This window comes from Acipenser ruthenus, unplaced genomic scaffold (genome assembly GCF_902713425.1).
Source record: "Acipenser ruthenus unplaced genomic scaffold, fAciRut3.2 maternal haplotype, whole genome shotgun sequence".
Taxonomy (NCBI): domain Eukaryota; kingdom Metazoa; phylum Chordata; class Actinopteri; order Acipenseriformes; family Acipenseridae; genus Acipenser; species Acipenser ruthenus.
The window spans coordinates 449,448-521,536 of NW_026708854.1; the positions used below are offsets into that span (position 1 = coordinate 449,448).

A 72,089-nucleotide genomic window follows, 5' to 3' on the forward strand; every position below is an offset into this window, starting at 1 on the left:
CTCACTCCTCGCCTCAACCCTCCTGTCACCCCTCGCCCCTCCTCTCACCCCTCGCCTAACCCCTCCTCTCACTTCTCGCCTCACCCCGGGTCAGTGTGGCACAGCCTGCCTGCTCTTCTGAACAAACACTTCAGCCCTGCCGACGCAGTGAGAGTCTGGAGTAGCAACACAAGGTAACCTGAACACAATAAACACACACTGCTATACACACACACACACAGACACACACACAGTGAGAGGCTGGAGCAGCTACACAAGGTAAATTGAACACAATAAACACAGACACTGCTACACACACAGACACACACACACAGTGAGTCTGGAGCAGCTACACAAGATAAATTGAACACAATAAACACTGCTACACACACAATCCTAGCTGCAGCACATGCACAGTGTTATACAGACACACACAGACACAGCTGTACAGTGACACAGAGACGCACACACAATCACAGCTGCAGCACACACACTCTGAAATGCAGGTGTAGTGCAGCGTGTAGTTGTGACTCTGTGTCTCTCCCTCTGCCTCTCTCTCAGGATTACGAACGGAGGCTGCGCTTATTGAGCCTGGATGATATGGAGCGGCTGGCGACCCGCATGCTTCACCCTGAGGCTGGGGAGTGCATGGAGCTGTCCTTCCTGGACTGAGGAATACTGCTGCTGCCCTCTCCACCTCTCCCCTCTCCACCCTCTTCTCCTCCCCCTCTCCCCTCTCTCTCCTCTCCTCTTTACTCTCTGCTCCCCCTCTCCTCTCCTTACTTTGTTTAAAAGAATAGAAGCACACCCAGTGAGCAAGGCATTGAGCAGCCCCACATCCCGCTTCACAATACCGCTACATATTGACTGACTGTTCGCATCGTGTGTGTTTGGTAAGACAAACCACATTTTCTCCTTTCTGCTATTTTAAAAGGAGCCCAGTTTGGTGCAGGAGGCTTGTGGGTAACAGAGTGTGTTTTTGCTGGGGACTGCAGCCCTTCCATTACCATTGCTCGTAGAGGGGAGATTGTTTTACTTTCAAGCCTTTTTCTTTAATAAATCCGGACGTTTGGAAATACATACTGTGTGGACGTTTCCCTTCTTCATGGCTCCATGCAGCATCCTGTCACACAACAAGCCCTGAAAGGGGATCTATACATATTTATTCTCAATCACCAGGCAGTAATCGCAGCTACAATACAGACACACAACGTGTCACTTTTATTGGCTGGAACTTTAAACTACGACTAGAAGCCTCTGAAGCCTTTTCATGGCCCTCCACCTGTCCTTGATCAGAACGCTGTCCTTCCTCTAAGGGGTCGCTTTCCATGCTAATCTTCCGTTTCCTCTGCAGAAAGGACAGGACAGTGTTCACAGAGCTCCCTTCACTCCCGCAAAGCCAAGACATCCAGGCTCTTGTGCTGCTTTGCTCCCCAGCGCCCGAGTGCTTGCTGGCAGTGCTGAGGCACGCTCACCCTGAACAGCAGCGCTAGCTTTGCCTATTGAGGAAGGCTTGGCGCTCCCGTTGGTTCATCAGTAATAATGATTTAGTGGAGACAGTACAGTGCTCGGGGGGGATGAAAGTTTACATCAGAATAGAAACTTTGCACAAAGTCAACCTGCTGGAAGTGGAATCATTTCTGCTGCGCAGCTTCAGATTCCACAGCTTGACGAGGAACACAATATAAAAAACACATGTTCCTCTGGAAGCCACACAGTTATTATATATATGATTAGTGTTAACACTCATAGCATTGACCTGGTATCCCTGGTATTTACCTCCGAGCCCTGCTGTGTAACAGGGGTGTTTCATAATCCCTCCTCTCTTCAGTGGCATGAAAGACTGCAACTGTGCAGTCAGCGCCAGGATTCTCAACTCCTGCAGTGCGACCTCTGACAAGGGAAGTGAACCTCATATACAAGGTTAGACAGCAAGGCAGTCACAAGCAGACAGGTGGTGCAGTGGGCTAGTTCACTAGCATGCTGTGCTGCTTACCTTGGGGGACTGAGTTCAAATCCAGGTGAGTTCCTCCTTTGTTTTCAAAGACTTGGTTAATTTCTTATATAAGACAATGAAAAAGCAGACTACTCCGTGGAAGTAAGATGGACTGGGTTCAAATCCAGGCGAGTTCTTTGCTTGTTTCAAAGAATGTGTTAATTGAGCTTATATATAGTGTGAACCAAAGCATTCCTGTGGGAGCTGGTGGCGCAGTGGCTATGCTGATGGCCTTCTCTCCCTGAAGTCGGTGGTTCGAATCCTGGTCCCGGAGGCGAGTTCCTGAGGTAAGTAATGCTGTTGGTTGTGAGTCATGGTGGTGGTTGTAAATCTGGGTGTTGACTGTAAGTAATGATGCAGGTTGTAACTAACGATGTTGGTTGTGTCTCCACAGACGGAGGAGGGCCGTGTGCCCTGAAGAGGAGCCAGAAGAGGATGAAGAGGGGGCTTGGGCCCCCGGCCGCGGGGGGAGTGGAAGACGGGGGTGTTGGTACCATGGGGGGGAGGAAAAGCAGGGAGGTGTAAACATGGGGGAGCAGGCAGGGATGTTACCTTGCCCTTTTGCCCTGCAATGGGCCTGCAATGATCAGCTGAGCGCTAGAGATGATTCTAGGACATAAGAGATCTTAACGCTCCCTGTCAGATGGCAGGGCAAAAGGAATATCCCTGCCTGCTCCCCCATGTTTACACCACCTCCTTCTTTTCCTCCTCTCTGGTACCAACACCCCCATCTTCCACTCCCCCCACAGCCGGGGGCCCCAGCCCCCTCTTCATCCTCTTCCGGCTCCTCTTCAGGGCACACTGCCCTCCTCCGTCTGTGGAGACACAACCAACATCGTTAGTTACAACCTGCATCATTACTTACAGTCAACACCCAGATTTACAACCACCACCATGACTCACAACCAACAGCATTACTTACCTCAGGAACTCGCCTCTGGGACCAGGATTCGAACCACCGTCTTCAGGGAGAGAAGGCCATCAGCATAGCCACTGCGCCACCAGCTCCCACAGGAATGCTTTGGTTCACACTATATATAAGCTCAATTAACACATTCTTTGAAACAAGCAAAGAACTCGCCTGGATTTGAACCCAGTCCATCTTACTTCCACGGAGTAGTCTGCTTTTTCATTGTCTTATATAAGAAATTAACCAAGTCTTTGAAAACAAACAAGGAACTCACCGGGATTTGATCCCAGTCCCCCAATGTGAACAGCACTGCATGCTAGTGAACAAGCCCACTGCACCACCTGTCTGCTCGTGACAACCCAGCTTTGCACAGAAGCCCTTATATCATCCTCTTTATATTATTTGTATGCTTAGACCACTGACCCCTTGTCCTGTTACGTAAACACAAATCTATCAAAATAGGTAAAGTGTTTGAAAATGAAAAGGAAACACCTGCCCCGGGTTTGAACCCGCTACCCAGGGAATCACGGGTCTCTGCTCTACCAACAGAGCTATCCCGCCGACTGGTGCTGATGTTGTTTGAAACACATTATTACATTGTGTGGTGAGGACCTGGGGGCTAAGAGGTGATTCTTAGCTGTTTAATTTGTGATGAACTGGATTCAAAACCAAACCTTATAAACAGGTAAGTTTAATAATATTTTTGAAATCAATAGATTAACACTTGTGCTTTACACGTGACTTGAACCAACAACCTTGGAAGTCAGAGTCCAGTGCTCTACCAACTGAGCCAGCCAGAGAGCTGCTTTTTCCTTCTGTCAAATGACCTCCAGTACATTAACTAATAATTTGTACAAAATGCAGATCATTGGAAATATCCAATAAAAGAGTCACTTCTATCAATCTGCAGCTTGGATTTGATCCCAGTCTCTCAAGGTAAAGAGCATTTAGGCACAGGGACCGCCCCCACTGCACCACCTAGCAGCTGTCCTTGATGTTAGGTTTACATTGCCTACAAGGCAAATTAACCAACTTGAATAAAAAAACTACCGTGAGCAGGGTTTGAACCACCAGCCCTGGAAATCAGGGCCCTGTACTCTACCAACTGAGCCATTCTGCCAGCTGTACCACTGCACTCATTTGTGACTTGAACTGGCCTAATGATCTGTACAACAGAGTTGATTACTGCCTTGAAAATATCCAATAAAAGGGTCACTTCTGTTGTATCTGACAGATTCAAACAAACAGACGCTGTGGAGAAACAAAACCAGCACACAACACAAGGCTTTAAACACAATTCTGGTGTTCATTTATCATTTCTCTTAATCAAAGGACATCAGTAATGCTGTGCCATTGCATTGTGGGTCTGGTTTCAAACTCAGTTCACATGCCCTGTGAGCTGGCTTTGAACCCAGACCTCCAAGGGGAAAGGCAGGAAGAGCTAGTGAACCAGCCCACTGCACCACCTAACTGCTTGTGACAGTCTAGCACTCTAACCTGGTATATGAGATTCAATTCCCTTGTCAGACCACACACACACACACACACACACACACACACACACACACACACACACACACACACACACACACACACACACACACACACACACACACACACACACACACACACACACACACACACACACACACACACACACACACACACACAGACAGAGTTGCATGCCACTGAAGAGAGGAGGGATTATCAAACCCAACCCTATTATACAGTAGCTCCATAAGCTAAATTAAACAATATTTCTGAGTAAATCGCCCTGGATAAGGAATCTGCTAAGAAATAAATAATAATAAATAGACAAAAAAGACTTAATTTCTTATATTATTTCTTAATCCAGAAGAAACACAATTACAACTTAAAAAAATAAATAAAAATCTGTGTTGAAGTATTTGTGTTGGGGTTGTTCATTTTAAATGCAGTGTGTTTACAATTACCAGTTCTAGATTAAACAGCAGAAATAATTTTACGGGCTTGCCAGACCCAAGAGCCTTTTCATTTCACAGGCTAGCAGCCCCTGGCCTTAAAAAAAGAAATGCTGCTGCTGTTCTCCTAGGTTCTGCTTTTATAAGCTGGCATCTCTGCATTGTTAACGAGCTTATTTTTATCAGAGCGATGTCATTTTTCACAGTTTTGGTCGCTCAGCTTTCACGGGCAGTTTCTCTTCCCAAGCTCCAGAGGTTTACAGTGAAAACTGCGAACGCTATCTTCACAAACAGCGACAGACGGGCCAATCGGGGCAGGGACGTCGCAAACGCGCTCGAGTCATGCGGAGCCGGCGCCACGGAGGCGCTCGGCTCCCTCCAGTGGACACGCAGCGGTACTGCAGTCGGGAGGCGCTGGAAGATTATTTGATGAATTCCTTACCGATGCGGCTATCTCGTGGAGAGAAAGTGGAACGGTTACGTCATGTCCTAAACAATCTGATTGGATAAAAGACAAGTCACATATTAAATGACTTCTGATTGGCGAACGCAGTTAGCGAATCAAAAGTTAGAAATGCGTTACCTAATTTGTATAGACCCTATAGCTGTCCAAGGTGCGCACCTGTTTAAAAATATACATTTATTATTAATAAAACATTTTTTAGTACACGTGTCCACGTCAGTATTTTAATAATATTATATTTTCATGCTTCTAGTGAAGAATTGTTTTACTGTCAGTCATATTTTAAAACGGGAGGTTTCGAAATAACCAAAGAAAACAACGATTCTAAACCGGAACGTGCCTGAAGGAATCAACTGTAGTTCTCTTTTATAGCGGTTTAAAATGTATCTGAAAGTATATACGGGTGTTTGCAATAATTTAATCACAGACGTAGAAATATAACCAAGATTCACGACGACCAATGTATTGATAGAGCAGTTATTTAAATAAAAGAGCAGCGTCAGTTTTGGAAATGTCACATTTTATATTTGTGTCAGTTTTTAGTTAAGTAAATTGGAAAACTACAAGCGGCGTGTATTTCAGTATGCTAACGTGACGTTTTTCAGCAGGTTTCATTTGATTTTATGAAGCAGAATTAGTTAACACTCAATTCAACCCCTCGACAGCAGTTCTACCAAATGTCCACACGAGGGCAGCATTGGCTAGGAAATGAAAGCTAAAGCCTCGTCTGTCTCCCTGAAGTTCGCTACCAATTGTAAAGAGCAGAGGACAGCTCAGCCGGAGGCGTGTGTCTGTGTGAAACGACTGTATTTCATGTGATAAGTTTGTGGAAGAAGGACGCCATGTGAGGAGGCGTTTGCTATTGTTTTACACAGACTACGAGGGACAGCGCTCGTTAAACCAGGTGAGTGCATCTCGTTTACTTTGTTTATTATTCAGTGCAGCGGTTGTTTTTGAATCCCGCATTTTTAATAACAAATGGCCGTCCGGACCCGCTTGTGACTGTTTGCTGAGTGGCTTTTAATAATGTGTTTGTCTTTGTGAGCTCTGATCAGCAGGGTGCGGTTTGACGGGGGTGTGATTCCCCCGGCTATATTGACTGGGGGTCATCTTTATTGTTTATAATCGCACGTTGTCATTGCATTTTAGCTCATGAGCATAATAATCTCAATCCCGTTTGAAATGACACTAAATGCATTTGCATGGTGGCAGATGAGGGATGTCACTTCACTCGAGGCTTGTGTACTGATGAAGATGTAGTTTCAGTGTTTAATGCTCATCCCCTCACTGTGTGTCTGTGTGTTCTTGTCTCTCTCCTGTCCTGTGAGGATGAAGATGTAGTTTCAGTGTTTAATGCTCATCCCCTCAATGTGTGTCTGTGTGTTCTTGTCTCTTGACAGGTCTGTGAGGATGAGAAGGTCTCCACAGTCTGGAGTCTGGTCTCTGACAGGCTCAACATACCTGTCAATCAACAGGGACTCCTCTACAAAGGCAAGGCGCTGGCAGGTAGGCTGAACAGCACAGCACAGCACAGCACAGCTCACCCCTCCTCTTACCCCTCGCCTCACCCCTCCTCTCACTCCTCGCCTCAAACCCGGGTCAGTGTGGCACAGCCTGCCTGCTCTTCTGAACAAACACTTCAGCCCTGCCGACGCAGTGAGAGTCTGGAGCAGCAACACAAGGTAACCTGAACACAATAAACACACACACACACACACACACACAGTGAGAGTCTGGAGCAGCTACACAAGGTAAATTGAACACAATAAACACAGACACTGCTACACACACACACACACACAGACACACACACACAGTGAGTCTGGAGCAGCTACACAAGATAAATTGAACACAATAAACACTGCTACACACACAATCCTAGCTGCAGCACATGCACACTATTATACAAACACACACAGACACAGCTGTACAGTGACACAGAGACGCACACACAATCACAGCTGCAGCACACACACTCTGAAATGCAGGTGTAGAGCAGCGTGTAGTTGTGACTCTGTCTCTCCCTCTGCCTCTCTCTCAGGATTACGAGCGGAGGCTGCGCTTGTTGAGCCTGGATGATATGGAGCGGCTGGCAACCTGCATGCTTCACCCTGAGGCTGTGGAGTGCATGGAGCTGTCCTTCCTGGACTGAGGAATACTGCTCTGCCCTCTCCACCTCTCCCCTCTCTTCTCCCCTCTCCCCTCTCTCCTCTCCTCTGTACTCTCTCCTCCCACTGTCCTCTTCTCTCCTTACTTTGTTTAAAAGAATAGAAGCACACCCAGTGAGCAAGGCATTGAGCAGCCCCACATCCCGCTTCACAATACCGCTACATATTGACTGACTGTTCGCATTGTGTGTGTTTGGTAAGACAAACCACATTTTCTACTTCTACTTTCTACGATTGGGCAAGTCAGCGGTTGTTTGATAACAGAACATAAAACATCACAGAGTGGGTTGAACTGCATTGCTGCAAACCAAGGCCCTTTAAAATGTGTACCTTCCCAGCTCAGGTATTGCTGAGGTAAAGAGACACTTCCTACAGGAGGACAGGACGTTGTCAAGGAGGGGATGTCGTCACGTGTCCTGAGGGCTTTCTTAAAAGCGTACGTTTTTACTGCCTTTTAGCTCTTGAGCATAATAATCTCAATCCCGTTTGAAATGACACTAAGTGCATTTGCATGGTGCAGATGAGGGATGTCGCTTCACTCGAGGCTTGTGTACTGATGAAGATGTAGTTTCAGTGTTTAATGCTTATCCCCTCAGTGTGTGTCTGTATGTTCTTGTCTCTTGACAGGTCTGTGAGGATGAGAAGGTCTCCACAGTCTGGAGTCTGGTCTCTGACAGGCTCAACATACCTGTCAATCAACAGGGACTCCTCTACAAAGGCAAGGCGCTGGCAGGTAGGCTGAACAGCACAGCACAGCACAGCACAGCACAGCACAGCACAGCACAGCTCAGCACTCAGTTAAAAAGGATGCATGTTATTCTACATATATCTATTAACAGTAACACCTGCAAACAAAGTGTTTTCAGTCTTTTATCATCATTGAGTTGCATGAAGTGTTTTAACCCTATGCTGCCTACGGGGAATAAACATATCCGGTCATAAACATGAACACTTTCTGTTTAAACACTTGTAGTTTTGGAACCTTAAATCAGAAATGAAAACCCAATACACCTACAGAAAGGCATTAAGTAGATCTTTCCATTGATGTAATTTATTTTGTTGTGGGGTGATTTTATTTTCATATGAGCTACACCTCCCAAAAAATTATCGAAATATGAAAAATAATAAATAATATTTTTAAAAATGGTCAATTTCAACCTCTTTCCAAGTGTTATATAAAAAAAACAAACTTAAAGAGTATATTGTAGCTGCACAATTTTCCAAGGAATTCAAATCTGAAATCAGAATTGAAGTATCTTGAACAGTTGCAGAGCTAGATAAGGTTTTGCAATGCCTAGTATTTTACAAAAATCAACCTCCGAAATGGCAAAGGCAGACCAGGGTTAAAACTTGGCAAAAAGTGAGACTGGAAACACTATTGCCCTGTTTGAGATACAATTATATTTCAGTACAAAAATAAAGAAACAACACACAAGTTATCAAGTAAAATGTTTAATTTTTTTATTTGAAAAAAAAAGTATATTACAAATAAAACTTTGAAATTAAGAATTTTATTTGGGAGGGAGGGAGACAAAAAAAATAAAACCTTCCACATTGTGCTGTATATATTTATTATCAAAACTACCCTGCAGTTGAAGTGCAGGGCTGGGGCTCCTCCAAACCACTCTCCTCCTCATCCTCCTGCAGCAGCTCTTCATCAAGGAGGTCAGCCTCCATGGTGTACATGCCCTCGATCTCTTCCTCAGTCAGGGCCCTCCTCCTCTTCAGTGACTGAACCACATGCTAGAGCTGATTGTCTCCATCCATTTTCTGGCTTACACACACCCACATAAAACATTAAAATAAATACCAATTAATAATAATAATAATAATAATAATAATAATATTAATACTAATATTAAAATTCTGCTCCATCCTTTTTCACACACATAAAAAAGTAAACAAGTAATAAAATACATGGCTAAATAATAATAGTGACAACAGCTAAATAATGTTTTCTGTTCTTTACACACAGTAAACGAGTAATAAAATACATGGCTAAATAATAACTCCAGCTAAATGTCTTTGTTTTTTACATAGGCTACATACACAACGTAAAAATAAAAACTAAACAAGGTGTTTTCCTCATTCTTTTACACATCGAATAAAAAAAGTTAAAAAATAATAGATGCATAATTAAATAATAATAACGACTACAGAGAAATAACGAATCGACTAGAAAAAGTAAAACACAGACGTACACAAACGCCTAACTTTGCATCACATGCGATAGACCTGTTAGTTTTGCCTTCTCTCCTGAGGAAAAACAAGTCTAAAATAAAAACGTATGTGAAACTAACTATAAGAAAGATGTTTAAAAAAACAAACAAACAAACAAAACGAAACGTGGTGTTGGTACAGTAGCTCCTCTCGTCTACAGCGGTCATGAAGTTAGCCCTGCCCAGCAAGCAAGCGAGCACACGAGAGACACAGAGAAAACAAAACAAAAATAAACACTGCAGATGTACTCGGCACAAAAAAACAATATCAAGTTGAAAAAAAAACCAACAACAATATGGTTAATTAGCCCAAGTACCTCCCGTTTAGATGATATGTAGATTAGCACTCTTGGGATTGTAAAACTGGAGATACAGAGCTTCGACTCTGCTGTGCACTCAGTCACAATGGCGCCAGCAGAGACTCGCCCTTGTAATCAAAATATTATATGTCCCGCCCACCCTAGCCCTAAACCAATGGTATCATGACAAGCCCCGTAGTCATGGCTATGACTCATACTTTAAAAAAACAAAATTGCTGATTGGACGGCAGAGATATGACGTGTTTTGTCATCGTAACAAAAGTTATGAAATTACACCGAGTCAGCAGCTAAGAGTTAATCTACCTGGTCTTGAATCTCTCCTGTTTCTCCCCCTCCCTCTCTCTCTCTCTCTCAGATGAGCACAGACTGTCACACGACTCCATCGCTCCCGATTCCAAGCTGAACTCGTTGTGACGCCCCCAACAGAGAAAGTGTCACCCGAGCAAGAACAGCACTCCGTGTCACCCCTCCTCTCAGACCTCACCCCTCACCCTCGTCACACCCCTCCTCTCACCCCTCGCCTCACCCCTCCTGTCACCCCTCGCCCTTCCTCTCACCCCTCGTCTCGCCCCTCCTCTCACACCTCCTCTCACGCCTCGCCTCACCCCGGGTCAGTGTGGCACAGCCTGTCTGCTCTTCTGAACAAACACTTCAGCCCTGCCGACGCAGTGAGAGTCTGGAGCAGCAACACAAGGTAACCTGAACACAGTAAACACACACACTGCTATATACACACACACACACAGACACACAGTGAGAGTCTGGAGCAGCTACACAAGGTAACCTGAATACAATAAAAACACACACTGCTATATACACACACACACACACACACACACAGTGAGAGTCTGGAGCAGCTACACGAGGTAACCTGAACACAATAAACACACACACACACACACAGTGAGAGTCTGGAGCAGCTACACGAGGTAACCTGAACACAATAAACACACACACACACACACAGTGAGAGTCTGGAGCAGCTACACGAGGTAACCTGAACACAATAAACACACACTGCTATATATACACACACACACAGACACACAGTGAGAGTCTGGAGCAGCTACACAAGGTAACCTGAACACAATAAACACACACACAAACAGACACACGCAGTGAGAGGCTGGAGCAGCTACACAAGATAAATTGAACACAATAAACACTGCTACACACACAATCCTAGCTGCAGCACATGCACAATGTTATACAGACACACACAGACACAGCTGTACAGTGACACAGAGATGCACACACACTCTGAAATGCAGGTGTAGAGCAGCGTGTAGTTGTGACTCTGTGTCTCTCCCTCTGCCTCTCTCTCAGGATTACGAGCGGAGGCTGTGCTTGTTGAGCCTGGATGATATGGAGCGGCTGGCGACCCGCATGCTTCACCCTGAGGCTGGGGAGTGCATGGAGCTGTCCTTCCTGGACTGAGGAATACTGCTGCTGCCCTCTCCACCTCTCCCCTCTCCACCCTCTTCTCCTCCCCCTCTCCCCTCTCTCTCCTCTCCTCTTTACTCTCTGCTCCCCCTCTCCTCTCCTTACTTTGTTTAAAAGAATAGAAGCACACCCAGTGAGCAAGGCATTGAGCAGCCCCACATCCCGCTTCACAATACCGCTACATATTGACTGACTGTTCGCATCGTGTGTGTTTGGTAAGACAAACCACATTTTCTCCTTTCTGCTATTTTAAAAGGAGCCCAGTTTGGTGCAGGAGGCTTGTGGGTAACAGAGTGTGTTTTTGCTGGGGACTGCAGCCCTTCCATTACCATTGCTCGTAGAGGGGAGATTGTTTTACTTTCAAGCCTTTTTCTTTAATAAATCCGGACGTTTGGAAATACATACTGTGTGGACGTTTCCCTTCTTCATGGCTCCATGCAGCATCCTGTCACACAACAAGCCCTGAAAGGGGATCTATACATATTTATTCTCAATCACCAGGCAGTAATCGCAGCTACAATACAGACACACAACGTGTCACTTTTATTGGCTGGAACTTTAAACTACGACTAGAAGCCTCTGAAGCCTTTTCATGGCCCTCCACCTGTCCTTGATCAGAACGCTGTCCTTCCTCTAAGGGGTCGCTTTCCATGCTAATCTTCCGTTTCCTCTGCAGAAAGGACAGGACAGTGTTCACAGAGCTCCCTTCACTCCCGCAAAGCCAAGACATCCAGGCTCTTGTGCTGCTTTGCTCCCCAGCGCCCGAGTGCTTGCTGGCAGTGCTGAGGCACGCTCACCCTGAACAGCAGCGCTAGCTTTGCCTATTGAGGAAGGCTTGGCGCTCCCGTTGGTTCATCAGTAATAATGATTTAGTGGAGACAGTACAGTGCTCGGGGGGGATGAAAGTTTACATCAGAATAGAAACTTTGCACAAAGTCAACCTGCTGGAAGTGGAATCATTTCTGCTGCGCAGCTTCAGATTCCACAGCTTGACGAGGAACACAATATAAAAAACACATGTTCCTCTGGAAGCCACACAGTTATTATATATATGATTAGTGTTAACACTCATAGCATTGACCTGGTATCCCTGGTATTTACCTCCGAGCCCTGCTGTGTAACAGGGGTGTTTCATAATCCCTCCTCTCTTCAGTGGCATGAAAGACTGCAACTGTGCAGTCAGCGCCAGGATTCTCAACTCCTGCAGTGCGACCTCTGACAAGGGAAGTGAACCTCATATACAAGGTTAGACAGCAAGGCAGTCACAAGCAGACAGGTGGTGCAGTGGGCTAGTTCACTAGCATGCTGTGCTGCTTACCTTGGGGGACTGAGTTCAAATCCAGGTGAGTTCCTCCTTTGTTTTCAAAGACTTGGTTAATTTCTTATATAAGACAATGAAAAAGCAGACTACTCCGTGGAAGTAAGATGGACTGGGTTCAAATCCAGGCGAGTTCTTTGCTTGTTTCAAAGAATGTGTTAATTGAGCTTATATATAGTGTGAACCAAAGCATTCCTGTGGGAGCTGGTGGCGCAGTGGCTATGCTGATGGCCTTCTCTCCCTGAAGTCGGTGGTTCGAATCCTGGTCCCGGAGGCGAGTTCCTGAGGTAAGTAATGCTGTTGGTTGTGAGTCATGGTGGTGGTTGTAAATCTGGGTGTTGACTGTAAGTAATGATGCAGGTTGTAACTAACGATGTTGGTTGTGTCTCCACAGACGGAGGAGGGCCGTGTGCCCTGAAGAGGAGCCAGAAGAGGATGAAGAGGGGGCTTGGGCCCCCGGCCGCGGGGGGAGTGGAAGACGGGGGTGTTGGTACCATGGGGGGGAGGAAAAGCAGGGAGGTGTAAACATGGGGGAGCAGGCAGGGATGTTACCTTGCCCTTTTGCCCTGCAATGGGCCTGCAATGATCAGCTGAGCGCTAGAGATGATTCTAGGACATAAGAGATCTTAACGCTCCCTGTCAGATGGCAGGGCAAAAGGAATATCCCTGCCTGCTCCCCCATGTTTACACCACCTCCTTCTTTTCCTCCTCTCTGGTACCAACACCCCCATCTTCCACTCCCCCCACAGCCGGGGGCCCCAGCCCCCTCTTCATCCTCTTCCGGCTCCTCTTCAGGGCACACTGCCCTCCTCCGTCTGTGGAGACACAACCAACATCGTTAGTTACAACCTGCATCATTACTTACAGTCAACACCCAGATTTACAACCACCACCATGACTCACAACCAACAGCATTACTTACCTCAGGAACTCGCCTCCAGGACCAGGATTCGAACCACCGTCTTCAGGGAGAGAAGGCCATCAGCATAGCCACTGCGCCACCAGCTCCCACAGGAATGCTTTGGTTCACACTATATATAAGCTCAATTAACACATTCTTTGAAACAAGCAAAGAACTCGCCTGGATTTGAACCCAGTCCATCTTACTTCCACGGAGTAGTCTGCTTTTTCATTGTCTTATATAAGAAATTAACCAAGTCTTTGAAAACAAACAAGGAACTCACCGGGATTTGATCCCAGTCCCCCAATGTGAACAGCACTGCATGCTAGTGAACAAGCCCACTGCACCACCTGTCTGCTCGTGACAACCCAGCTTTGCACAGAAGCCCTTATATCATCCTCTTTATATTATTTGTATGCTTAGACCACTGACCCCTTGTCCTGTTACGTAAACACAAATCTATCAAAATAGGTAAAGTGTTTGAAAATGAAAAGGAAACACCTGCCCCGGGTTTGAACCCGCTACCCAGGGAATCACGGGTCTCTGCTCTACCAACAGAGCTATCCAGCTGACTGGTGCTGATGTTGTTTGAAACACATTATTACATTGTGTGGTGAGGACCTGGGGGCTAAGAGGTGATTCTTAGCTTTGTTTAATTTGTGATGAACTGGATTCAAAACCAAACCTTATAAACAGGTAAGTTTAATAATATTTTTGAAATCAATAGATTAACACTTGTGCTTTACATGTGACTTGAACCAACAACCTTGGAAGTCAGAGTCCAGTGCTCTACCAACTGAGCCAGCCAGAGAGCTGCTTTTTCCTTCTGTCAAATGACCTCCAGTACATTAACTAATAATTTGTACAAAATGCAGATCATTGGAAATATCCAATAAAAGAGTCACTTCTATCAATCTGCAGCTTGGATTTGATCCCAGTCTCTCAAGGTAAAGAGCATTTAGGCACAGGGACCGCCCCCACTGCACCACCTAGCAGCTGTCCTTGATGTTAGGTTTACATTGCCTACAAGGCAAATTAACCAACTTGAATAAAAAAACTACCGTGAGCAGGGTTTGAACCACCAGCCCTGGAAATCAGGGCCCTGTACTCTACCAACTGAGCCATTCTGCCAGCTGTACCACTGCACTCATTTGTGACTTGAACTGGCCTAATGATCTGTACAACAGAGTTGATTACTGCCTTGAAAATATCCAATAAAAGGGTCACTTCTGTTGTATCTGACAGATTCAAACAAACAGACGCTGTGGAGAAACAAAACCAGCACACAACACAAGGCTTTAAACACAATTCTGGTGTTCATTTATCATTTCTCTTAATCAAAGGACATCAGTAATGCTGTGCCATTGCATTGTGGGTCTGGTTTCAAACTCAGTTCACATGCCCTGTGAGCTGGCTTTGAACCCAGACCTCCAAGGGGAAAGGCAGGAAGAGCTAGTGAACCAGCCCACTGCACCACCTAACTGCTTGTGACAGTCTAGCACTCTAACCTGGTATATGAGATTCAATTCCCTTGTCAGACCACACACACACACACACACACACACACACACACACACACACACACACACACACACACACACACACACACACACACACACACACACACACACACACACACACACACACACACAGACAGAGTTGCATGCCACTGAAGAGAGGAGGGATTATCAAACCCAACCCTATTATACAGTAGCTCCATAAGCTAAATTAAACAATATTTCTGAGTAAATCGCCCTGGATAAGGAATCTGCTAAGAAATAAATAATAATAAATAGACAAAAAAGACTTAATTTCTTATATTATTTCTTAATCCAGAAGAAACACAATTACAACTTAAAAAAATAAATAAAAATCTGTGTTGAAGTATTTGTGTTGGGGTTGTTCATTTTAAATGCAGTGTGTTTACAATTACCAGTTCTAGATTAAACAGCAGAAATAATTTTACGGGCTTGCCAGACCCAAGAGCCTTTTCATTTCACAGGCTAGCAGCCCCTGGCCTTAAAAAAAGAAATGCTGCTGCTGTTCTCCTAGGTTCTGCTTTTATAAGCTGGCATCTCTGCATTGTTAACGAGCTTATTTTTATCAGAGCGATGTCATTTTTCACAGTTTTGGTCGCTCAGCTTTCACGGGCAGTTTCTCTTCCCAAGCTCCAGAGGTTCACAGTGAAAACTGCGAACGCTATCTTCACAAACAGCGACAGACGGGCCAATCGGGGCAGGGACGTCGCAAACGCGCTCGAGTCATGCGGAGCCGGCGCCACGGAGGCGCTCGGCTCCCTCCAGTGGACACGCAGCGGTACTGCAGTCGGGAGGCGCTGGAAGATTATTTGATGAATTCCTTACCGATGCGGCTATCTCGTGGAGAGAAAGTGGAACGGTTACGTCATGTCCTAAACAATCTGATTGGATAAAAGACAAGTCACATATTAAATGACTTCTGATTGGCGAACGCAGTTAGCGAATCAAAAGTTAGAAATGCGTTACCTAATTTGTATAGACCCTATAGCTGTCCAAGGTGCGCACCTGTTTAAAAATATACATTTATTATTAATAAAACATTTTTTAGTACACGTGTCCACGTCAGTATTTTAATAATATTATATTTTCATGCTTCTAGTGAAGAATTGTTTTACTGTCAGTCATATTTTAAAACGGGAGGTTTCGAAATAACCAAAGAAAACAACGATTCTAAACCGGAACGTGCGTGAAGGAATCAACTGTAGTTCTCTTTTATAGCGGTTTAAAATGTATCTGAAAGTATATACGGGTGTTTGCAATAATTTAATCACAGACGTAGAAATATAACCAAGATTCACGACGACCATTGTATTGATAGAGCAGTTGTTTAAATAAAAGAGCAGCGTCAGTTTTGGAAATGTCACATTTTATATTTGTGTCAGTTTTTAGTTAAGTGTATGGAAAACTACAAGCGGCGTGTATTTCAGTATGCTAACGTGACGTTTTTCAGCAGGTTTCATTTGATTTTATGAAGCAGAATTAGTTAACACTCAATTCAACCCCTCGACAGCAGTTCTACCAAATGTCCACACGAGGGCAGCATTGGATAGGAAATGAAAGCTAAAGCCTCGTCTGTCTCCCTGAAGTTCGCTACCAATTGTAAAGAGCAGAGGACAGCTCAGCCGGAGGCGTGTGTCTGTGTGAAACGACTGTATTTCATGTGATAAGTTTGTGGAAGAAGGACGCCATGTGAGGAGGCGTTTGCTATTGTTTTACACAGACTACGAGGGACAGCGCTCGTTAAACCAGGTGAGTGCATCTCGTTTACTTTGTTTATTATTCAGTGCAGCGGTTGTTTTTGAATCCCGCATTTTTAATAACAAATGGCCGTCCGGACCCGCTTGTGACTGTTTGCTGAGTGGCTTTTAATAATGTGTTTGTCTTTGTGAGCTCTGATCAGCAGGGTGCGGTTTGACGGGGGTGTGATTCCCCCGGCTATATTGACTGGGGGTCATCTTTATTGTTTATAATCGCACGTTGTCATTGCATTTTAGCTCATGAGCATAATAATCTCAATCCCGTTTGAAATGACACTAAATGCATTTGCATGGTGGCAGATGAGGGATGTCACTTCACTCGAGGCTTGTGTACTGATGAAGATGTAGTTTCAGTGTTTAATGCTCATCCCCTCACTGTGTGTCTGTGTGTTCTTGTCTCTTGACAGGTCTGTGAGGATGAGAAGGTCTCCACAGTCTGGAGTCTGGTCTCTGACAGGCTCAACATACCTGTCAATCAACAGGGACTCCTCTACAAAGGCAAGGCGCTGGCAGGTAGGCTGAACAGCACAGCACAGCACAGCACAGCTCAGCACTCCGTTAAAAAGGATGCATGTTATTCTACATATATCTATTAACAGTAACACCTGCAAACAAAGTGTTTTCAATCTTTTATCATCATTGAGTTGCATGAAGTGTTTTAACCCTATGCTGCCTACGGGGAATAAACATATCCGGTCATAAACATGAACACTTTCTGTTTAAACACTTGTAGTTTTGGAACCTTAAATCAGAAATGAAAACCCAATACACCTACAGAAAGGCATTAAGTAGATCTTTCCATTGATGTAATTTATTTTGTTGTGGGGTGATTTTATTTTCATATGAGCTACACCTCCCAAAAAATTATCGAAATATGAAAAATAATAAATAATATTTTTAAAAATGGTCAATTTCAACCTCTTTCCAAGTGTTATATAAAAAAAACAAACTTAAAGAGTATATTGTAGCTGCACAATTTTCCAAGGAATTCAAATCTGAAATCAGAATTGAAGTATCTTGAACAGTTGCAGAGCTAGATAAGGTTTTGCAATGCCTAGTATTTTACAAAAATCAACCTCCGAAATGGCAAAGGCAGACCAGGGTTAAAACTTGGCAAAAAGTGAGACTGGAAACACTATTGCCCTGTTTGAGATACAATTATATTTCAGTACAAAAATAAAGAAACAACACACAAGTTATCAAGTAAAATGTTTAATTTTTTTATTTGAAAAAAAAAGTATATTACAAATAAAACTTTGAAATTAAGAATTTTATTTGGGAGGGAGGGAGACAAAAAAAATAAAACCTTCCATATTGTGCTGTATATATTTATTATCAAAACTACCCTGCAGTTGAAGTGCTGGACTGGGGCTCCTCCAGATCACTCTCCTCCTCATCCTCCTGCAGCAGCTCTTCATCAGGGAGGTCCTCCTCCATGGCGTACATGCCCTCGATCTCTTCCTCAGTCAGGGCCCTCCTCCTCTTCAGTGACTGAACCACATGCTAGAGCTGATTGTCTCCATCCATTTTCTGGCTTACACACACCCACATAAAACATTAAAATAAATACCAATTAATAATAATAATAATAATAATAATAATAATAATAATAATAATAATAATAATAATAATATTAATACTAATATTAAAATTCTGCTCCATCCTTTTTCACACACATAAAAAAGTAAACAAGTAATAAAATACATGGCTAAATAATAATAGTGACAACAGCTAAATAATGTTTTCTGTTCTTTACACACAGTAAACGAGTAATAAAATACATGGCTAAATAATAACTCCAGCTAAATGTCTTTGTTTTTTACATAGGCTACATACACAACGTAAAAATAAAAACTAAACAAGGTGTTTTCCTCATTCTTTTACACATCGAATAAAAAAAGTTAAAAAATAATAGATGCATAATTAAATAATAATAACGACTACAGAGAAATAATGAATCGACTAGAAAAAGTAAAACACAGACGTACACAAACGCCTAACTTTGCATCACATGCGATAGACCTGTTAGTTTTGCCTTCTCTCCTGAGGAAAAACAAGTCTAAAATAAAAACGTATGTGAAACTAACTATAAGAAAGATGTTTAAAAAAACAAACAAACAAAACGAAACGTGGTGTTGGTACAGTAGCTCCTCTCGTCTACAGCAGTCATGAAGTTAGCCCTGCCCAGCAAGCAAGCGAGCACACGAGAGACACAGAGAAAACAAAACAAAAATAAACACTGCAGATGTACTCAGCACAAAAAAACAATATCAAGTTGAAAAAAAAAACAACAACAATATGGTTAATTAGCCCAAGTACCTCCCGTTTAGATGATATGTAGATTAGCACTCTTGGGATTGTAAAACTGGAGATACAGAGCTTCGACTCTGCTGTGCACTCAGTCACAATGGCGCCAGCAGAGACTCGCCCTTGTAATCAAAATATTATATGTCCCGCCCACCCTAGCCCTAAACCAATGGTATCATGACAAGCCCCGTAGTCATGGCTATGACTCATACTTTAAAAAAACAAAATTGCTGATTGGACGGCAGAGATATGACGTGTTTTGTCATCGTAACAAAAGTTATGAAATTACACCGAGTCAGCAGCTAAGAGTTAATCTACCTGGTCTTGAATCTCTCCTGTTTCTCCCCCTCCCTCTCTCTCTCTCAGATGAGCACAGACTGTCACATGACTCCATCGCTCCCGATTCCAAGCTGAACTCGTTGTGACGCCCCCAACAGAGAAAGTGTCACCCGAGCAAGAACAGCACTCCGTGTCACCCCTCCTCTCAGACCTCACCCCTCACCCTCGCCTCACCCCTCCTGTCACACCTCACCCCTCGCCACACCCCTCCTCTCACACCTCACCCCTCCTCTCACCCCTCGCCTCAACCCTCCTGTCACCCCTCGCCCCTCCTCTCACCCCTCGCCTAACCCCTCCTCTCATGCCTCGCCTCACCCCGGGTCAGTGTGGCACAGCCTGCCTGCTCTTCTGAACAAACACTTCAGCCCTGCCGACGCAGTGAGAGTCTGGAGCAGCAACACAAGGTAACCTGAACACAATAAACACACACACTGCTATATACACACACACACACAAACAGACACACACACACACAGTGAGAGTCTGGAGCAGCTACACAAGGTAACCTGAACACAATAAACACTGCTACACACACACAATCCTAGCTGCAGCACATGCACAGTGTTATACAGACACACACAGACACAGTTGTACAGTGACACAGAGACGCACACACAATCACAGCTGCAGCACACACACTCTGAAATGCAGGTGTAGTGCAGCGTGTAGTTGTGACTCTGTGTCTCTCCCTCTGCCTCTCTCTCAGGATTACGAGCGGAGGCTGCGCTTATTGAGCCTGGATGATATGGAGCGGCTGGCGACCTGCATGCTTCACCCTGAGGCAATGGGGAGTGCATGGAGCTGTCCTTCCTGGACTGAGCAATACTGCTGCTGCCCTCTCCACCTCTCCCCTCTCTCCTCCCCCTCTCCTTACTTTGTTTAAAAGAATAGAAGCACACCCAGTGAGCAAGGTATTGAGCAGCCCCACATCCCGCTTCACAATACCGCTACATATTGACTGACTGTTCGCATTGTGTGTGTTTGGTAAGACAAACCACATTTTCTCCTTTCTGCTATTTTAAAAGGAGCCCAGTTTGGTGCAGGAGGCTTGTGGGTAACAGAGTGTGTTTTTGCTGGGGACTGCAGCCCTTCCATTACCATTGCTCGTAGAGGGGAGATTGTTTTACTTTCAAGCCTTTTTCTTTAATAAATCCGGACGTTTGGAAATACATACTGTGTGGACGTTTCCCTTCTTCATGGCTCCATGCAGCATCCTGTCACACAACAAGCCCTGAAAGGGGATCTATACATATTTATTCTCAATCACCAGGCAGTAATCGCAGCTACAATACAGACACACAACGTGGCACTTTTATTGGCTGAAACTTTAAACTACGACTAGAAGCCTCTGAAGCCTTTTCATGGCCCTCCACCTGTCCTTTTCCTCTGTAGAAAGGACAGGACAGTGTTCACAGAGCTCCCTTCACTCCAGCAAAGCCAAGACATCCAGGCTCTTGTGCTGCTTTACTCCCCAGCGCCCGAGTGCTTGCTGGCAGTGCTGAGGCACGCTCACCCTGAACAGCAGCGCTAGCTTTGCCTATTGAGGAAGGCTTGGCGCTCCCGTTGGTTCATCAGTAATAATGATTTAGTGGAGACAGTACAGTGCTCGGGGGGGGGATGAAAGTTTACATCAGAATAGAAACTTTGCACAAAGTCAACCTGCTGGAAGTGGAATCATTTCTGCTGCGCAGCTTCAGATTCCACAGCTTGATGAGGAACACAATATAAAAAACACATGTTCCTCTGGAAGCCACACAGTTATTATATATATGATTAGTGTTAACACTCATAGCATTGACCTGGTATCCCTGGTATTTACCTCCGAGCCCTGCTGTGTAACAGGGGTGTTTCATAATCCCTCCTCTCTTCAGTGGCATGAAAGACTGCAACTGTGCAGCCAGCGCCAGGATTCTCAACTCCTGCAGTGTGCGATCTTTGACAAGGTAAGTGAACCTCATATACAAGGTTAGACAGCAAGGCAGTCACAAGCAGACAGGTGGTGCAGTGGGCTAGTTCACTAGCATGCTGTGCTGCTCACCTTGGGGGACTGAGTTCAAATCCCGGTGCGTTCTTCCATTGTTTTCAAAGACTTGGTTAATTTCTTATATAAGGCAATGAAAAAGCAGACTCCTCCGTGGAAGTGAGATGGACTGGGTTCAAATCCAGGCGAGTTCTTTGCTTGTTTCAAAGAATGTGTTAATTGAGCTTATATATAGTGTGAACCAAAGCATTCCTGTGGGAGCTGGTGGCGCAGTGGCTATGCTGATGGCCTTCTCTCCCTGAAGACGGTGGTTCGAATCCTGGTCCCGGAGGCGAGTTCCTGAGGTAAGTAATGCTGTTGTTTGTGAGTCATGGTGGTGGTTGTAAATCTGGGTGTTGACTGTAAGCAATGATGCAGGTTGTAACTAACGATGTTGGTTGTGTCTCCACAGACGGAGGAGGGCCGTGTGCCCTGAAGAGGAGGATGAAGAGGGGGCTTCGGCCCCCGGCCGTGGAGGGAGTGGAAGACGGGGGTGTTGGTACCATGGGGGGAGGAAAAGCAGGAGGTGTAAACATGGGGGAGCAGGCAGGGATGTTACCTTGCCTTTTATGCCCTGCAATGGGCCCGATCAGCTGAGCTCTAGAGATGATTATAGGACATAAAGAGACGCTCCCTGTCAGATGGCAGGGCAAAAGGAATATCCCTCCCCCATGTTTACACCACCTCCTTCTTTTCCTCCTCTCTGGTACCAACACCCCCATCTTCCACTTCCCCCACGGCCGGGGGCCCCAGCCCCCTCTTCATCCTCTTCCGGGCACACGGCCCTCCTCCGTCTGTGGAGACACAACCAACATCGTTAGTTACAACCTGCATCATTACTTACAGTCAACACCCAGATTTACAACCAACCACCATGACTCACAACCAACAGCATTACTTACCTCAGAAACTCGCTTCCAGGACCGGGATTCGAACCACCGTCTTCAGGGAGAGAAGGCCATCAGCATAGCCACTGCGCCACCAGCTCCCACAGGAATGCTTTGGTTCACACTATATATAAGCTCAATTAACACATTCTTTGAAACGAGCAAAGAACTCGCCTGGATTTGAACCCAGTCCATCTTACTTCCACGGAGTAGTCTGCTTTTTCATTGTCTTATATAAGAAATTAACCAAGTCTTTGAAAACAAAGGAGGAACTCACCGGGATTTGATCCCAGTCCCCCAATGTGAACAGCACTGCATGCTAGTGATCAAGCCCACTGCACCACCTGTCTGCTCGTGACATCCCAGCTTTGCACAGAAGCCCTTATATCATCCTCTTTATATTATTTGTATGCTTAGACCACTGACCCCTTGTCCTGTTACGTAAACACAAATCTATCAAAATAGGTAAAGTGTTTGAAAATGAAAAGGAAACACCTGCCCCGGGTTTGAACCCGCTACCCAGGGAATCACGGGTCTCTGCTCTACCAACAGAGCTATCCAGCCGACTGGTGCTGATGTTGTTTGAAACACATTATTACATTGTGTGGTGAGGACCTGGGGGCTAAGAGGTGATTCTTAGCTTTGTTTAATTTGTGATGAACTGGATTCAAAACCAAACCTTATAAACAGGTAAGTTTAATAATATTTTTGAAATCAATAGATTAACACTTGTGCTTTACATGTGACTTGAACCAACAACCTTGGAAGTCAGAGTCCAGTGCTCTACCAACTGAGCCAGCCAGAGAGCTGCGTTTTCCTTCTGTCAAATGACCTCCAGTACATTAACTAATAATTTGTACAAAATGCAGATCATTGGAAATATCCAATAAAAGAGTCACTTCTATCAATCTGCAGCTTGGATTTGATCCCAGTCTCTCAAGGTAAAGAGCATTTAGGCACAGGGACCGCCCCCACTGCACCACCTAGCAGCTGTCCTTGATGTTAGGTTTACATTGCCTACAAGGCAAATTAACCAACTTGAATAAAAAAACTACCGTGAGCAGGGTTTGAACCACCAACCCTGGAAATCAGGGCCCTGTACTCTACCAACTGAGCCATTCTGCCAGCTGTACCACTGTACTCATTTGTGACTTGAACTGGCCTAATGATCTGTACAACAGAGGTGATTACTGCCTTGAAAATATCCAATAAAAGAGTCACTTCTGTTGTATCTGACAGATTCAAACAAACAGACGCTGTGGAGAAACAAAACAAGCACACAACACAAGACTTTAAACACAATTCTGGTGTTCATTTATCATTTCTCTTAATCAAAGGACATCAGTAATGCTGTGCCATTGCATTGTGGGTCTGGTTTCAAACTCAGTTCACATGCCCTGTGAGCTGGCTTTGAACCCAGACCTCCAAGGGGAAAGGCAGGAAGAGCTAGTGAACCAGCCCACTGCACCACCTAACTGCTTGTGACAGTCTAGCACTCTAACCTGGTATATGAGATTCAATTCCCTTGTCAGCACACACACACACACACACACACACACACACACACACACACACACACACACACACACACACACACACACACACACACACACACACACACACACACAGAGTTGCATGCCACTGAAGAGAGGAGGGATTATCAAACCCAACCCTATTATACAGTAGCTCCATAAGCTAAATTAAACAATATTTCTGAGTAAGTCGCCCTGGATAAGGAATCTGCTAAGAAATAAATAATAATAAATAGACACCCCCCCCCCCCCCAGGTGAGGTGATTAATTCAGGACAGTGTTCACAGAGCTCCCTTCACTCCTGCAAAGCCAAGACATCCAGGCTCTTGTGCTGCTTTGCTCCCCAGCGCCCGAGTGCTTGCTGGCAGTGCTGAGGGATGCTCACCCTGAACAGCAGCGCTAGCTTTGCCTATTGAGGAAGGCTTGGCGCTCCCGTTGGTTCATCAGTAATAATGAATTAGTGGAGACAGTACAGGGCTCGGGGGGGATGAAAGTTTACATCAGAATAAAAACTTTGCACAAAGTCAACCTGCTGGAAGTGGAATCATTTCTGCTGCGCAGCTTCAGATTCCACAGCTTGACGAGGAACACAATATAAAAAACACATGTTCCTCTGGAAGCCACACAGTTATTATATATATGATTAGTGTTAACACTCATAGCATTGACCTGGTATCCCTGGTATTTACCTCCGAGCCCTGCTGTGTAACAGGGGTGTTTCATAATCCCTCCTCTCTTCAGTGGCATGAAAGACTGCAACTGTGCAGTCAGCGCCAGGATTCTCAACTCCTGCAGTGCGACCTCTGACAAGGGAAGTGAACCTCATATACAAGGTTAGACAGCAAGGCAGTCACAAGCAGACAGGTGGTGCAGTGGGCTAGTTCACTAGCATGCTGTGCTGCTCACCTTGGGGGTCTGAGCTCAAATCCAGGTGAGTTTTGTTTTCAAAGACTTGGTTAATTTCTTATATTATTTCTTAATCCAGAAGAAACACAATTACAACTTAAAAAAATAAATAAAAATCTGTGTTGAAGTATTTGTGTTGGGGTTGTTCATTTTAAATGCAGTGTGTTTACAATTACCAGTTCTAGATTAAACAGCAGAAATAATTTTACGGGCTTGCCAGACCCAAGAGCCTTTTCATTTCATAGGCTAGCAGCCCCTGGCCTTAAAAAAAGAAATGCTGCTGCTGTTCTCCTAGGTTCTGCTTTTATAAGCTGGCATCTCTGCATTGTTAACGAGCTTATTTTTATCAGAGCGATGTCATTTTTCACAGTTTTGGTCGCTCAGCTTTCACGGGCAGTTTCTCTTCCCAAGCTCCAGAGGTTCACAGTGAAAACTGCGAACGCTATCTTCACAAACAGCGACAGACGGGCCAATCGGGGCAGGGACGTCGCAAACGCGCTCGAGTCATGCGGAGCCGGCGCCACGGAGGCGCTCGGCTCCCTCCAGTGGACACGCACCGGTACTGCAGTCGGGAGGCGCTGGAAGATTATTTGATGAATTCCTTACCGATGCGGCTATCTCGTGGAGAGAAAGTGGAACGGTTACGTCATGTCCTAAACAATCTGATTGGATAAAAGACAAGTCACAAATTAAATGACTTCTGATTGGCGAACGCAGTTAGCGAATCAAAAGTTACAAATGCGTTACCTAATTTGTATAGACCCTATAGCTGTCCAAGGTGCGCACCTGTTTAAAAATATACATTTATTATTAATAAAACATTTTTAGTACACGTGTCCACGTCAGTATTTTAATAATATTATATTTTCATGCTTCTAGTGAAGAATTGTTTTACTATCAGTCATATTTTAAAACGGGAGGTTTCGAAATAACCAAAGAAAACAACGATTCTAAACCGGAACGTGCCTGAAGGAATCAACTGTAGTTCTCTTTTATAGCGGTTTAAAATGTATCTGAAAGTATATACGGGTGTTTGCAATAATTTAATCACAGACGTAGAAATATAACCAAGATTCACGACGACCATTGTATTGATAGAGCAGTTGTTTAAATAAAAGAGCAGCGTCAGTTTTGGAAATGTCACATTTTATATTTGTGTCAGTTTTTAGTTAAGTGTATGGAAAACTACAAGCGGCGTGTATTTCAGTATGCTAACGTGACGTTTTTCAGCAGGTTTCATTTGATTTTATGAAGCAGAATTAGTTAACACTCAATTCAACCCCTCGACAGCAGTTCTACTAAATGTCCACACGAGGGCAGCATTGGATAGGAAATGAAAGCTAAAGCCTCGTCTGTCTCCCTGAAGTTCGCTACCAATTGTAAAGAGCAGAGGACAGCTCAGCCGGAGGCGTGTGTCTGTGTGAAACGACTGTATTTCATGTGATAAGTTTGTGGAAGAAGGACGCCATGTGAGGAGGCGTTTGCTATTGTTTTACACAGACTACGAGGGACAGCGCTCGTTAAACCAGGTGAGTGCATCTCGTTTACTTTGTTTATTATTCAGTGCAGCGGTTGTTTTTGAATCCCGCATTTTTAATAACAAATGGCCGTCCGGACCCGCTTGTGACTGTTTGCTGAGTGGCTTTTAATAATGTGTTTGTCTTTGTGAGCTCTGATCAGCAGGGTGCGGTTTGACGGGGGTGTGATTCCCCCGGCTATATTGACTGGGGGTCATCTTTATTGTTTATAATCGCACGTTGTCATTGCATTTTAGCTCATGAGCATAATAATCTCAATCCCGTTTGAAATGACACTAAGTGCATTTGCATGGTGGCAGATGAGGGATGTCACTTCACTCGAGGCTTGTGTACTGATGAAGATGTAGTTTCAGTGTTTAATGCTCATCCCCTCACTGTGTGTCTGTGTGTTCTTGTCTCTCTCCTGTCCTTGACAGGTCTGTGAGGATGAGAAGGTCTCCACAGTCTGGAGTCTGGTCTCTGACAGGCTCAACATACCTGTCAATCAACAGGGACTCCTCTACAAAGGCAAGGTGCTGGCAGGTAGGCTGAACAGCACAGCACAGCTCAGCACAGCTCACCCCTCCTCTTACCCCTCGCCTCACCCCTCCTCTCACTCCTCGCCTCAAACCCGGGTCAGTGTGGCACAGCCTGCCTGCTCTTCTGAACAAACACTTCAGCCCTGCCGACGCAGTGAGAGTCTGGAGCAGCAACACAAGGTAACCTGAACACAATAAACACACACACACACACACACACACAGTGAGTCTGGAGCAGCTACACAAGATAAATTGAACACAATAAACACTGCTACACACACAATCCTAGCTGCAGCACATGCACACTATTATACAAACACACACAGACACAGCTGTACAGTGACACAGATACGCACACACAATCACAGCTGCAGCACACACACTCTGAAATGCAGGTGTAGAGCAGCGTGTAGTTGTGACTCTGTCTCTCCCTCTGCCTCTCTCTCAGGATTACGAGCGGAGGCTGCGCTTGTTGAGCCTGGATGATATGGAGCGGCTGGCAACCTGCATGCTTCACCCTGAGGCTGTGGAGTGCATGGAGCTGTCCTTCCTGGACTGAGGAATACTGCTCTGCCCTCTCCACCTCTCCCCTCTCTTCTCCCCTCTCCCCTCTCTCCTCTCCTCTGTACTCTCTCCTCCCACTGTCCTCTTCTCTCCTTACTTTGTTTAAAAGAATAGAAGCACACCCAGTGAGCAAGGCATTGAGCAGCCCCACATCCCGCTTCACAATACCGCTACATATTGACTGACTGTTCGCATTGTGTGTGTTTGGTAAAACAAACCACATTTTCTACTTCTACTTTCTACGATTGGGCAAGTCAGCGGTTGTTTGATAACAGAACATAAAACATCACAGAGTGGGTTGAACTGCATTGCTGCAAACCAAGGCCCTTTAAAATGTGTACCTTCCCAGCTCAGGTATTGCTGAGGTAAAGAGACACTTCCTACAGGAGGACAGGACGTTGTCAAGGAGGGGATGTCGACACGTGTCCTGAGGGCTTTCTTAAAAACATTGTTTTATTATTTCTAAGCGCACGTTGTTACTGCCTTTTAGCTCTTGAGCATAATAATCTCAATCCCGTTTGAAATGACACTAAGTGCATTTGCATGGTGGCAGATGAGGGATGTCACTTCACTCGAGGCTTGCTTACTGATGAAGATGTATTTTCAGTGTTTAATGCTCATCCCCTCACTGTGTGTGTGTGTGTGTGTGTGTGTGTGTGTGTGTGTGTGTTCTTGTCTCTCGCCTGTCCTGTGAGGATGAAGATGTAGTTTCAGTGTTTAATGCTCATCTCCTCACTGTGTGTCTGTGTGTTCTTGTCTCTTGACAGGTCTGTGAGGATGAGAAGGTCTCCACAGTCTGCAGTCTGGTCTCTGACAGGCGCAACATACCTGTCAATCAACATGGACTCCTCTACAAAGGCAAGGCGCTGGCAGGTAGGCTGAACAGCACAGCACAGCACAGCTCACCCCTCCTCTCACTTCTCGCCTCACCCCGGGTCAGTGTGGCACAGCCTGCCTGCTCTTCTGAACAAACACTTCAGCCCTGCCGACGCAGTGAGAGTCTGGAGCAGCAACACAAGGTAACCTGAACACAATAAACACACACTGCTATACACACACACACACACACACACAGACACACACACAGTGAGAGGCTGGAGCAGCTACACAAGGTAAATTGAACACAATAAACACAGACACTGCTACACACACAGACACACACAGTGAGTCTGGAGCAGCTACACAAGATAAATTAAACACAATAAACACTGCTACACACACAATCCTAGCTGCAGCACATGCACACTGTTATACAAACACACACAGACACAGCTGTACAGTGACACAGAGACGCACACACAATCACAGCTGCAGCACACACACTCTGAAATGCAGGTGTAGAGCAGCGTGTAGTTGTGACTCTGTGTCTCTCCCTCTGCCTCTCTCTCAGGATTACGAGCGGAGGCTGCGCTTGTTGAGCCTGGATGATATGGAGCGGCTGGCGACCTGCATGCTTCACCCTGAGGCTGTGGAGTGCATGGAGCTGTCCTTCCTGGACTGAGGAATACTGCTGCTGCCCTCTCCACCTCTCCCCTCTCTTCTCCCCTCTCCCCTCTCCTCTCCTCTTTACTCTCTGCTCCCCCTCTCCTCTCCTCTCCTTACTTTGTTTAAAAGAATAGAAGCACACCCAGTGAGCAAGGCATTGAGCAGCCCCACATCCCGCTTCACAATACCGCTACATATTGACTGACTGTTCGCATTGTGTGTGTTTGGTAAGACAAACCAAATTTTCTACTTCTACTTTCTACGACTGGGCAAGTCAGCGGTTGTTTGGTAACAGAACATAAAACATCACAGAGTGGGTTGAACTGCATTGCTGCAAACCAAGGCCCTTTAAAATGTGTACCTTCCCAGCTCAGGTATTGCTGAGGTAAAGAGACACTTCCTACAGGAGGACAGGACGTTGTCAAGGAGGGGATGTCGTCACGTGTCCTGAGGGCTTTCTTAAAAGCGTACGTTTTTACTGCCTTTTAGCTCTTGAGCATAATAATCTCAATCCCGTTTGAAATGACACTAAGTGCATTTGCATGGTGCAGATGAGGGATGTCGCTTCACTCGAGGCTTGTGTACTGATGAAGATGTAGTTTCAGTGTTTAATGCTTATCCCCTCAGTGTGTGTCTGTATGTTCTTGTCTCTTGACAGGTTTGTGAGGATGAGAAAGTCTCCACAGTCTGGAGTCTGGTCTCTGACAGGCTCAACATACCTGTCAATCAACAGGGACTCCTCTACAAAGGCAAGGCGCTGGCAGGTAGGCTGAACAGCACAGCACAGCACAGCACAGCTCAGCACTCCGTTAAAAAGGATGCATGTTATTCTACATATATCTATTAACAGTAACACCTGCAAACAAAGTGTTTTCAATCTTTTATCATCATTGAGTTGCATGAAGTGTTTTAACCCTATGCTGCCTACGGGGAATAAACATATCCGGTCATAAACATGAACACTTTCTGTTTAAACACTTGTAGTTTTGGAACCTTAAATCAGGAATGAAAACCCAATACACCTACAGAAAGGCATTAAGTAGATCTTTCCATTGATGTAATTTATTTTGTTGTGGGGTGATTTTATTTTCATATGAGCTACACCTCCCAAAAAATTATCGAAATATGAAAAATAATAAATAATATTTTTAAAAATGGTCAATTTCAACCTCTTTCCAAGTGTTATATATAAAAAAAAAAAAACTTAAAGAGTATATTGTAGCTGCACAATTTTCCAAGGAATTCAAATCTGAAATCAGAATTGAAATATCTTGAACAGTTGCAGAGCTAGATAAGGTTTTGCAATGCCTAGTATTTTACAAAAATCAACCTCCGAAATGGCAAAGGCAGACCAGGGTTAAAACTTGGCAAAAAGTGAGACTGGAAACACTATTGCCCTGTTGAGATACAATTATATTTCAGTACGAAAATAAAGAAACAACACACAAGTTATCAAGTAAAATGTTTAATTTTTTTATTTGAAAAAAAAAGTATATTACAAATAAAACTTTGAAATTAAGAATTTTATTTGGGAGGGAGGGAGACAAAAAAAATAAAACCTTCCATATTGTGCTGTATATATTTATTATCAAAACTACCCTGCAGTTGAAGTGCTGGACTGGGGCTCCTCCAGATCACTCTCCTCCTCATCCTCCTGCAGCAGCTCTTCATCAGGGAGGTCCTCCTCCATGGCATACATGCCCTCGATCTCTTCCTCAGTCAGGGCCCTCCTCCTCTTCAGTGACTGAACCACATGCTAGAGCTGATTGTCTCCATCCATTTTCTGGCTTACACACACCCACATAAAACATTAAAATAAATACCAATTAATAATAATAATAATAATAATAATAATAATATTAATACTAATATTAAAATTCTGCTCCATCCTTTTTCACACACATAAAAAAGTAAACAAGTAATAAAATACATGGCTAAATAATAATAGTGACAACAGCTAAATAATGTTTTCTGTTCTTTACACACAGTAAACGAGTAATAAAATACATGGCTAAATAATAACTCCAGCTAAATGTCTTTGTTTTTTACATAGGCTACATACACAACGTAAAAATAAAAACTAAACAAGGTGTTTTCCTCATTCTTTTACACATCGAATAAAAAAAGTTAAAAAATAATAGATGCATAATTAAATAATAATAACGACTACAGAGAAATAACGAATCGACTAGAAAAAGTAAAACACAGACGTACACAAACGCCTAACTTTGCATCACATGCGATAGACCTGTTAGTTTTGCCTTCTCTCCTGAGGAAAAACAAGTCTAAAATAAAAACGTATGTGAAACTAACTATAAGAAAGATGTTTAAAAAAACAAACAAACAAACAAAACGAAACGTGGTGTTGGTACAGTAGCTCCTCTCGTCTACAGCGGTCATGAAGTTAGCCCTGCCCAGCAAGCAAGCGAGCACACGAGACACAGCGAAAACAAAACAAAAATAAACACTGCAGATGTACTCGGCACAAAAAAACAATATCAAGTTGAAAAAAAAAACAACAACAATATGGTTAATTAGCCCAAGTACCTCCCGTTTACATGATATGTAGATTAGCACTCTTGGGATTGTAAAACTGGAGATACAGAGCTTCGACTCTGCTGTGCACTCAGTCACAATGGCGCCAGCAGAGACTCGCCCTTGTAATCAAAATATTATATGTCCCGCCCACCCTAGCCCTAAACCAATGGTATCATGACAAGCCCCGTAGTCATGGCTATGACTCATACTTTAAAAAAACAAAATTGCTGATTGGACGGCAGAGATATGACGTGTTTTGTCATCGTAACAAAAGTTATGAAATTACACCGAGTCAGCAGCTAAGAGTTAATCTACCTGGTCTTGAATCTCTCCTGTTTCTCCCCCTCCCTCTCTCTCTCTCTCTCAGATGAGCACAGACTGTCACACGACTCCATCGCTCCCGATTCCAAGCTGAACTCGTTGTGACGCCCCCAACAGAGAAAGTGTCACCCGAGCAAGAACAGCACTCCGTGTCACCCCTCCTCTCAGACCTCACCCCTCACCCTCGTCACACCCCTCCTCTCACCCCTCGCCTCACCCCTCCTGTCACCCCTCGCCCTTCCTCTCACCCCTCGTCTCGCCCCTCCTCTCACACCTCCTCTCACGCCTCGCCTCACCCCGGGTCAGTGTGGCACAGCCTGTCTGCTCTTCTGAACAAACACTTCAGCCCTGCCGACGCAGTGAGAGTCTGGAGCAGCAACACAAGGTAACCTGAACACAGTAAACACACACACTGCTATATACACACACACACACAGACACACAGTGAGAGTCTGGAGCAGCTACACAAGGTAACCTGAATACAATAAAAACACACACTGCTATATACACACACACACACACACACACAGTGAGAGTCTGGAGCAGCTACACGAGGTAACCTGAACACAATAAACACACACACACACACACAGTGAGAGTCTGGAGCAGCTACACGAGGTAACCTGAACACAATAAACACACACACACACACACAGTGAGAGTCTGGAGCAGCTACACGAGGTAACCTGAACACAATAAACACACACTGCTATATATACACACACACACAGACACACAGTGAGAGTCTGGAGCAGCTACACAAGGTAACCTGAACACAATAAACACACACACAAACAGACACACGCAGTGAGAGGCTGGAGCAGCTACACAAGATAAATTGAACACAATAAACACTGCTACACACACAATCCTAGCTGCAGCACATGCACAATGTTATACAGACACACACAGACACAGCTGTACAGTGACACAGAGATGCACACACACTCTGAAATGCAGGTGTAGAGCAGCGTGTAGTTGTGACTCTGTGTCTCTCCCTCTGCCTCTCTCTCAGGATTACGAGCGGAGGCTGTGCTTGTTGAGCCTGGATGATATGGAGCGGCTGGCGACCCGCATGCTTCACCCTGAGGCTGGGGAGTGCATGGAGCTGTCCTTCCTGGACTGAGGAATACTGCTGCTGCCCTCTCCACCTCTCCCCTCTCCACCCTCTTCTCCTCCCCCTCTCCCCTCTCTCTCCTCTCCTCTTTACTCTCTGCTCCCCCTCTCCTCTCCTTACTTTGTTTAAAAGAATAGAAGCACACCCAGTGAGCAAGGCATTGAGCAGCCCCACATCCCGCTTCACAATACCGCTAAATATTGACTGACTGTTCGCATCGTGTGTGTTTGGTAAGACAACCCACATTTTCTCCTTTCTGCTATTTTAAAAGGAGCCCAGTTTGGTGCAGGAGGCTTGTGGGTAACAGAGTGTGTTTTTGCTGGGGACTGCAGCCCTTCCATTACCATTGCTCGTAGAGGGGAGATTGTTTTACTTTCAAGCCTTTTTCTTTAATAAATCCGGACGTTTGGAAATACATACTGTGTGGACGTTTCCCTTCTTCATGGCTCCATGCAGCATCCTGTCACACAACAAGCCCTGAAAGGGGATCTATACATATTTATTCTCAATCACCAGGCAGTAATCGCAGCTACAATACAGACACACAACGTGTCACTTTTATTGGCTGAAACTTTAAACTACGACTAGAAGCCTCTGAAGCCTTTTCATGGCCCTCCACCTGTCCTTGATCAGAACGCTGTCCTTCCTCTAAGGGGTCGCTTTCCATGCTAATCTTCCGTTTCCTCTGCAGAAAGGACAGGACAGTGTTCACAGAGCTCCCTTCACTCCCGCAAAGCCAAGACATCCAGGCTCTTGTGCTGCTTTGCTCCCCAGCGCCCGAGTGCTTGCTGGCAGTGCTGAGGCACGCTCACCCTGAACAGCAGCGCTAGCTTTGCCTATTGAGGAAGGCTTGGCGCTCCCGTTGGTTCATCAGTAATAATGATTTAGTGGAGACAGTACAGTGCTCGGGGGGGATGAAAGTTTACATCAGAATAGAAACTTTGCACAAAGTCAACCTGCTGGAAGTGGAATCATTTCTGCTGCGCAGCTTCAGATTCCACAGCTTGACGAGGAACACAATATAAAAAACACATGTTCCTCTGGAAGCCACACAGTTATTATATATATGATTAGTGTTAACACTCATAGCATTGACCTGGTATCCCTGGTATTTACCTCCGAGCCCTGCTGTGTAACAGGGGTGTTTCATAATCCCTCCTCTCTTCAGTGGCATGAAAGACTGCAACTGTGCAGTCAGCGCCAGGATTCTCAACTCCTGCAGTGCGACCTCTGACAAGGGAAGTGAACCTCATATACAAGGTTAGACAGCAAGGCAGTCACAAGCAGACAGGTGGTGCAGTGGGCTAGTTCACTAGCATGCTGTGCTGCTTACCTTGGGGGACTGAGTTCAAATCCAGGTGAGTTCCTCCTTTGTTTTCAAAGACTTGGTTAATTTCTTATATAAGACAATGAAAAAGCAGACTACTCCGTGGAAGTAAGATGGACTGGGTTCAAATCCAGGCGAGTTCTTTGCTTGTTTCAAAGAATGTGTTAATTGAGCTTATATATAGTGTGAACCAAAGCATTCCTGTGGGAGCTGGTGGCGCAGTGGCTATGCTGATGGCCTTCTCTCCCTGAAGTCGGTGGTTCGAATCCTGGTCCCGGCGGCGAGTTCCTGAGGTAAGTAATGCTGTTGGTTGTGAGTCATGGTGGTGGTTGTAAATCTGGGTGTTGACTGTAAGTAATGATGCAGGTTGTAACTAACGATGTTGGTTGTGTCTCCACAGACGGAGGAGGGCCGTGTGCCCTGAAGAGGATGAAGAGGGGTCTTGGGCCCCCGGCCGCGGGGGGAGTGGAAGATGGGGGTGTTGGTACCATGGGGGGGGAGGAAAAGCAGGGATGTTACCTTGCCTTTTGCCCTGCAATGATCAGCTGAGCTCTAGAGATGATTCTAGGACATAAGAGATCTTAACGCTCCCTGTCAGATGGCAGGGCAAAAGGAATATCCCTGCCTGCTCCCCCATGTTTACACCACCTCCTTCTTTTCCTCCTCTCTGGTACCAACACCCCCATCTTCCACTCCCCCTACAGCCGGGGGCCCCAGCCCCCTCTTCATCCTCCTCTTCAGGGCACACTGCCCTCCTCCGTCTGTGGAGACACAACCAACATCGTTAGTTACAACCTGCATCATTACTTACAGTCAACACCCAGATTTACAACCACCACCATGACTCACAACCAACAGCATTACTTACCTCAGGAACTCGCCTCCGGGACCAGGATTCGAACCACCGTCTTCAGGGACAGAAGGCCATCAGCATAGCCACTGCGCCACCAGCTCCCACAGGAATGCTTTGGTTCACACTATATATAAGCTCAATTAACACATTCTTTGAAACAAGCAAAGAACTCGCCTGGATTTGAACCCAGTCCATCTTACTTCCACGGAGTAGTCTGCTTTTTCATTGTCTTATATAAGAAATTAACCAAGTCTTTGAAAACAAACAAGGAACTCACCGGGATTTGATCCCAGTCCCCCAATGTGAACAGCACTGCATGCTAGTGAACAAGCCCACTGCACCACCTGTCTGCTCGTGACAACCCAGCTTTGCACAGAAGCCCTTATATCATCCTCTTTATATTATTTGTATGCTTAGACCACTGACCCCTTGTCCTGTTACGTAAACACAAATCTATCAAAATAGGTAAAGTGTTTGAAAATGAAAAGGAAACACCTGCCCCGGGTTTGAACCCGCTACCCAGGGAATCACGGGTCTCTGCTCTACCAACAGAGCTATCCCGCCGACTGGTGCTGATGTTGTTTGAAACACATTATTACATTGTGTGGTGAGGACCTGGGGGCTAAGAGGTGATTCTTAGCTTTGTTTAATTTGTGATGAACTGGATTCAAAACCAAACCTTATAAACAGGTAAGTTTAATAATATTTTTGAAATCAATAGATTAACACTCGTGCTTTACATGTGACTTGAACCAACAACCTTGGAAGTCAGAGTCCAGTGCTCTACCAACTGAGCCAGCCAGAGAGCTGCTTTTTCCTTCTGTCAAATGACCTCCAGTACATTAACTAATAATTTGTACAAAATGCAGATCATTGGAAATATCCAATAAAAGAGTCACTTCTATCAATCTGCAGCTTGGATTTGATCCCAGTCTCTCAAGGTAAAGAGCATTTAGGCACAGGGACCGCCCCCACTGCACCACCTAGCAGCTGTCCTTGATGTTAGGTTTACATTGCCTACAAGGCAAATTAACCAACTTGAATAAAAAAACTACCGTGAGCAGGGTTTGAACCACCAGCCCTGGAAATCAGGGCCCTGTACTCTACCAACTGAGCCATTCTGCCAGCTGTACCACTGCACTCATTTGTGACTTGAACTGGCCTAATGATCTGTACAACAGAGTTGATTACTGCCTTGAAAATATCCAATAAAAGGGTCACTTCTGTTGTATCTGACAGATTCAAACAAACAGACGCTGTGGAGAAACAAAACAAGCACACAACACAAGACATCAAACACAATTCTGGTGTTCATTTATCATTTCTCTTAATCAAAGGACATCAGTAATGCTGTGCCATTGCATTGTGGGTCTGGTTTCAAACTCAGTTCACATGCCCTGTGAGCTGGCTTTGAACCCAGACCTCCAAGGGGAAAGGCAGGAAGAGCTAGTGAACCAGCCCACTGCACCACCTAACTGCTTGTGACAGTCTAGCACTCTAACCTGGTATATGAGATTCAATTCCCTTGTCAGACCACACACACACACACACACACACACACACACACACACACACACACACACACACACACACACACACACACACACACACACACACACACACACACACACACACACACACAGACAGAGTTGCATGCCACTGAAGAGAGGAGGGATTATCAAACCCAACCCTATTATACAGTAGCTCCATAAGCTAAATTAAACAATATTTCTGAGTAAATCGCCCTGGATAAGGAATCTGCTAAGAAATAAATAATAATAAATAGACAAAAAAGACTTAATTTCTTATATTATTTCTTAATCCAGAAGAAACACAATTACAATTTAAAAAAATAAATAAAAATCTGTGTTGAAGTATTTGTGTTGGGGTTGTTCATTTTAAATGCAGTGTGTTTACAATTACCAGTTCTAGATTAAACAGCAGAAATAATTTTACGGGCTTGCCAGACCCAAGAGCCTTTTCATTTCACAGGCTAGCAGCCCCTGGCCTTAAAAAAAGAAATGCTGCTGCTGTTCTCCTAGGTTCTGCTTTTATAAGCTGGCATCTCTGCATTGTTAACGAGCTTATTTTTATCAGAGCGATGTCATTTTTCACAGTTTTGGTCGCTCAGCTTTCACGGGCAGTTTCTCTTCCCAAGCTCCAGAGGTTCACAGTGAAAACTGCGAACGCTATCTTCACAAACAGCGACAGACGGGCCAATCGGGGCAGGGACGTCGCAAACGCGCTCGAGTCATGCGGAGCCGGCGCCACGGAGGCGCTCGGCTCCCTCCAGTGGACACGCACCGGTACTGCAGTCGGGAGGCGCTGGAAGATTATTTGATGAATTCCTTACCGATGCGGCTATCTCGTGGAGAGAAAGTGGAACGGTTACGTCATGTCCTAAACAATCTGATTGGATAAAAGACAAGTCACAGATTAAATGACTTCTGATTGGCGAACGCAGTTAGCGAATCAAAAGTTAGAAATGCGTTACCTAATTTGTATAGACCCTATAGCTGTCCAAGGTGCGCACCTGTTTAAAAATATACATTTATTATTAATAAAACATTTTTTAGTACACGTGTCCACGTCAGTATTTTAATAATATTATATTTTCATGCTTCTAGTGAAGAATTGTTTTACTGTCAGTCATATTTTAAAACGGGAGGTTTCGAAATAACCAAAGAAAACAACGATTCTAAACCGGAACGTGCGTGAAGGAATCAACTGTAGTTCTCTTTTATAGCGGTTTAAAATGTATCTGAAAGTATATACGGGTGTTTGCAATAATTTAATCACAGACGTAGAAATATAACCAAGATTCACGACGACCATTGTATTGATAGAGCAGTTCTTTAAATAAAAGAGCAGCGTCAGTTTTGGAAATGTCACATTTTATATTTGTGTCAGTTTTTAGTTAAGTAAATTGGAAAACTACAAGCGGCGTGTATTTCAGTATGCTAACGTGACGTTTTTCAGCAGGTTTCATTTGATTTTATGAAGCAGAATTAGTTAACACTCAATTCAACCCCTCGACAGCAGTTCTACCAAATGTCCACACGAGGGCAGCATTGGATAGGAAATGAAAGCTAAAGCCTCGTCTGTCTCCCTGAAGTTCGCTACCAATTGTAAAGAGCAGAGGACAGCTCAGCCGGAGGCGTGTGTCTGTGTGAAACGACTTTATTTCATGTGATAAGTTTGTGGAAGAAGGACGCCATGTGAGGAGGCGTTTGCTATTGTTTTACACAGACTACGAGGGACAGCGCTCGTTAAACCAGGTGAGTGCATCTCGTTTACTTTGTTTATTATTCAGTGCAGCGGTTGTTTTTGAATCCCGCATTTTTAATAACAAATGGCCGTCCGGACCCGCTTGTGACTGTTTGCTGAGTGGCTTTTAATAATGTGTTTGTCTTTGTGAGCTCTGATCAGCAGGGTGCGGTTTGACGGGGGTGTGATTCCCCCGGCTATATTGACTGGGGGTCATCTTTATTGTTTATAATCGCACGTTGTCATTGCATTTTAGCTCATGAGCATAATAATCTCAATCCCGTTTGAAATGACACTAAATGCATTTGCATGGTGGCAGATGAGGGATGTCACTTCACTCGAGGCTTGTGTACTGATGAAGATGTAGTTTCAGTGTTTAATGCTCATCCCCTCAATGTGTGTCTGTGTGTTCTTGTCTCTTGACAGGTCTGTGAGGATGAGAAGGTCTCCACAGTCTGGAGTCTGGTCTCTGACAGGCTCAACATACCTGTCAATCAACAGGGACTCCTCTACAAAGGCAAGGCGCTGGCAGGTAGGCTGAACAGCACAGCACAGCACAGCACAGCTCACCCCTCCTCTTACCCCTCGCCTCACCCCTCCTCTCACTCCTCGCCTCAAACCCGGGTCAGTGTGGCACAGCCTGCCTGCTCTTCTGAACAAACACTTCAGCCCTGCCGACGCAGTGAGAGTCTGGAGCAGCAACACAAGGTAACCTGAACACAATAAACACACACACACACACACACACACACACAGTGAGAGTCTGGAGCAGCTACACAAGGTAAATTGAACACAATAAACACAGACACTGCTACACACACACACACACACAGACACACACACACAGTGAGTCTGGAGCAGCTACACAAGATAAATTGAACACAATAAACACTGCTACACACACAATCCTAGCTGCAGCACATGCACACTATTATACAAACACACACAGACACAGCTGTACAGTGACACAGAGACGCACACACAATCACAGCTGCAGCACACACACTCTGAAATGCAGGTGTAGAGCAGCGTGTAGTTGTGACTCTGTCTCTCCCTCTGCCTCTCTCTCAGGATTACGAGCGGAGGCTGCGCTTGTTGAGCCTGGATGATATGGAGCGGCTGGCAACCTGCATGCTTCACCCTGAGGCTGTGGAGTGCATGGAGCTGTCCTTCCTGGACTGAGGAATACTGCTCTGCCCTCTCCACCTCTCCCCTCTCTTCTCCCCTCTCCCCTCTCTCCTCTCCTCTGTACTCTCTCCTCCCACTGTCCTCTTCTCTCCTTACTTTGTTTAAAAGAATAGAAGCACACCCAGTGAGCAAGGCATTGAGCAGCCCCACATCCCGCTTCACAATACCGCTACATATTGACTGACTGTTCGCATTGTGTGTGTTTGGTAAGACAAACCACATTTTCTACTTCTACTTTCTACGATTGGGCAAGTCAGCGGTTGTTTGATAACAGAACATAAAACATCACAGAGTGGGTTGAACTGCATTGCTGCAAACCAAGGCCCTTTAAAATGTGTACCTTCCCAGCTCAGGTATTGCTGAGGTAAAGAGACACTTCCTACAGGAGGACAGGACGTTGTCAAGGAGGGGATGTCGTCACGTGTCCTGAGGGCTTTCTTAAAAGCGTACGTTGTTACTGCCTTTTAGCTCTTGAGCATAATAATCTCAATCCCGTTTGAAATGACACTAAGTGCATTTGCATGGTGCAGATGAGGGATGTCGCTTCACTCGAGGCTTGTGTACTGATGAAGATGTAGTTTCAGTGTTTAATGCTTATCCCCTCAGTGTGTGTCTGTATGTTCTTGTCTCTTGACAGGTCTGTGAGGATGAGAAGGTCTCCACAGTCTGGAGTCTGGTCTCTGACAGGCTCAACATACCTGTCAATCAACAGGGACTCCTCTACAAAGGCAAGGCGCTGGCAGGTAGGCTGAACAGCACAGCACAGCACAGCTCAGCACTCAGTTAAAAAGGATGCATGTTATTCTACATATATCTATTAACAGTAACACCTGCAAACAAAGTGTTTTCAGTCTTTTATCATCATTGAGTTGCATGAAGTGTTTTAACCCTATGCTGCCTACGGGGAATAAACATATCCGGTCATAAACATGAACACTTTCTGTTTAAACACTTGTAGTTTTGGAACCTTAAATCAGAAATGAAAACCCAATACACCTACAGAAAGGCATTAAGTAGATCTTTCCATTGATGTAATTTATTTTGTTGTGGGGTGATTTTATTTTCATATGAGCTACACCTCCCAAAAAATTATCGAAATATGAAAAATAATAAATAATATTTTTAAAAATGGTCAATTTCAACCTCTTTCCAAGTGTTATATAAAAAAAACAAACTTAAAGAGTATATTGTAGCTGCACAATTTTCCAAGGAATTCAAATCTGAAATCAGAATTGAAGTATCTTGAACAGTTGCAGAGCTAGATAAGGTTTTGCAATGCCTAGTATTTTACAAAAATCAACCTCCGAAATGGCAAAGGCAGACCAGGGTTAAAACTTGGCAAAAAGTGAGACTGGAAACACTATTGCCCTGTTTGAGATACAATTATATTTCAGTACAAAAATAAAGAAACAACACACAAGTTATTATTATTATTATTATTATTTATTTCTTAGCAGACGCCCTTATCCAGGGCGACTTACAATCGCAAGCAAATACAAATACATTCAAGTGTTACAATATAAGTCATACAATAAGAACAAGAAATACAATAATTCTCAAGTGTGACAAACCACAATTCGATAATACAGCAGATAATAGTGAAAGTTACATCAGGATATGATTAAGTAGTGATAGTTACATCAGGATATGATTAAGTACAAAATACTACAGATTAAACACTTGGGAGATTACAATATTCTGAGGTACAGGATTAAATGCAGTAAAATAGGGGGCAGATAAGAGCAAAATAAAGCATATTTAAATGAAGGGTGATAGTGTCCCAGGATACAACAGAGGAGTTCTACAGGTGCTGTTTGAAGAGGTGAGTCTTAAGGAGGCGCCGGAATGTGGTCAGGGACTGGGCAGTCCTGACATCTGTAGGAAGGTCGTTCCACCACTGCGGAGCAAGGGTGGAGAAGGAGCGGGCTCGGGAGGCAGGGGAGCGTAGCGGAGGTAGAGCCAGTCTTCTAGTGCAGGCGGAGCGGAGAGGTCGAGTGGGGGTGTAGGGAGAGATGAGGGTCTGGAGGTAGCTGGGTGCAGTCTGATCAAGGCATCTGTAGGCTAGTACAAGAGTCTTGAACTGGATGCGAGCGGTGATCGGGAGCCAGTGGAGCGAGTTATCAAGTAAAATGTTTAATTTTTTTATTTGAAAAAAAAAGTATATTACAAATAAAACTTTGAAATTAAGAATTTTATTTGGGAGGGAGGGAGACAAAAAAAATAAAACCTTCCATATTGTGCTGTATATATTTATTATCAAAACTACCCTGCAGTTGAAGTGCAGGGCTGGGGCTCCTCCAAACCACTCTCCTCCTCATCCTCCTGCAGCAGCTCTTCATCAAGGAGGTCAGCCTCCATGGTGTACATGCCCTCGATCTCTTCCTCAGTCAGGGCCCTCCTCCTCTTCAGTGACTGAACCACATGCTAGAGCTGATTGTCTCCATCCATTTTCTGGCTTACACACACCCACATAAAACATTAAAATAAATACCAATTAATAATAATAATAATAATAATAATAATAATAATAATAATAATAATAATAATAATATTAATACTAATATTAAAATTCTGCTCCATCCTTTTTCACACACATAAAAAAGTAAACAAGTAATAAAATACATGGCTAAATAATAATAGTGACAACAGCTAAATAATGTTTTCTGTTCTTTACACACAGTAAACGAGTAATAAAATACATGGCTAAATAATAACTCCAGCTAAATGTCTTTGTTTTTTACATAGGCTACATACACAATGTAAAAATAAAAACTAAACAAGGTGTTTTCCTCATTCTTTTACACATCGAATAAAAAAAGTTAAAAAATAATAGATGCATAATTAAATAATAATAACGACTACAGAGAAATAATGAATCGACTAGAAAAAGTAAAACACAGACGTACACAAACGCCTAACTTTGCATCACATGCGATAGACCTGTTAGTTTTGCCTTCTCTCCTGAGGAAAAACAAGTCTAAAATAAAAACGTATGTGAAACTAACTATAAGAAAGATGTTTAAAAAAACAAACAAACAAACAAAACGAAACGTGGTGTTGGTACAGTAGCTCCTCTCGTCTACAGCAGTCATGAAGTTAGCCCTGCCCAGCAAGCAAGCGAGCACACGAGACACAGCGAAAACAAAACAAAAATAAACACTGCAGATGTACTCAGCACAAAAAAACAATATCAAGTTGAAAAAAAAAACAACAACAATATGGTTAATTAGCCCAAGTACCTCCCGTTTAGATGATATGTAGATTAGCACTCTTGGGATTGTAAAACTGGAGATACAGAGCTTCGACTCTGCTGTGCACTCAGTCACAATGGCGCCAGCAGAGACTCGCCCTTGTAATCAAAATATTATATGTCCCGCCCACCCTAGCCCTAAACCAATGGTATCATGACAAGCCCCGTAGTCATGGCTATGACTCATACTTTAAAAAAACAAAATTGCTGATTGGACGGCAGAGATATGACGTGTTTTGTCATCGTAACAAAAGTTATGAAATTACACCGAGTCAGCAGCTAAGAGTTAATCTACCTGGTCTTGAATCTCTCCTGTTTCTCCCCCTCCCTCTCTCTCTCTCAGATGAGCACAGACTGTCACATGACTCCATCGCTCCCGATTCCAAGCTGAACTCGTTGTGACGCCCCCAACAGAGAAAGTGTCACCCGAGCAAGAACAGCACTCCGTGTCACCCCTCCTCTCAGACCTCACCCCTCACCCTCGCCTCACCCCTCCTGTCACACCTCACCCCTCGCCACACCCCTCCTCTCACACCTCACCCCTCCTCTCACCCCTCGCCTCAACCCTCCTGTCACCCCTCGCCCCTCCTCTCACCCCTCGCCTAACCCCTCCTCTCATGCCTCGCCTCACCCCGGGTCAGTGTGGCACAGCCTGCCTGCTCTTCTGAACAAACACTTCAGCCCTGCCGACGCAGTGAGAGTCTGGAGCAGCAACACAAGGTAACCTGAACACAATAAACACACACACTGCTATATACACACACACACACAAACAGACACACACACACAGTGAGAGTCTGGAGCAGCTACACAAGGTAACCTGAACACAATAAACACTGCTACACACACACAATCCTAGCTGCAGCACATGCACAGTGTTATACAGACACACACAGACACAGTTGTACAGTGACACAGAGACGCACACACAATCACAGCTGCAGCACACACACTCTGAAATGCAGGTGTAGTGCAGCGTGTAGTTGTGACTCTGTGTCTCTCCCTCTGCCTCTCTCTCAGGATTACGAGCGGAGGCTGCGCTTATTGAGCCTGGATGATATGGAGCGGCTGGCGACCTGCATGCTTCACCCTGAGGCAATGGGGAGTGCATGGAGCTGTCCTTCCTGGACTGAGCAATACTGCTGCTGCCCTCTCCACCTCTCCCCTCTCTCCTCCCCCTCTCCTTACTTTGTTTAAAAGAATAGAAGCACACCCAGTGAGCAAGGTATTGAGCAGCCCCACATCCCGCTTCACAATACCGCTACATATTGACTGACTGTTCGCATTGTGTGTGTTTGGTAAGACAAACCACATTTTCTCCTTTCTGCTATTTTAAAAGGAGCCCAGTTTGGTGCAGGAGGCTTGTGGGTAACAGAGTGTGTTTTTGCTGGGGACTGCAGCCCTTCCATTACCATTGCTCGTAGAGGGGAGATTGTTTTACTTTCAAGCCTTTTTCTTTAATAAATCCGGACGTTTGGAAATACATACTGTGTGGACGTTTCCCTTCTTCATGGCTCCATGCAGCATCCTGTCACACAACAAGCCCTGAATGGGGATCTATACATATTTATTCTCAATCACCAGGCAGTAATCGCAGCTACAATACAGACACACAACGTGGCACTTTTATTGGCTGAAACTTTAAACTACGACTAGAAGCCTCTGAAGCCTTTTCATGGCCCTCCACCTGTCCTTTTCCTCTGTAGAAAGGACAGGACAGTGTTCACAGAGCTCCCTTCACTCCAGCAAAGCCAAGACATCCAGGCTCTTGTGCTGCTTTGCTCCCCAGCGCCCGAGTGCTTGCTGGCAGTGCTGAGGCACGCTCACCCTGAACAGCAGCGCTAGCTTTGCCTATTGAGGAAGGCTTGGCGCTCCCGTTGGTTCATCAGTAATAATGATTTAGTGGAGACAGTACAGTGCTTGGGGGGGGGGATGAAAGTTTACATCAGAATAGAAACTTTGCACAAAGTCAACCTGCTGGAAGTGGAATCATTTCTGCTGCGCAGCTTCAGATTCCACAGCTTGATGAGGAACACAATATAAAAAACACATGTTCCTCTGGAAGCCACACAGTTATTATATATATGATTAGTGTTAACACTCATAGCATTGACCTGGTATCCCTGGTATTTACCTCCGAGCCCTGCTGTGTAACAGGGGTGTTTCATAATCCCTCCTCTCTTCAGTGGCATGAAAGACTGCAACTGTGCAGCCAGCGCCAGGATTCTCAACTCCTGCAGTGTGCGATCTTTGACAAGGTAAGTGAACCTCATATACAAGGTTAGACAGCAAGGCAGTCACAAGCAGACAGGTGGTGCAGTGGGCTAGTTCACTAGCATGCTGTGCTGCTCACCTTGGGGGACTGAGTTCAAATCCCGGTGCGTTCTTCCATTGTTTTCAAAGACTTGGTTAATTTCTTATATAAGGCAATGAAAAAGCAGACTCCTCCGTGGAAGTGAGATGGACTGGGTTCAAATCCAGGCGAGTTCTTTGCTTGTTTCAAAGAATGTGTTAATTGAGCTTATATATAGTGTGAACCAAAGCATTCCTGTGGGAGCTGGTGGCGCAGTGGCTATGCTGATGGCCTTCTCTCCCTGAAGACGGTGGTTCGAATCCTGGTCCCGGAGGCGAGTTCCTGAGGTAAGTAATGCTGTTGTTTGTGAGTCATGGTGGTGGTTGTAAATCTGGGTGTTGACTGTAAGTAATGATGCAGGTTGTAACTAACGATGTTGGTTGTGTCTCCACAGACGGAGGAGGGCAGTGTGCCCTGAAGAGGAGCCGGAAGAGGATGAAGAGGGGGCTTCGGCCCCCGGCCGTGGGGGGAGTGGAAGACGGGGGTGTTGGTACCATGGGGGGAGGAAAAGCAGGAGGTGTAAACATGGGGGAGCAGGCAGGGATGTTACCTTGCCTTTTATGCCCTGCAATGGGCCCGATCAGCTGAGCTCTAGAGATGATTATAGGACATAAAGAGACGCTCCCTGTCAGATGGCAGGGCAAAAGGAATATCCCTCCCCCATGTTTACACCACCTCCTTCTTTTCCTCCTCTCTGGTACCAACACCCCCATCTTCCACTTCCCCCACGGCCGGGGGCCCCAGCCCCCTCTTCATCCTCTTCCGGGCACACGGCCCTCCTCCGTCTGTGGAGACACAACCAACATCGTTAGTTACAACCTGCATCATTACTTACAGTCAACACCCAGATTTACAACCAACCACCATGACTCACAACCAACAGCATTACTTACCTCAGAAACTCGCTTCCAGGACCGGGATTCGAACCACCGTCTTCAGGGAGAGAAGGCCATCAGCATAGCCACTGCGCCACCAGCTCCCACAGGAATGCTTTGGTTCACACTATATATAAGCTCAATTAACACATTCTTTGAAACGAGCAAAGAACTCGCCTGGATTTGAACCCAGTCCATCTTACTTCCACGGAGTAGTCTGCTTTTTCATTGTCTTATATAAGAAATTAACCAAGTCTTTGAAAACAAAGGAGGAACTCACCGGGATTTGATCCCAGTCCCCCAATGTGAACAGCACTGCATGCTAGTGATCAAGCCCACTGCACCACCTGTCTGCTCGTGACATCCCAGCTTTGCACAGAAGCCCTTATATCATCCTCTTTATATTATTTGTATGCTTAGACCACTGACCCCTTGTCCTGTTACGTAAACACAAATCTATCAAAATAGGTAAAGTGTTTGAAAATGAAAAGGAAACACCTGCCCCGGGTTTGAACCCGCTACCCAGGGAATCACGGGTCTCTGCTCTACCAACAGAGCTATCCAGCCGACTGGTGCTGATGTTGTTTGAAACACATTATTACATTGTGTGGTGAGGACCTGGGGGCTAAGAGGTGATTCTTAGCTTTGTTTAATTTGTGATGAACTGGATTCAAAACCAAACCTTATAAACAGGTAAGTTTAATAATATTTTTGAAATCAATAGATTAACACTTGTGCTTTACATGTGACTTGAACCAACAACCTTGGAAGTCAGAGTCCAGTGCTCTACCAACTGAGCCAGCCAGAGAGCTGCGTTTTCCTTCTGTCAAATGACCTCCAGTACATTAACTAATAATTTGTACAAAATGCAGATCATTGGAAATATCCAATAAAAGAGTCACTTCTATCAATCTGCAGCTTGGATTTGATCCCAGTCTCTCAAGGTAAAGAGCATTTAGGCACAGGGACCGCCCCCACTGCACCACCTAGCAGCTGTCCTTGATGTTAGGTTTACATTGCCTACAAGGCAAATTAACCAACTTGAATAAAAAAACTACCGTGAGCAGGGTTTGAACCACCAGCCCTGGAAATCAGGGCCCTGTACTCTACCAACTGAGCCATTCTGCCAGCTGTACCACTGTACTCATTTGTGACTTGAACTGGCCTAATGATCTGTACAACAGAGGTGATTACTGCCTTGAAAATATCCAATAAAAGAGTCACTTCTGTTGTATCTGACAGATTCAAACAAACAGACGCTGTGGAGAAACAAAACAAGCACACAACACAAGACTTTAAACACAATTCTGGTGTTCATTTATCATTTCTCTTAATCAAAGGACATCAGTAATGCTGTGCCATTGCATTGTGGGTCTGGTTTCAAACTCAGTTCACATGCCCTGTGAGCTGGCTTTGAACCCAGACCTCCAAGGGGAAAGGCAGGAAGAGCTAGTGAACCAGCCCACTGCACCACCTAACTGCTTGTGACAGTCTAGCACTCTAACCTGGTATATGAGATTCAATTCCCTTGTCAGCACACACACACACACACACACACACACACACACACACACACACACACACACACACACACACACACACACACACACACACACACACACACACACAGAGTTGCATGCCACTGAAGAGAGGAGGGATTATCAAACCCAACCCTTTTATACAGTAGCTCCATAAGCTAAATTAAACAATATTTCTGAGTAAGTCGCCCTGGATAAGGAATCTGCTAAGAAATAAATAATAATAAATAGACACCCCCCCCCCCCCAGGTGAGGTGATTAATTCAGGACAGTGTTCACAGAGCTCCCTTCACTCCTGCAAAGCCAAGACATCCAGGCTCTTGTGCTGCTTTGCTCCCCAGCGCCCGAGTGCTTGCTGGCAGTGCTGAGGGATGCTCACCCTGAACAGCAGCGCTAGCTTTGCCTATTGAGGAAGGCTTGGCGCTCCCGTTGGTTCATCAGTAATAATGAATTAGTGGAGACAGTACAGGGCTCGGGGGGGATGAAAGTTTACATCAGAATAGAAACTTTGCACAAAGTCAACCTGCTGGAAGTGGAATCATTTCTGCTGCGCAGCTTCAGATTCCACAGCTTGACGAGGAACACAATATAAAAAACACATGTTCCTCTGGAAGCCACACAGTTATTATATATATGATTAGTGTTAACACTCATAGCATTGACCTGGTATCCCTGGTATTTACCTCCGAGCCCTGCTGTGTAACAGGGGTGTTTCATAATCCCTCCTCTCTTCAGTGGCATGAAAGACTGCAACTGTGCAGTCAGCGCCAGGATTCTCAACTCCTGCAGTGCAATCTTTGACAAGGTAAGTGAACCTCATATACAAGGTTAGACAGCAAGGCAGTCACAAGCAGACAGGTGGTGCAGTGGGCTAGTTCACTAGCATGCTGTGCTGCTCACCTTGGGGGTCTGAGCTCAAATCCAGGTGAGTTTTGTTTTCAAAGACTTGGTTAATTTCTTATATTATTTCTTAATCCAGAAGAAACACAATTACAACTTAAAAAAATAAATAAAAATCTGTGTTGAAGTATTTGTGTTGGGGTTGTTCATTTTAAATGCAGTGTGTTTACAATTACCAGTTCTAGATTAAACAGCAGAAATAATTTTACGGGCTTGCCAGACCCAAGAGCCTTTTCATTTCACAGGCTAGCAGCCCCTGGCCTTAAAAAAAGAAATGCTGCTGCTGTTCTCCTAGGTTCTGCTTTTATAAGCTGGCATCTCTGCATTGTTAACGAGCTTATTTTTATCAGAGCGATGTCATTTTTCACAGTTTTGGTCGCTCAGCTTTCACGGGCAGTTTCTCTTCCCAAGCTCCAGAGGTTCACAGTGAAAACTGCGAACGCTATCTTCACAAACAGCAACAGACGGGCCAATCGGGGCAGGGACGTCGCAAACGCGCTCGAGTCATGCGGAGCCGGCGCCACGGAGGCGCTCGGCTCCCTCCAGTGGACACGCACCGGTACTGCAGTCGGGAGGCGCTGGAAGATTATTTGATGAATTCCTTACCGATGCGGCTATCTCGTGGAGAGAAAGTGGAACGGTTACGTCATGTCCTAAACAATCTGATTGGATAAAAGACAAGTCACATATTAAATGACTTCTGATTGGCGAACGCAGTTAGCGAATCAAAAGTTAGAAATGCGTTACCTAATTTGTATAGACCCTATAGCTGTCCAAGGTGCGCACCTGTTTAAAAATATACATTTATTATTAATAAAACATTTTTAGTACACGTGTCCACGTCAGTATTTTAATAATATTATATTTTCATGCTTCTAGTGAAGAATTGTTTTACTATCAGTCATATTTTAAAACGGGAGGTTTCGAAATAACCAAAGAAAACAACGATTCTAAACCGGAACGTGCCTGAAGGAATCAACTGTAGTTCTCTTTTATAGCGGTTTAAAATGTATCTGAAAGTATATACGGGTGTTTGCAATAATTTAATCACAGACGTAGAAATATAACCAAGATTCACGACGACCATTGTATTGATAGAGCAGTTGTTTAAATAAAAGAGCAGCGTCAGTTTTGGAAATGTCACATTTTATATTTGTGTCAGTTTTTAGTTAAGTGTATGGAAAACTACAAGCGGCGTGTATTTCAGTATGCTAACGTGACGTTTTTCAGCAGGTTTCATTTGATTTTATGAAGCAGAATTAGTTAACACTCAATTCAACCCCTCGACAGCAGTTCTACTAAATGTCCACACGAGGGCAGCATTGGATAGGAAATGAAAGCTAAAGCCTCGTCTGTCTCCCTGAAGTTCGCTACCAATTGTAAAGAGCAGAGGACAGCTCAGCCGGAGGCGTGTGTCTGTGTGAAACGACTGTATTTCATGTGATAAGTTTGTGGAAGAAGGACGCCATGTGAGGAGGCGTTTGCTATTGTTTTACACAGACTACGAGGGACAGCGCTCGTTAAACCAGGTGAGTGCATCTCGTTTACTTTGTTTATTATTCAGTGCAGCGGTTGTTTTTGAATCCCGCATTTTTAATAACAAATGGCCGTCCGGACCCGCTTGTGACTGTTTGCTGAGTGGCTTTTAATAATGTGTTTGTCTTTGTGAGCTCTGATCAGCAGGGTGCGGTTTGACGGGGGTGTGATTCCCCCGGCTATATTGACTGGGGGTCATCTTTATTGTTTATAATCGCACGTTGTCATTGCATTTTAGCTCATGAGCATAATAATCTCAATCCCGTTTGAAATGACACTAAGTGCATTTGCATGGTGGCAGATGAGGGATGTCACTTCACTCGAGGCTTGTGTACTGATGAAGATGTAGTTTCAGTGTTTAATGCTCATCCCCTCACTGTGTGTCTGTGTGTTCTTGTCTCTCTCCTGTCCTTGACAGGTCTGTGAGGATGAGAAGGTCTCCACAGTCTGGAGTCTGGTCTCTGACAGGCTCAACATACCTGTCAATCAACAGGGACTCCTCTACAAAGGCAAGGTGCTGGCAGGTAGGCTGAACAGCACAGCACAGCTCAGCACAGCTCACCCCTCCTCTTACCCCTCGCCTCACCCCTCCTCTCACTCCTCGCCTCAAACCCGGGTCAGTGTGGCACAGCCTGCCTGCTCTTCTGAACAAACACTTCAGCCCTGCCGACGCAGTGAGAGTCTGGAGCAGCAACACAAGGTAACCTGAACACAATAAACACACACACACACACACACACACAGTGAGTCTGGAGCAGCTACACAAGATAAATTGAACACAATAAACACTGCTACACACACAATCCTAGCTGCAGCACATGCACACTATTATACAAACACACACAGACACAGCTGTACAGTGACACAGATACGCACACACAATCACAGCTGCAGCACACACACTCTGAAATGCAGGTGTAGAGCAGCGTGTAGTTGTGACTCTGTCTCTCCCTCTGCCTCTCTCTCAGGATTACGAGCGGAGGCTGCGCTTGTTGAGCCTGGATGATATGGAGCGGCTGGCAACCTGCATGCTTCACCCTGAGGCTGTGGAGTGCATGGAGCTGTCCTTCCTGGACTGAGGAATACTGCTCTGCCCTCTCCACCTCTCCCCTCTCTTCTCCCCTCTCCCCTCTCTCCTCTCCTCTGTACTCTCTCCTCCCACTGTCCTCTTCTCTCCTTACTTTGTTTAAAAGAATAGAAGCACACCCAGTGAGCAAGGCATTGAGCAGCCCCACATCCCGCTTCACAATACCGCTACATATTGACTGACTGTTCGCATTGTGTGTGTTTGGTAAGACAAACCACATTTTCTACTTCTACTTTCTACGATTGGGCAAGTCAGCGGTTGTTTGATAACAGAACATAAAACATCACAGAGTGGGTTGAACTGCATTGCTGCAAACCAAGGCCCTTTAAAATGTGTACCTTCCCAGCTCAGGTATTGCTGAGGTAAAGAGACACTTCCTACAGGAGGACAGGACGTTGTCAAGGAGGGGATGTCGACACGTGTCCTGAGGGCTTTCTTAAAAACATTGTTTTATTATTTCTAAGCGCACGTTGTTACTGCCTTTTAGCTCTTGAGCATAATAATCTCAATCCCGTTTGAAATGACACTAAGTGCATTTGCATGGTGGCAGATGAGGGATGTCACTTCACTCGAGGCTTGCTTACTGATGAAGATGTATTTTCAGTGTTTAATGCTCATCCCCTCACTGTGTGTGTGTGTGTGTGTGTGTGTGTGTGTGTGTGTGTGTGTTCTTGTCTCTCGCCTGTCCTGTGAGGATGAAGATGTAGTTTCAGTGTTTAATGCTCATCTCCTCACTGTGTGTCTGTGTGTTCTTGTCTCTTGACAGGTCTGTGAGGATGAGAAGGTCTCCACAGTCTGCAGTCTGGTCTCTGACAGGCGCAACATACCTGTCAATCAACATGGACTCCTCTACAAAGGCAAGGCGCTGGCAGGTAGGCTGAACAGCACAGCACAGCACAGCTCACCCCTCCTCTCACTTCTCGCCTCACCCCGGGTCAGTGTGGCACAGCCTGCCTGCTCTTCTGAACAAACACTTCAGCCCTGCCGACGCAGTGAGAGTCTGGAGCAGCAACACAAGGTAACCTGAACACAATAAACACACACTGCTATACACACACACATACACACACACAGACACACACACAGTGAGAGGCTGGAGCAGCTACACAAGGTAAATTGAACACAATAAACACAGACACTGCTACACACACAGACACACACAGTGAGTCTGGAGCAGCTACACAAGATAAATTGAACACAATAAACACTGCTACACACACAATCCTAGCTGCAGCACATGCACACTGTTATACAAACACACACAGACACAGCTGTACAGTGACACAGAGACGCACACACAATCACAGCTGCAGCACACACACTCTGAAATGCAGGTGTAGAGCAGCGTGTAGTTGTGACTCTGTGTCTCTCCCTCTGCCTCTCTCTCAGGATTACGAGCGGAGGCTGCGCTTGTTGAGCCTGGATGATATGGAGCGGCTGGCGACCTGCATGCTTCACCCTGAGGCTGTGGAGTGCATGGAGCTGTCCTTCCTGGACTGAGGAATACTGCTGCTGCCCTCTCCACCTCTCCCCTCTCTTCTCCCCTCTCCCCTCTCCTCTCCTCTTTACTCTCTGCTCCCCCTCTCCTCTCCTCTCCTTACTTTGTTTAAAAGAATAGAAGCACACCCAGTGAGCAAGGCATTGAGCAGCCCCACATCCCGCTTCACAATACCGCTACATATTGACTGACTGTTCGCATTGTGTGTGTTTGGTAAGACAAACCAAATTTTCTACTTCTACTTTCTACGACTGGGCAAGTCAGCGGTTGTTTGGTAACAGAACATAAAACATCACAGAGTGGGTTGAACTGCATTGCTGCAAACCAAGGCCCTTTAAAATGTGTACCTTCCCAGCTCAGGTATTGCTGAGGTAAAGAGACACTTCCTACAGGAGGACAGGACGTTGTCAAGGAGGGGATGTCGTCACGTGTCCTGAGGGCTTTCTTAAAAGCGTACGTTTTTACTGCCTTTTAGCTCTTGAGCATAATAATCTCAATCCCGTTTGAAATGACACTAAGTGCATTTGCATGGTGCAGATGAGGGATGTCGCTTCACTCGAGGCTTGTGTACTGATGAAGATGTAGTTTCAGTGTTTAATGCTTATCCCCTCAGTGTGTGTCTGTATGTTCTTGTCTCTTGACAGGTCTGTGAGGATGAGAAGGTCTCCACAGTCTGGAGTCTGGTCTCTGACAGGCTCAACATACCTGTCAATCAACAGGGACTCCTCTACAAAGGCAAGGCGCTGGCAGGTAGGCTGAACAGCACAGCACAGCACAGCTCAGCACTCCGTTAAAAAGGATGCATGTTATTCTACATATATCTATTAACAGTAACACCTGCAAACAAAGTGTTTTCAATCTTTTATCATCATTGAGTTGCATGAAGTGTTTTAACCCTATGCTGCCTACGGGGAATAAACATATCCGGTCATAAACATGAACACTTTCTGTTTAAACACTTGTAGTTTTGGAACCTTAAATCAGAAATGAAAACCCAATACACCTACAGAAAGGCATTAAGTAGATCTTTCCATTGATGTAATTTATTTTGTTGTGGGGTGATTTTATTTTCATATGAGCTACACCTCCCAAAAAATTATCGAAATATGAAAAATAATAAATAATATTTTTAAAAATGGTCAATTTCAACCTCTTTCCAAGTGTTATATATAAAAAAAAAAAAACTTAAAGAGTATATTGTAGCTGCACAATTTTCCAAGGAATTCAAATCTGAAATCAGAATTGAAATATCTTGAACAGTTGCAGAGCTAGATAAGGTTTTGCAATGCCTAGTATTTTACAAAAATCAACCTCCGAAATGGCAAAGGCAGACCAGGGTTAAAACTTGGCAAAAAGTGAGACTGGAAACACTATTGCCCTGTTGAGATACAATTATATTTCAGTACGAAAATAAAGAAACAACACACAAGTTATCAAGTAAAATGTTTAATTTTTTTATTTGAAAAAAAAAGTATATTACAAATAAAACTTTGAAATTAAGAATTTTATTTGGGAGGGAGGGAGACAAAAAAATAAAACCTTCCATATTGTGCTGTATATATTTATTATCAAAACTACCCTGCAGTTGAAGTGCTGGACTGGGGCTCCTCCAGATCACTCTCCTCCTCATCCTCCTGCAGCAGCTCTTCATCAGGGAGGTCCTCCTCCATGGCGTACATGCCCTCGATCTCTTCCTCAGTCAGGGCCCTCCTCCTCTTCAGTGACTAAACCACATGCTAGAGCTGATTGTCTCCATCCATTTTCTGGCTTACACACACCCACATAAAACATTAAAATAAATACCAATTAATAATAATAATAATAATAATAATAATAATATTAATACTAATATTAAAATTCTGCTCCATCCTTTTTCACACACATAAAAAAGTAAACAAGTAATAAAATACATGGCTAAATAATAATAGTGACAACAGCTAAATAATGTTTTCTGTTCTTTACACACAGTAAACGAGTAATAAAATACATGGCTAAATAATAACTCCAGCTAAATGTCTTTGTATTTTACATAGGCTACATACACAACGTAAAAATAAAAACTAAACAAGGTGTTTTCCTCATTCTTTTACACATCGAATAAAAAAAGTTAAAAAATAATAGATGCATAATTAAATAATAATAACGACTACAGAGAAATAACGAATCGACTAGAAAAAGTAAAACACAGACGTACACAAACGCCTAACTTTGCATCACATGCGATAGACCTGTTAGTTTTGCCTTCTCTCCTGAGGAAAAACAAGTCTAAAATAAAAACGTATGTGAAACTAACTATAAGAAAGATGTTTAAAAAAACAAACAAACAAACAAAACGAAACGTGGTGTTGGTACAGTAGCTCCTCTCGTCTACAGCGGTCATGAAGTTAGCCCTGCCCAGCAAGCAAGCGAGCACACGAGACACAGCGAAAACAAAACAAAAATAAACACTGCAGATGTACTCGGCACAAAAAAACAATATCAAGTTGAAAAAAAAAACAACAACAATATGGTTAATTAGCCCAAGTACCTCCCGTTTAGATGATATGTAGATTAGCACTCTTGGGATTGTAAAACTGGAGATACAGAGCTTCGACTCTGCTGTGCACTCAGTCACAATGGCGCCAGCAGAGACTCGCCCTTGTAATCAAAATATTATATGTCCCGCCCACCCTAGCCCTAAACCAATGGTATCATGACAAGCCCCGTAGTCATGGCTATGACTCATACTTTAAAAAAACAAAATTGCTGATTGGACGTCAGAGATATGCCGTGTTTTGTCATCGTAACAAAAGTTATGAAATTACACCGAGTCAGCAGCTAAGAGTTAATCTACCTGGTCTTGAATCTCTCCTGTTTCTCCCCCTCCCTCTCTCTCTCTCTCTCTCAGATGAGCACAGACTGTCACACGACTCCATCGCTCCCGATTCCAAGCTGAACTCGTTGTGACGCCCCCAACAGAGAAAGTGTCACCCGAGCAAGAACAGCACTCCGTGTCACCCCTCCTCTCAGACCTCACCCTCGCCACACCCCTCCTCTCACCCCTCGCCTCACCCCTCCTGTCACCCCTCGCCCTTCCTCTCACCCCTCGTCTCGCCCCTCCTCTCACACCTCCTCTCACGCCTCGCCTCACCCCGGGTCAGTGTGGCACAGCCTGTCTGCTCTTCTGAACAAACACTTCAGCCCTGCCGACGCAGTGAGAGTCTGGAGCAGCAACACAAGGTAACCTGAACACAGTAAACACACACACTGCTATATACACACACACACACACACACACACACAGTGAGAGTCTGGAGCAGCTACACGAGGTAACCTGAACACAATAAACACACACACTGCTATATACACACACACACAGACACAGACACACAGTGAGAGTCTGGAGCAGCTACACAAGGATCCCTGAACACAATAAACACACACACAAACAGACACACGCAGTGAGAGAGAGGCTGGAGCAGCTACACAAGATAAATTGAACACAATAAACACTGCTACACACACAATCCTAGCTGCAGCACATGCACAATGTTATACAGACACACACAGACACAGCTGTACAGTGACACAGAGATGCACACACACTCTGAAATGCAGGTGTAGAGCAGCGTGTAGTTGTGACTCTGTGTCTCTCCCTCTGCCTCTCTCTCAGGATTACGAGCGGAGGCTGTGCTTGTTGAGCCTGGATGATATGGAGCGGCTGGCGACCCGCATGCTTCACCCTGAGGCTGGGGAGTGCATGGAGCTGTCCTTCCTGGACTGAGGAATACTGCTGCTGCCCTCTCCACCTCTCCCCTCTCCACCCTCTTCTCCTCCCCCTCTCCCCTCTCTCTCCTCTCCTCTTTACTCTCTGCTCCCCCTCTCCTCTCCTTACTTTGTTTAAAAGAATAGAAGCACACCCAGTGAGCAAGGCATTGAGCAGCCCCACATCCCGCTTCACAATACCGCTACATATTGACTGACTGTTCGCATCGTGTGTGTTTGGTAAGACAAACCACATTTTCTCCTTTCTGCTATTTTAAAAGGAGCCCAGTTTGGTGCAGGAGGCTTGTGGGTAACAGAGTGTGTTTTTGCTGGGGACTGCAGCCCTTCCATTACCATTGCTCGTAGAGGGGAGATTGTTTTACTTTCAAGCCTTTTTCTTTAATAAATCCGGACGTTTGGAAATACATAGTGTGGACGTTTCCCTTCTTCATGGCTCCATGCAGCATCCTGTCACACAACAAGCCCTGAAAGGGGATCTATACATATTTATTCTCAATCACCAGGCAGTAATCGCAGCTACAATACAGACACACAACGTGTCACTTTTATTGGCTGAAACTTTAAACTACGACTAGAAGCCTCTGAAGCCTTTTCATGGCCCTCCACCTGTCCTTGATCAGAACGCTGTCCTTCCTCTAAGGGGTCGCTTTCCATGCTAATCTTCCGTTTCCTCTGCAGAAAGGACAGGACAGTGTTCACAGAGCTCCCTTCACTCCCGCAAAGCCAAGACATCCAGGCTCTTGTGCTGCTTTGCTCCCCAGCGCCCGAGTGCTTGCTGGCAGTGCTGAGGCACGCTCACCCTGAACAGCAGCGCTAGCTTTGCCTATTGAGGAAGGCTTGGCGCTCCCGTTGGTTCATCAGTAATAATGATTTAGTGGAGACAGTACAGTGCTCGGGGGGGATGAAAGTTTACATCAGAATAGAAACTTTGCACAAAGTCAACCTGCTGGAAGTGGAATCATTTCTGCTGCGCAGCTTCAGATTCCACAGCTTGACGAGGAACACAATATAAAAAACACATGTTCCTCTGGAAGCCACACAGTTATTATATATATGATTAGTGTTAACACTCATAGCATTGACCTGGTATCCCTGGTATTTACCTCCGAGCCCTGCTGTGTAACAGGGGTGTTTCATAATCCCTCCTCTCTTCAGTGGCATGAAAGACTGCAACTGTGCAGTCAGCGCCAGGATTCTCAACTCCTGCAGTGCGACCTCTGACAAGGGAAGTGAACCTCATATACAAGGTTAGACAGCAAGGCAGTCACAAGCAGACAGGTGGTGCAGTGGGCTAGTTCACTAGCATGCTGTGCTGCTTACCTTGGGGGACTGAGTTCAAATCCAGGTGAGTTCCTCCTTTGTTTTCAAAGACTTGGTTAATTTCTTATATAAGACAATGAAAAAGCAGACTACTCCGTGGAAGTAAGATGGACTGGGTTCAAATCCAGGCGAGTTCTTTGCTTGTTTCAAAGAATGTGTTAATTGAGCTTATATATAGTGTGAACCAAAGCATTCCTGTGGGAGCTGGTGGCGCAGTGGCTATGCTGATGGCCTTCTCTCCCTGAAGACGGTGGTTCGAATCCTGGTCCCGGAGGCGAGTTCCTGAGGTAAGTAATGCTGTTGGTTGTGAGTCATGGTGGTGGTTGTAAATCTGGGTGTTGACTGTAAGTAATGATGCAGGTTGTAACTAACGATGTTGGTTGTGTCTCCACAGACGGAGGAGGGCAGTGTGCCCTGAAGAGGAGCCAGAAGAGGATGAAGAGGGGGCTTGGGCCCCCGGCCGCGGGGGGAGTGGAAGACGGGGGTGTTGGTACCAGAGAGGAGGAAAAGAAGGAGGTGGTGTAAACATGGGGGAGCAGGCAGGGATGTTACCTTGCCTTTTGCCCTGCAATGGGCCCGATCAGCTGAGCTCTAGAGATGATTATAGGACATAAAGAGATCTTAACGCTCCCTGTCAGATGGCAGGGCAAAAGGAATATCCCTGCCTGCTCCCCCATGTTTACACCACCTCCTTCTTTTCCTCCTCTCTGGTACCAACACGCCCATCTTCCACTCCCCCCACAGCCGGGGGCCCCAGCCCCCTCTTCATCCTCTTCCGGCTCCTCTTCAGGGCACACTGCCCTCCTCCGTCTGTGGAGACACAACCAACATCGTTAGTTACAACCTGCATCATTACTTACAGTCAACACCCAGATTTACAACCACCACCATGACTCACAACCAACAGCATTACTTACCTCAGGAACTCGCCTCCGGGACCAGGATTCGAACCACCATCTTCAGGGAGAGAAGGCCATCAGCATAGCCACTGCGCCACCAGCTCCCACAGGAATGCTTTGGTTCACACTATATATAAGCTCAATTAACACATTCTTTGAAACAAGCAAAGAACTCGCCTGGATTTGAACCCAGTCCATCTTACTTCCACGGAGTAGTCTGCTTTTTCATTGTCTTATATAAGAAATTAACCAAGTCTTTGAAAACAAACAAGGAACTCACCGGGATTTGATCCCAGTCCCCCAATGTGAACAGCACTGCATGCTAGTGAACAAGCCCACTGCACCACCTGTCTGCTCGTGACAACCCAGCTTTGCACAGAAGCCCTTATATCATCCTCTTTATATTATTTGTATGCTTAGACCACTGACCCCTTGTCCTGTTACGTAAACACAAATCTATCAAAATAGGTAAAGTGTTTGAAAATGAAAAGGAAACACCTGCCCCGGGTTTGAACCCGCTACCCAGGGAATCACGGGTCTCTGCTCTACCAACAGAGCTATCCCGCCGACTGGTGCTGATGTTGTTTGAAACACATTATTACATTGTGTGGTGAGGACCTGGGGGCTAAGAGGTGATTCTTAGCTTTGTTTAATTTGTGATGAACTGGATTCAAAACCAAACCTTATAAACAGGTAAGTTTAATAATATTTTTGAAATCAATAGATTAACACTTGTGCTTTACATGTGACTTGAACCAACAACCTTGGAAGTCAGAGTCCAGTGCTCTACCAACTGAGCCAGCCAGAGAGCTGCGTTTTCCTTCTGTCAAATGACCTCCAGTACATTAACTAATAATTTGTACAAAATGCAGATCATTGGAAATATCCAATAAAAGAGTCACTTCTATCAATCTGCAGCTTGGATTTGATCCCAGTCTCTCAAGGTAAAGAGCATTTAGGCACAGGGACCGCCCCCACTGCACCACCTAGCAGCTGTCCTTGATGTTAGGTTTACATTGCCTACAAGGCAAATTAACCAACTTGAATAAAAAAACTACCGTGAGCAGGGTTTGAACCACCAGCCCTGGAAATCAGGGCCCTGTACTCTACCAACTGAGCCATTCTGCCAGCTGTACCACTGTACTCATTTGTGACTTGAACTGGCCTAATGATCTGTACAACAGAGGTGATTACTGCCTTGAAAATATCCAATAAAAGAGTCACTTCTGTTGTATCTGACAGATTCAAACAAACAGACGCTGTGGAGAAACAAAACAAGCACACAACACAAGACTTTAAACACAATTCTGGTGTTCATTTATCATTTCTCTTAATCAAAGGACATCAGTAATGCTGTGCCATTGCATTGTGGGTCTGGTTTCAAACTCAGTTCACATGCCCTGTGAGCTGGCTTTGAACCCAGACCTCCAAGGGGAAAGGCAGGAAGAGCTAGTGAACCAGCCCACTGCACCACCTAACTGCTTGTGACAGTCTAGCACTCTAACCTGGTATATGAGATTCAATTCCCTTGTCAGCACACACACACACACACACACACACACACACACACACACACACACACACACACACACACACACACACACACACACACACACACACACACACACACACACACAGAGTTGCATGCCACTGAAGAGAGGAGGGATTATCAAACCCAACCCTATTATACAGTAGCTCCATAAGCTAAATTAAACAATATTTCTGAGTAAGTCGCCCTGGATAAGGAATCTGCTAAGAAATAAATAATAATAAATAGACACCCCCCCCCCCCCAGGTGAGGTGATTAATTCAGGACAGTGTTCACAGAGCTCCCTTCACTCCTGCAAAGCCAAGACATCCAGGCTCTTGTGCTGCTTTGCTCCCCAGCGCCCGAGTGCTTGCTGGCAGTGCTGAGGGATGCTCACCCTGAACAGCAGCGCTAGCTTTGCCTATTGAGGAAGGCTTGGCGCTCCCGTTGGTTCATCAGTAATAATGAATTAGTGGAGACAGTACAGGGCTCGGGGGGGATGAAAGTTTACATCAGAATAGAAACTTTGCACAAAGTCAACCTGCTGGAAGTGGAATCATTTCTGCTGCGCAGCTTCAGATTCCACAGCTTGACGAGGAACACAATATAAAAAACACATGTTCCTCTGGAAGCCACACAGTTATTATATATATGATTAGTGTTAACACTCATAGCATTGACCTGGTATCCCTGGTATTTACCTCCGAGCCCTGCTGTGTAACAGGGGTGTTTCATAATCCCTCCTCTCTTCAGTGGCATGAAAGACTGCAACTGTGCAGTCAGCGCCAGGATTCTCAACTCCTGCAGTGCAATCTTTGACAAGGTAAGTGAACCTCATATACAAGGTTAGACAGCAAGGCAGTCACAAGCAGACAGGTGGTGCAGTGGGCTAGTTCACTAGCATGCTGTGCTGCTCACCTTGGGGGTCTGAGCTCAAATCCAGGTGAGTTTTGTTTTCAAAGACTTGGTTAATTTCTTATATTATTTCTTAATCCAGAAGAAACACAATTACAACTTAAAAAAATAAATAAAAATCTGTGTTGAAGTATTTGTGTTGGGGTTGTTCATTTTAAATGCAGTGTGTTTACAATTACCAGTTCTAGATTAAACAGCAGAAATAATTTTACGGGCTTGCCAGACCCAAGAGCCTTTTCATTTCACAGGCTAGCAGCCCCTGGCCTTAAAAAAAGAAATGCTGCTGCTGTTCTCCTAGGTTCTGCTTTTATAAGCTGGCATCTCTGCATTGTTAACGAGCTTATTTTTATCAGAGCGATGTCATTTTTCACAGTTTTGGTCGCTCAGCTTTCACGGGCAGTTTCTCTTCCCAAGCTCCAGAGGTTCACAGTGAAAACTGCGAACGCTATCTTCACAAACAGCGACAGACGGGCCAATCGGGGCAGGGACGTCGCAAACGCGCTCGAGTCATGCGGAGCCGGCGCCACGGAGGCGCTCGGCTCCCTCCAGTGGACACGCAGCGGTACTGCAGTCGGGAGTCGCTGGAAGATTATTTGATGAATTCCTTACCGATGCGGCTATCTCGTGGAGAGAAAGTGGAACGGTTACGTCATGTCCTAAACAATCTGATTGGATAAAAGACAAGTCACAAATTAAATGACTTCTGATTGGCGAACGCAGTTAGCGAATCAAAAGTTAGAAATGCGTTACCTAATTTGTATAGACCCTATAGCTGTCCAAGGTGCGCACCTGTTTAAAAATATACATTTATTATTAATAAAACATTTTTAGTACACGTGTCCACGTCAGTATTTTAATAATATTATATTTTCATGCTTCTAGTGAAGAATTGTTTTACTATCAGTCATATTTTAAAACGGGAGGTTTCGAAATAACCAAAGAAAACAACGATTCTAAACCGGAACGTGCCTGAAGGAATCAACTGTAGTTCTCTTTTATAGCGGTTTAAAATGTATCTGAAAGTATATACGGGTGTTTGCAATAATTTAATCACAGACGTAGAAATATAACCAAGATTCACGACGACCATTGTATTGATAGAGCAGTTGTTTAAATAAAAGAGCAGCGTCAGTTTTGGAAATGTCACATTTTATATTTGTGTCAGTTTTTAGTTAAGTGTATGGAAAACTACAAGCGGCGTGTATTTCAGTATGCTAACGTGACGTTTTTCAGCAGGTTTCATTTGATTTTATGAAGCAGAATTAGTTAACACTCAATTCAACCCCTCGACAGCAGTTCTACTAAATGTCCACACGAGGGCAGCATTGGATAGGAAATGAAAGCTAAAGCCTCGTCTGTCTCCCTGAAGTTCGCTACCAATTGTAAAGAGCAGAGGACAGCTCAGCCGGAGGCGTGTGTCTGTGTGAAACGACTGTATTTCATGTGATAAGTTTGTGGAAGAAGGACGCCATGTGAGGAGGCGTTTGCTATTGTTTTACACAGACTACGAGGGACAGCGCTCGTTAAACCAGGTGAGTGCATCTCGTTTACTTTGTTTATTATTCAGTGCAGCGGTTGTTTTTGAATCCCGCATTTTTAATAACAAATGGCCGTCCGGACCCGCTTGTGACTGTTTGCTGAGTGGCTTTTAATAATGTGTTTGTCTTTGTGAGCTCTGATCAGCAGGGTGCGGTTTGACGGGGGTGTGATTCCCCCGGCTATATTGACTGGGGGTCATCTTTATTGTTTATAATCGCACGTTGTCATTGCATTTTAGCTCATGAGCATAATAATCTCAATCCCGTTTGAAATGACACTAAGTGCATTTGCATGGTGGCAGATGAGGGATGTCACTTCACTCGAGGCTTGTGTACTGATGAAGATGTAGTTTCAGTGTTTAATGCTCATCCCCTCACTGTGTGTCTGTGTGTTCTTGTCTCTCTCCTGTCCTTGACAGGTCTGTGAGGATGAGAAGGTCTCCACAGTCTGGAGTCTGGTCTCTGACAGGCTCAACATACCTGTCAATCAACAGGGACTCCTCTACAAAGGCAAGGTGCTGGCAGGTAGGCTGAACAGCACAGCACAGCTCAGCACAGCTCACCCCTCCTCTTACCCCTCGCCTCACCCCTCCTCTCACTCCTCGCCTCAAACCCGGGTCAGTGTGGCACAGCCTGCCTGCTCTTCTGAACAAACACTTCAGCCCTGCCGACGCAGTGAGAGTCTGGAGCAGCAACACAAGGTAACCTGAACACAATAAACACACACACACACACACACACACAGTGAGTCTGGAGCAGCTACACAAGATAAATTGAACACAATAAACACTGCTACACACACAATCCTAGCTGCAGCACATGCACACTATTATACAAACACACACAGACACAGCTGTACAGTGACACAGATACGCACACACAATCACAGCTGCAGCACACACACTCTGAAATGCAGGTGTAGAGCAGCGTGTAGTTGTGACTCTGTCTCTCCCTCTGCCTCTCTCTCAGGATTACGAGCGGAGGCTGCGCTTGTTGAGCCTGGATGATATGGAGCGGCTGGCAACCTGCATGCTTCACCCTGAGGCTGTGGAGTGCATGGAGCTGTCCTTCCTGGACTGAGGAATACTGCTCTGCCCTCTCCACCTCTCCCCTCTCTTCTCCCCTCTCCCCTCTCTCCTCTCTTCTGTACTCTCTCCTCCCACTGTCCTCTTCTCTCCTTACTTTGTTTAAAAGAATAGAAGCACACCCAGTGAGCAAGGCATTGAGCAGCCCCACATCCCGCTTCACAATACCGCTACATATTGACTGACTGTTCGCATTGTGTGTGTTTGGTAAGACAAACCACATTTTCTACTTCTACTTTCTACGATTGGGCAAGTCAGCGGTTGTTTGATAACAGAACATAAAACATCACAGAGTGGGTTGAACTGCATTGCTGCAAACCAAGGCCCTTTAAAATGTGTACCTTCCCAGCTCAGGTATTGCTGAGGTAAAGAGACACTTCCTACAGGAGGACAGGACGTTGTCAAGGAGGGGATGTCGACACGTGTCCTGAGGGCTTTCTTAAAAACATTGTTTTATTATTTCTAAGCGCACGTTGTTACTGCCTTTTAGCTCTTGAGCATAATAATCTCAATCCCGTTTGAAATGACACTAAGTGCATTTGCATGGTGGCAGATGAGGGATGTCACTTCACTCGAGGCTTGCTTACTGATGAAGATGTATTTTCAGTGTTTAATGCTCATCCCCTCACTGTGTGTGTGTGTGTGTGTGTGTGTGTGTGTGTGTGTGTGTGTGTGTTCTTGTCTCTCGCCTGTCCTGTGAGGATGAAGATGTAGTTTCAGTGTTTAATGCTCATCTCCTCACTGTGTGTCTGTGTGTTCTTGTCTCTTGACAGGTCTGTGAGGATGAGAAGGTCTCCACAGTCTGCAGTCTGGTCTCTGACAGGCGCAACATACCTGTCAATCAACATGGACTCCTCTACAAAGGCAAGGCGCTGGCAGGTAGGCTGAACAGCACAGCACAGCACAGCTCACCCCTCCTCTCACTTCTCGCCTCACCCCGGGTCAGTGTGGCACAGCCTGCCTGCTCTTCTGAACAAACACTTCAGCCCTGCCGACGCAGTGAGAGTCTGGAGCAGCAACACAAGGTAACCTGAACACAATAAACACACACTGCTATACACACACACATACACACACACAGACACACACACAGTGAGAGGCTGGAGCAGCTACACAAGGTAAATTGAACACAATAAACACAGACACTGCTACACACACAGACACACACAGTGAGTCTGGAGCAGCTACACAAGATAAATTGAACACAATAAACACTGCTACACACACAATCCTAGCTGCAGCACATGCACACTGTTATACAAACACACACAGACACAGCTGTACAGTGACACAGAGACGCACACACAATCACAGCTGCAGCACACACACTCTGAAATGCAGATGTAGAGCAGCGTGTAGTTGTGACTCTGTGTCTCTCCCTCTGCCTCTCTCTCAGGATTACGAGCGGAGGCTGCGCTTGTTGAGCCTGGATGATATGGAGCGGCTGGCGACCTGCATGCTTCACCCTGAGGCTGTGGAGTGCATGGAGCTGTCCTTCCTGGACTGAGGAATACTGCTGCTGCCCTCTCCACCTCTCCCCTCTCTTCTCCCCTCTCCCCTCTCCTCTCCTCTTTACTCTCTGCTCCCCCTCTCCTCTCCTCTCCTTACTTTGTTTAAAAGAATAGAAGCACACCCAGTGAGCAAGGCATTGAGCAGCCCCACATCCCGCTTCACAATACCGCTACATATTGACTGACTGTTCGCATTGTGTGTGTTTGGTAAGACAAACCAAATTTTCTACTTCTACTTTCTACGACTGGGCAAGTCAGCGGTTGTTTGGTAACAGAACATAAAACATCACAGAGTGGGTTGAACTGCATTGCTGCAAACCAAGGCCCTTTAAAATGTGTACCTTCCCAGCTCAGGTATTGCTGAGGTAAAGAGACACTTCCTACAGGAGGACAGGACGTTGTCAAGGAGGGGATGTCGTCACGTGTCCTGAGGGCTTTCTTAAAAGCGTACGTTTTTACTGCCTTTTAGCTCTTGAGCATAATAATCTCAATCCCGTTTGAAATGACACTAAGTGCATTTGCATGGTGCAGATGAGGGATGTCGCTTCACTCGAGGCTTGTGTACTGATGAAGATGTAGTTTCAGTGTTTAATGCTTATCCCCTCAGTGTGTGTCTGTATGTTCTTGTCTCTTGACAGGTCTGTGAGGATGAGAAGGTCTCCACAGTCTGGAGTCTGGTCTCTGACAGGCTCAACATACCTGTCAATCAACAGGGACTCCTCTACAAAGGCAAGGCGCTGGCAGGTAGGCTGAACAGCACAGCACAGCACAGCACAGCTCAGCACTCCGTTAAAAAGGATGCATGTTATTCTACATATATCTATTAACAGTAACACCTGCAAACAAAGTGTTTTCAATCTTTTATCATCATTGAGTTGCATGAAGTGTTTTAACCCTATGCTGCCTACGGGGAATAAACATATCCGGTCATAAACATGAACACTTTCTGTTTAAACACTTGTAGTTTTGGAACCTTAAATCAGAAATGAAAACCCAATACACCTACAGAAAGGCATTAAGTAGATCTTTCCATTGATGTAATTTATTTTGTTGTGGGGTGATTTTATTTTCATATGAGCTACACCTCCCAAAAAATTATCGAAATATGAAAAATAATAAATAATATTTTTAAAAATGGTCAATTTCAACCTCTTTCCAAGTGTTATATATAAAAAAAAAAAAACTTAAAGAGTATATTGTAGCTGCACAATTTTCCAAGGAATTCAAATCTGAAATCAGAATTGAAATATCTTGAACAGTTGCAGAGCTAGATAAGGTTTTGCAATGCCTAGTATTTTACAAAAATCAACCTCCGAAATGGCAAAGGCAGACCAGGGTTAAAACTTGGCAAAAAGTGAGACTGGAAACACTATTGCCCTGTTTGAGATACAATTATATTTCAGTACAAAAATAAAGAAACAACACACAAGTTATCAAGTAAAATGTTTAATTTTTTTATTTGAAAAAAAAAGTATATTACAAATAAAACTTTGAAATTAAGAATTTTATTTGGGAGGGAGGGAGACAAAAAAAATAAAACCTTCCATATTGTGCTGTATATATTTATTATCAAAACTACCCTGCAGTTGAAGTGCTGGACTGGGGCTCCTCCAGATCACTCTCCTCCTCATCCTCCTGCAGCAGCTCTTCATCAGGGAGGTCCTCCTCCATGGCGTACATGCCCTCGATCTCTTCCTCAGTCAGGGCCCTCCTCCTCTTCAGTGACTAAACCACATGCTAGAGCTGATTGTCTCCATCCATTTTCTGGCTTACACACACCCACATAAAACATTAAAATAAATACCAATTAATAATAATAATAATAATAATAATAATAATAATATTAATACTAATATTAAAATTCTGCTCCATCCTTTTTCACACACATAAAAAAGTAAACAAGTAATAAAATACATGGCTAAATAATAATAGTGACAACAGCTAAATAATGTTTTCTGTTCTTTACACACAGTAAACGAGTAATAAAATACATGGCTAAATAATAACTCCAGCTAAATGTCTTTGTATTTTACATAGGCTACATACACAACGTAAAAATAAAAACTAAACAAGGTGTTTTCCTCATTCTTTTACACATCGAATAAAAAAAGTTAAAAAATAATAGATGCATAATTAAATAATAATAACGACTACAGAGAAATAACGAATCGACTAGAAAAAGTAAAACACAGACGTACACAAACGCCTAACTTTGCATCACATGCGATAGACCTGTTAGTTTTGCATTCTCTCCTGAGGAAAAACAAGTCTAAAATAAAAACGTATGTGAAACTAACTATAAGAAAGATGTTTAAAAAAACAAACAAACAAACAAAACGAAACGTGGTGTTGGTACAGTAGCTCCTCTCGTCTACAGCGGTCATGAAGTTAGCCCTGCCCAGCAAGCAAGCGAGCACACGAGACACAGCGAAAACAAAACAAAAATAAACACTGCAGATGTACTCGGCACAAAAAAACAATATCAAGTTGAAAAAAAAAACAACAACAATATGGTTAATTAGCCCAAGTACCTCCCGTTTAGATGATATGTAGATTAGCACTCTTGGGATTGTAAAACTGGAGATACAGAGCTTCGACTCTGCTGTGCACTCAGTCACAATGGCGCCAGCAGAGACTCGCCCTTGTAATCAAAATATTATATGTCCCGCCCACCCTAGCCCTAAACCAATGGTATCATGACAAGCCCCGTAGTCATGGCTATGACTCATACTTTAAAAAAACAAAATTGCTGATTGGACGTCAGAGATATGACGTGTTTTGTCATCGTAACAAAAGTTATGAAATTACACCGAGTCAGCAGCTAAGAGTTAATCTACCTGGTCTTGAATCTCTCCTGTTTCTCCCCCTCCCTCTCTCTCTCTCTCTCTCAGATGAGCACAGACTGTCACACGACTCCATCGCTCCCGATTCCAAGCTGAACTCGTTGTGACGCCCCCAACAGAGAAAGTGTCACCCGAGCAAGAACAGCACTCCGTGTCACCCCTCCTCTCAGACCTCACCCTCGCCACACCCCTCCTCTCACCCCTCGCCTCACCCCTCCTGTCACCCCTCGCCCTTCCTCTCACCCCTCGTCTCGCCCCTCCTCTCACACCTCCTCTCACGCCTCGCCTCACCCCGGGTCAGTGTGGCACAGCCTGTCTGCTCTTCTGAACAAACACTTCAGCCCTGCCGACGCAGTGAGAGTCTGGAGCAGCAACACAAGGTAACCTGAACACAGTAAACACACACACTGCTATATACACACACACACACACACACACACACAGTGAGAGTCTGGAGCAGCTACACGAGGTAACCTGAACACAATAAACACACACACTGCTATATACACACACACACAGACACAGACACACAGTGAGAGTCTGGAGCAGCTACACAAGGATCCCTGAACACAATAAACACACACACAAACAGACACACGCAGTGAGAGAGAGGCTGGAGCAGCTACACAAGATAAATTGAACACAATAAACACTGCTACACACACAATCCTAGCTGCAGCACATGCACAATGTTATACAGACACACACAGACACAGCTGTACAGTGACACAGAGATGCACACACACTCTGAAATGCAGGTGTAGAGCAGCGTGTAGTTGTGACTCTGTGTCTCTCCCTCTGCCTCTCTCTCAGGATTACGAGCGGAGGCTGTGCTTGTTGAGCCTGGATGATATGGAGCGGCTGGCGACCCGCATGCTTCACCCTGAGGCTGGGGAGTGCATGGAGCTGTCCTTCCTGGACTGAGGAATACTGCTGCTGCCCTCTCCACCTCTCCCCTCTCCACCCTCTTCTCCTCCCCCTCTCCCCTCTCTCTCCTCTCCTCTTTACTCTCTGCTCCCCCTCTCCTCTCCTTACTTTGTTTAAAAGAATAGAAGCACACCCAGTGAGCAAGGCATTGAGCAGCCCCACATCCCGCTTCACAATACCGCTACATATTGACTGACTGTTCGCATCGTGTGTGTTTGGTAAGACAAACCACATTTTCTCCTTTCTGCTATTTTAAAAGGAGCCCAGTTTGGTGCAGGAGGCTTGTGGGTAACAGAGTGTGTTTTTGCTGGGGACTGCAGCCCTTCCATTACCATTGCTCGTAGAGGGGAGATTGTTTTACTTTCAAGCCTTTTTCTTTAATAAATCCGGACGTTTGGAAATACATACTGTGTGGACGTTTCCCTTCTTCATGGCTCCATGCAGCATCCTGTCACACAACAAGCCCTGAAAGGGGATCTATACATATTTATTCTCAATCACCAGGCAGTAATCGCAGCTACAATACAGACACACAACGTGTCACTTTTATTGGCTGAAACTTTAAACTACGACTAGAAGCCTCTGAAGCCTTTTCATGGCCCTCCACCTGTCCTTGATCAGAACGCTGTCCTTCCTCTAAGGGGTCGCTTTCCATGCTAATCTTCCGTTTCCTCTGCAGAAAGGACAGGACAGTGTTCACAGAGCTCCCTTCACTCCCGCAAAGCCAAGACATCCAGGCTCTTGTGCTGCTTTGCTCCCCAGCGCCCGAGTGCTTGCTGGCAGTGCTGAGGCACGCTCACCCTGAACAGCAGCGCTAGCTTTGCCTATTGAGGAAGGCTTGGCGCTCCCGTTGGTTCATCAGTAATAATGATTTAGTGGAGACAGTACAGTGCTCGGGGGGGATGAAAGTTTACATCAGAATAGAAACTTTGCACAAAGTCAACCTGCTGGAAGTGGAATCATTTCTGCTGCGCAGCTTCAGATTCCACAGCTTGACGAGGAACACAATATAAAAAACACATGTTCCTCTGGAAGCCACACAGTTATTATATATATGATTAGTGTTAACACTCATAGCATTGACCTGGTATCCCTGGTATTTACCTCCGAGCCCTGCTGTGTAACAGGGGTGTTTCATAATCCCTCCTCTCTTCAGTGGCATGAAAGACTGCAACTGTGCAGTCAGCGCCAGGATTCTCAACTCCTGCAGTGCGACCTCTGACAAGGGAAGTGAACCTCATATACAAGGTTAGACAGCAAGGCAGTCACAAGCAGACAGGTGGTGCAGTGGGCTAGTTCACTAGCATGCTGTGCTGCTTACCTTGGGGACTGAGTTCAAATCCAGGTGAGTTCCTCCTTTGTTTTCAAAGACTTGGTTAATTTCTTATATAAGACAATGAAAAAGCAGACTACTCCGTGGAAGTAAGATGGACTGGGTTCAAATCCAGGCGAGTTCTTTGCTTGTTTCAAAGAATGTGTTAATTGAGCTTATATATAGTGTGAACCAAAGCATTCCTGTGGGAGCTGGTGGCGCAGTGGCTATGCTGATGGCCTTCTCTCCCTGAAGACGGTGGTTCGAATCCTGGTCCCGGAGGCGAGTTCCTGAGGTAAGTAATGCTGTTGGTTGTGAGTCATGGTGGTGGTTGTAAATCTGGGTGTTGACTGTAAGTAATGATGCAGGTTGTAACTAACGATGTTGGTTGTGTCTCCACAGACGGAGGAGGGCAGTGTGCCCTGAAGAGGAGCCAGAAGAGGATGAAGAGGGGGCTTGGGCCCCCGGCCGCGGGGGGAGTGGAAGACGGGGGTGTTGGTACCAGAGAGGAGGAAAAGAAGGAGGTGGTGTAAACATGGGGGAGCAGGCAGGGATGTTACCTTGCCTTTTGCCCTGCAATGGGCCCGATCAGCTGAGCTCTAGAGATGATTATAGGACATAAAGAGATCTTAACGCTCCCTGTCAGATGGCAGGGCAAAAGGAATATCCCTGCCTGCTCCCCCATGTTTACACCACCTCCTTCTTTTCCTCCTCTCTGGTACCAACACCCCCGTCTTCCACTCCCCCCACGGCCGGGGGCCCAAGCCCCCTCTTCATCCTCTTCTGGCTCCTCTTCAGGGCACACTGCCCTCCTCCGTCTGTGGAGACACAACCAACATCGTTAGTTACAACCTGCATCATTACTTACAGTCAACACCCAGATTTACAACCACCACCATGACTCACAACCAACAGCATTACTTACCTCAGGAACTCGCCTCCGGGACCAGGATTCGAACCACCATCTTCAGGGAGAGAAGGCCATCAGCATAGCCACTGCGCCACCAGCTCCCACAGGATTGCTTTGGTTCACACTATATATAAGCTCAATTAACACATTCTTTGAAACAAGCAAAGAACTCGCCTGGATTTGAACCCAGTCCATCTTACTTCCACGGAGTAGTCTGCTTTTTCATTGTCTTATATAAGAAATTAACCAAGTCTTTGAAAACAAACAAGGAACTCACCGGGATTTGATCCCAGTCCCCCAATGTGAACAGCACTGCATGCTAGTGAACAAGCCCACTGCACCACCTGTCTGCTCGTGACAACCCAGCTTTGCACAGAAGCCCTTATATCATCCTCTTTATATTATTTGTATGCTTAGACCACTGACCCCTTGTCCTGTTACGTAAACACAAGTCTATCAAAATAGGTAAAGTGTTTGAAAATGAAAAGGAAACACCTGCCCCGGGTTTGAACCCGCTACCCAGGGAATCACGGGTCTCTGCTCTACCAACAGAGCTATCCCGCCGACTGGTGCTGATGTTGTTTGAAACACATTATTACATTGTGTGGTGAGGACCTGGGGGCTAAGAGGTGATTCTTAGCTTTGTTTAATTTGTGATGAACTGGATTCAAAACCAAACCTTATAAACAGGTAAGTTTAATAATATTTTTGAAATCAATAGATTAACACTTGTGCTTTACATGTGACTTGAACCAACAACCTTGGAAGTCAGAGTCCAGTGCTCTACCAACTGAGCCAGCCAGAGAGCTGCGTTTTCCTTCTGTCAAATGACCTCCAGTA

General features: G+C 45.0%; 5 long non-coding RNA genes across 6 annotated transcripts in view; all 5 read left to right on the forward strand.

Annotated features, from left to right (window-relative positions):
- LOC131736421 (uncharacterized) overlaps positions 1-1,059 on the forward strand; it is a 3,687-nt gene extending 2,628 nt beyond the window's left edge. The window contains exons 2-3 of the long non-coding RNA XR_009328122.1: positions 1-173; positions 541-1,059. The exon at positions 1-173 is cut by the window's left edge and continues 204 nt beyond it. This is a non-coding gene — a long non-coding RNA (uncharacterized LOC131736421). The remainder of the gene's footprint in view (positions 174-540) is intronic.
- Positions 1,060-7,313: 6,254 nt separating this feature from the next.
- On the forward strand, positions 7,314-11,840 carry LOC117414425 (uncharacterized). 2 transcript variants are annotated; one of them, XR_009328124.1, is made up of 3 exons: positions 7,314-8,189; positions 10,351-10,689; positions 11,322-11,840. It is a non-coding gene; the product is annotated as an uncharacterized LOC117414425 (long non-coding RNA). The 2 variants fall into 2 exon arrangements; XR_009328123.1 differs by lacking the exon at positions 7,314-8,189 and having other exon boundaries at positions 9,030-10,689.
- Positions 11,841-15,517: 3,677 nt separating this feature from the next.
- Positions 15,518-20,769, forward strand: LOC131736419 (uncharacterized). Its single transcript, XR_009328120.1, has 4 exons — positions 15,518-16,944; positions 17,360-17,465; positions 19,626-20,002; positions 20,305-20,769. It is a non-coding gene; the product is annotated as an uncharacterized LOC131736419 (long non-coding RNA).
- A 10,853-nt stretch (positions 20,770-31,622) lies between these two features.
- LOC131736420 (uncharacterized) lies at positions 31,623-33,441 on the forward strand. Its single transcript, XR_009328121.1, has 2 exons — positions 31,623-32,292; positions 32,923-33,441. It is a non-coding gene; the product is annotated as an uncharacterized LOC131736420 (long non-coding RNA).
- A 6,104-nt stretch (positions 33,442-39,545) lies between these two features.
- On the forward strand, positions 39,546-44,394 carry LOC131736423 (uncharacterized). The gene is made up of 4 exons (XR_009328125.1): positions 39,546-40,105; positions 40,297-40,402; positions 43,253-43,629; positions 43,930-44,394. It is a non-coding gene; the product is annotated as an uncharacterized LOC131736423 (long non-coding RNA).
- Positions 44,395-72,089: the final 27,695 nt, after the last annotated feature.